Source organism: Capra hircus, chromosome 5 (genome assembly GCF_001704415.2).
Source record: "Capra hircus breed San Clemente chromosome 5, ASM170441v1, whole genome shotgun sequence".
Classification (NCBI taxonomy): Eukaryota; Metazoa; Chordata; class Mammalia; order Artiodactyla; family Bovidae; genus Capra; species Capra hircus.
In genome coordinates, this window is record NC_030812.1 from 22,632,732 (window position 1) to 22,704,820 (window position 72,089).

Sequence of the window (72,089 nt, forward strand, 5' to 3'; positions counted from 1 at the left end):
CACTTCAAAGAAACATTTCCTTTGATCATTCTGACTTCTCATTAATAATAAATGTGAAGATATTACTCACAGAAATTGCTCAGAGACTTTGGGCTGATGGAGGCTTCAATTTGACCAGTCATCAGCACAATGAGGAGGATACAGCGGGGAGTCGACCGCTGGCTCCTAAAGCTTCCACCCGGAAGTGACATCTCACCCCCTACTCACATTTCATTGGCCAGAGAAGGTCACATGGCCGACCTAACTTCCAGGGAGCTACAGTCTGGCCAAATGCCCGTAAGGGAAGATGGCGTGTGGACAACACCTGATAAACAGCACTGATGGCTAACACAAGGGCCAAGGGAAAAGTGGGAATTTTTAGGAATCATGAAGGAGTATGTTCCAGAGAATAAGGCACTTCAGAACTTTGCTGTATTTCCACAGTAATTTCTCAGATGGAATATCCCAATAAAGACTTTCAACATGAACATCACAATTGTTTGAACAAATAGGTGTCCTGATCTGACACCATCATCAGGAAAATTATAGATAAGTCCCCTATGTATGAACCTTCAAGTTTCAAACTTTTAAAGACGCGAATGTGTGTGTCAGCCCCTGTACATCAGCTGTTACTGTACTGTACTGTACTTTTCAAGATTAAAAATGTTTTCTGTTTTTTGTATTTGCTTTTTATGTTCATATTATTTGTGTGAAAAGTATTATAAACCTATTATAGTTCAGTACTATATAGTTGACTGCGTTAGTTGGGTACCTAGGCTAACTTTGTTGGATTTATGAACAAACTGAAATTACGAAGAAAATGGACTTACAAATGCACTCTTGGAACCAAACTCATTCGTATGCAGTGGATTTATTGTAATACCAAAATATTGTGGAATTTATATAACTGGGACAAGAGCAATTTTCTCAGTGTAGGAGGAGGAAAAAACTATTCATCTACTCGCTGTCTGGATTATTGGTGAGAATGCTAGGAAAACTCATTGTAGGACTCTGCAAAAGTAAACCACCAAAACTCAGATGGCACCATCAACCTTTTCTCCCTTGAGCTTGCCTATTGTCTTGCTATTTATCCAAGCAATTTCCAAAGCATTTTACTGTATAATCTTATCTAGATCTTTAAATAACTTGACAATGACAATTTATGTTTATTCATTTATTACTTCATTCAACAAACATTTATTGTGAAGGTGTATGACATGCAGTATACCTCCCTAGACACAAGGGATACAAAGACATGGTTCTTACACTTAAGATAGTCACTATATAAAATAAGAGAGAAAGACCAAGGAGAGAACATTGTAGAGTATTGTGAATCCAGTTACAGATTTATGTACAGTGTACAACTGGAGAACTGTTGGACTAATATTTATTAAGACTGTCATCTGCCTTGGAAGGGAGCAGTCAGCTGAGCCTGCATGAGTCACGTGATACACAGGGCCATGTCTTAGAGTTGTGCAAGGTGTATATTGCACAGATCCAGTGTTCACCATCCCCTTGTAGGCTTCTTACATTTGTGTGGATGCCAGTTAGATGTCTTGAACAGAGATGCTTCTGTTTCCTCCAAAATCATCACGGGGACTAATGGCAGGACTGCCAGCTTCTAACCAACATTTAGTACTCTGAAATATTTTCATTATATTCTAATGTATTTCATTCTAATTTTTATTAACATTGATGTAATGGTGATTACAGCCATGAAATTAAAAGATGCTTACTCCTTGGAAGGAAAGTTATGACCAACCTAGATAGCATATTAAAAAGCAGAGATATAACTTTGCACACAAAGGTCCATCTAGTCAAGGCTATGGTTTTTCCAGTGGTCATGTATGGATGTGAGAGTTGGACTATAAAGAAAGCTGAGCACTGAAGAATTGATGCTTTTGAACTGTGGTGTTGGAGAAGACTCTTGAGAGTCCTTTGGACTGCAAGGAGGTCCAACCAGTCCATCCTAAAAGAAATCAGTCCTGGGTGTTCATTGAAAGGACTGATGCTAAAGCTGAAACTCCAATAGTTTGGCCACCTCATGCAAAGAGTTGACTCATTGGAAAAGACCCTGATGCTGGGAGGGATTGGGGGCAGGAGGAGAAGGGGACGACAGAGGATGAGATGGCTGGATGGCATCACCAACTCGATGGACATGAGTTTGGGTGAACTCCGGGAGTTGGTGATGGACAGGGAGGCCTGGTGTGCTGTGATTCATGGGGTGGCAAAGAGTTGGACACGACTGAGCGACTGAACTGAACTGAATGGTAATATCTAATTAAACCATTTTTTGTCAATAATCATTGATTATACAGCTAGTCTGAGACTGTTTTAACCACAGTCTTGGAAGCCCAAGATAAATATAAGCCACTATCCTCAATCTCAAAAAGTTTTAAACTAACAGGACAAGAAAGATAAAAATACATAAGTCAATCAGAGATTAATCATCTCTAACTTGTGTAAGAGTGAGTCTAAAAGTAATCCGAATTGTGAAAACCATGGGATTAACCTTAGGTGGAATACCGTCTTGAGATTGAAGGATGTAGACTATTTGGATATACTAGAGGAAGGAGGCTAATGAAGACCTATGATTTTGTCAGTCTTTGCTAATTCTTTTCAGGGAAAAAGCACCTTAAAACTCATATCTTGTTAACAGACATTAGCAGCTGCCTCTGTGTTACAGCAAAGAGACAGGCACAGCCAAGAAATTGTGGTGGTTTAGTTGCAAGATTTGGACACGACTTAGCAACTAAACCACCGCCTGTGTTCCAGCAAACGGAGAGACACAGACAAGAAAGGGTAGTGAACTCTGCCCCTTATCCCGCCTACTGTCCTTCCAGCACAGCACTCACCCACGAATCCTCTTGGACAGAACCAGTCCTTCTGCTATTGCCTTGCAGTGGTTTAGAGGATAAACTACCACACTGACTCTCAAAGTGTGGTTCCCAACCAACCACATGAGTTATCTGGGAAGTTATTAGAAATGCAAATATCCATGGACTCACCTTAGAACCAAAGAAACTCTGAAGACTGAGCCCAGCAATCTATGGCTTAACCAGCCCTCCAGGTGATTCTAATGTACACTAATGTTTGAGAACCACTGGGCTCACAGGACATCCTGAGTTCGAATCTCACTCTATTGGCATTCACGGGTTCCATGGCTTAATCAGGTGGTTGCTGCTGCTGCTAAGTCACTTCAGTCGTGTCCGACTCTGTGCGACCCCATAGATGGCAGCCCACCAGGCTCCTCCGTCCATGGGATTTTCCAGGCAAGAGTACTGGAGTGGGGTGAATTAGGTGGTTAATTTTGCTGAGTCTCAAAAGAGTATAATGGTAGTTTCCACTCTCATGAGGTCATTGTGAAGAATACATAGGTTAATGCATGTAAAATCCTTAGTGTAAATCCTTGAGTGAACACTCAATAAAGTATTACTATTAGCACCTGGTGAGATTCTCTTTTGAATCGTTTTCATGCCATAATATAATGAGAATAATCTTATAACTGTGTTTCTTTGCTCTTTTTCATTACCTTTACCACCATCACCTTTGATAGCACCACCTTCACCACTCATGGCCCCCCAAAGTATATATGTATTAATTATATATCACATTTATATCTTTTATATATATTAATAGCAAAAGGTGTACCAATTTAACCATTTTAAGTGTACAGTTCAGTGACATTAAATATAGCCACACTTTTGTGTCCCATTACCACCATTCACCTCCAGAATTTATTTCAATCTCTTCAATTAAAACTCCAAACTTGGTAAGCAATGACTCCATTTCTCTCCCCTCCCCTCCGCTCCTGGCAACCACTATTCCACTTTCTGTCTCTGTGTATTTGACTACCGTACTTCACACGAGTGGGGTCATATAGTATTTGTCCTTTTGCAATGAGATTATTTAACTCACTGTCCTCAAGATTCACCCACTTTGTGACATGGGTCAGAATTTCCTCCCTTTTTAAGGCTGTGTAATATTCCATCGTGTGCCGGTACAGCATTGTGCTTATCCATTCTTCAGTAAATGGACCTTTTAGGTTGTCTCCACATTTCGGCTGTAGTGAACAGTGTTGCTCTGAACACGAGTGTTCCAATGCCTCTTACAGCTCCTGTGTAGAATCCTTGTGGCTGTGTACCAAGAAGTGGAATTGCAGGTGGTCCACTAATCGTGACGGTTTCTCAGCATTCAAGTAGACTTCCTCTCCTGTCTCCTCTGGCAGGCTGCCAGAGAGCAGCCACCATCCTCCTCTGTCTCTAACAATGCTGTAGGGTCGCCTTACAGTCTTTAAAAACGTGAAACTGGGTAAGAGCAAGGCTTCTACTAAAACATATCTCCTCCTACCCCAGACTCCATTTCATCACAGTGAAGGGCTTTTCTGCCCTACCTACAAATACAAAGGACTCAGACAGAAAACTATTTTCTTCTGTCCCCCCAGTGATAAGAGCGAGAGAATAAAGAGGGATGAAAGGGTGGATCGCCTGCTATGATCACTTATTTTTCCTCCGGTTGTTTCCAACCAAACATGCAGTATCATTAACTTTGACTGTGGTCATCACTTTGGCTTCAGGCTTAATCTATTTTGACTAGGAATATTGTCCTCGGAAACACTACAATTTCCTGAAGAGACTGCAAATCAGCAGTCTTGCCTGGAATCATACATGGCCATTATCTTTCCTCCGTTTAAAACATGTACAAAGACAGTATGTCATTCTGAGACGGATGGTTTTCTTTATTTAGTGTCTGCCTTCTGGCTGAGCTATAAGGTAAGGCAATTAGATACCCAACATTTATAACAGACATGTTGAACTTCCTTGATATGTCCTGCAGAGGGTTAGGCAAACACAAAGATAATAGACTTTAACTAGCAGTTAGGTGGTTTAGACTTCAAACCTTTTAGACTGTATAAACTATCGTGGCGAGACAATGGATAATGTGCTCATTTACTGCTCCAAACCATTTTGAGATGAAATATTTAATGTTAGAATCATTCCTACCTGTGAGGTCCACAAGAAATGGGTGCTAAACATCTTTTTATGCAAGGCTTTTAGTTTGAGTTTTGTCAAGCTAAACCAGCGTGAGCCCTCTAGGAGGCGGTGTTGCGTAGTAGAGACGCGGTCTGAATTCGGCTCAGCTAGGCTTCTAGTAGATTCTACCTTTACCACCTATGTGACCTTGAGAAGATTACGAAAATTCTTCATATCTCGGTTTTGTCACCTGAAAAATAGAGCCACAGATAGCACAGAGTATTTCCTATCATTCAAGGGTAAACTGTTATTTGGAAAACACACTGACAATAAGAGCACCAAAATGTCGTTGAAAAAATAGGTGTTTATTAGAGCATCTCCTCGAAAAATGAACTAAGAAATAATACAAATTAAAATGATCTTACATTTAACCAAATTTAAAGGTTCAGCTATATAGTTATTTTCAGAAAATGACAAATTACTTAGGATATTTTTGATAAAATTTTCAAAGAAAATTGCATGATAGCACTTATACATCTTTCACTATGTATTTGACCGTTAAAGAAACATTAGCAGGAGGTACATTCTGCAAAACCATTCAGGGGCTTCGTTGGTTTCCAGCAACCTTTCCTGCTCCTTTGGTGTCGAATCCTCCCCTCTGCACCATAAGTCTTGCCAAATCCACATTTGCCAATGGCTTTGCAGGTAACTCGAATAGTTTTCCTGTATCGCTTTCATCAACTTCATGAAATTCCAAATGTCTAGCAGACTGTGAATTTTTTTTTTCCATTTGCAATTTTTCTGCTCTGTAGTTTCATTGTATAGTCTTGTGTTATCAGTATCTGATAAAGACCAAAAAAAGTGACTGACCCACTAGTCAGGACAGATGCTAAAGTAAAACAGAGATATTTGAATGAAGACCAGTTTTAAAAAAGGCCAGCTCATGATAACAATTCTTGCTTTCCTGACACCTCTTAACTAGAGAAATTTAGAGGATGAATACAAAGACAGCAAAGACTCTTGATTTCTCGTTAAACTGCTAAACGCGTGTCATGTACTCAACACAGTGCCTAGTGAATAGCATGTGCTTTACTTGTTAATAAATATTTTCATTATTTACTTAAGAGCACCTATATGTTCACAAAAGGCTGAAGGCATTGAAACATATATTAATAATATAGGCTAAGAAGAATGTTTCCTTTAAATCAATTCCCCCTCTCCATCTACAAGCATCATGATAGAACATTTTTAAAGAATCTGCCAGAGACAGTGGGCCCCTGTCTATGGGGTCGCACAGAGTTGGACGCGACTGAAGCGACTTAGCAGCAGCAGCAGCAGCCATTCTTCAACCCAGCTTTGTTCTTTATAGCCCTTTTCCCTTATTTTGGTTCATATTCTTTCAATAACACTCATCCCCATCTAAGGTGTCATATATTTGTATATTTGTTTTGTCTGTCTCCCATCACTACAATCTAAACTCCAGAGGCCAATGGCCTGGTTTGTTCATCGGCATGTCACCAGTACCAAGAACAGGGCCTGGAACATCGTAGGTGTTGAGTGAGTATTTGTTGAATCAATGCTGAATGGAAGACTCTTCCCACCCTCCTCCATCCAGGGCCCCATGATCTTGAGGTAAGGGATCCTAGCCTACTGTGGTCCAAAGAACTTTGGATATGAATCAGAATGGATACTGTTCAAGTCCTAAGAAAAGACTGTATAGAGAAAGGCAGCGGATGGTCACTGTAAACTCAGGCCCTCCCTTTCCTTAGACTAAGATCCACTCTAATTCACTCCACAAGGGACAGAAGACAGTTCTTCAGAGCAAAGAAAGGAAGTTAGAATTCTCCCTCCTACAAAGGAAACGATTTTTCTGAGTCATGAGGAAGGTAAAAGAGCTACCCCAGAAGGGTCAGGAAGCCTGGGTACTGATCTCACCTCTGACACTAACTGGGTCTGTAACTCAGGAAAGTTATGACAGACTTTCAGGGCTCTTCATCTCTGCAGTGGGTGGGTGTGGCCAGATCAGCATTTCCTAAACTATGTGCCTTGGGACATTTGACCTCATCTGCTCTGATAGGGTAGCCACTAGCCGTGTGTGGCTGTTGGGCACTGGATAGTAGCTAGGGCCACGTTTTAAAATGTAAAGGGACTTCCCTGGCGGTCCAGAGGCTAACACTCCGCACTCCCAACGCGGTGGCCATGGGTTCCATCCCTGGCAGGGAGCTAGATCCCACACGCCGCAGCCGAGTGTTCACATGCTGCAGCTGGAGATCCTGCGTGCCACAGCTAAAAAAGATGCCACGTGCCACAGGGAAGATGCAAGATCCCGGCTGTTGCAACTAAGACCCAGCACAGCCAAATAAAGAAAGAGAGAGGGACTTCCCTGATGGAAGAGTGGACAAGGATCCGCTTGCCAATGCAGGGGACATGGGTTTGATCCCGGGTCCAGGAAGATTCCATGCATCGCCCTTGTGCTGTAACTACTGAGGCCACGCTCTAGAGCTCTCCGGCTGCAACTGTTGCGTCCCTGTGCTGCACCTGCTGAAGCCTGTGCCTCTAGAGCCTGTGCTCCACCACGAGAGAAGCCCCAGCGATGAGAACCTGTGCACCGCAGCGAAGAGTAACCCCCGCTCACCAGAACGAGAGAAAGCACAAGCACAGCCACGGAGGCCCAGGGCAATCAAACAAAATAAACAAACAAACTCAAAATGGAAAACAGAGAATGAACAAAGGGACCACACAGAAACCGAAAAAGAAAAAAAGAAAGAAAAATAATAAAATAAAGTGCAAAAACTAAGGCAGCGTACAGAAAAAATGTGAAGTATCTCATTAATACTTTTTATGTTGATTAATGTTGAAATAACAGTTTTATATATTGGGTTAAATAAAATATGCTATCAAAATTAAGGTAGTATGGGAGGCTGTGATTGCTGTGGGGGCAGGGGGTAGATGGAACCTTCAGTACTTTCTGCCCAACTCTGCTGTGAATCTAAAACAGCATTAAAAATGATAAATAACTACTTTATATAAAAAACTAAGCCAACCCCCTGTTTCTTTTTACTATTAAGAACGTGGTTAGTAAATAAAGTCACTCAGTCATGTCCACCTCATTGCGACCCCATGGACTGTAGCCTTCCTGGCTCCTCCGTCCATGGGATTTTCCAGGCAAGAATACTAGAATGGATTGCTATTTCCTTCTCCAGGGGATCTTCCTGACTCAGGGATCGAACCCAGTTCTCCTGCCTTGCAGGAAGACTCTTTACCATCTGAGCTGCAAGGGAAGCCACACAGAGAAGAACTGTGGCTACCAGGACATTTAAAATTATGTATGTAACCACAGCTATGGCAACCCACTCCAGTACTCTTGCCTGGAGAATCCCAGGGATGGGGGAGCCTGGTGGGCTGCAGTCCATGTGGTCGCTAAGAGTCAGACACGACTGAGCGACTTCACTTTCACTTTTCCCTTTCATGCATTGGAGAAGGAAATGGCAACCCACTCCAGTGTTCTTGCCTGGAGAATCTCAGGGACGGGGGAGCCTGGTGGGCTGCCGTCTATAGGGTCTCACAGAGTCGGACACGACTGAAGCGACTCAGCAGCAGCAGCAGCACAGCTATGGTTCTCAGGATATTTCTATTTGACAGTGCAGTTCGGTAATCTGAGAGAAGTCTCTGATCACATCACTCTATATCACATCCCCCAATGCCTCCCACCCTCTGCCCCTCATCTCCCTTCCCCCTCAACTCCCGCTCCCTCCTACTTCATGATGCTCATTATCAAAGAAAACACATTGAAACTTCTTGTGGTATTCAGTGTATGGAACCCTGTTTAATTGACATTGACTAAATGTATTGGTCATAAAATCTATATTCCACTGAGCATCTCTATTAGCACCTCTCAGTTCTGAGGAAGATATTTTAGAGGATAGTGGTCCAGCTTTCCTATAAACTCTTTTTAGATCTAGTAATTTGTGATATTGGGGCTTACGTAGTGGTAAAGAATCCACCTGTCAATGCCGGAGACACAGGTTGGGTCCCTGGGTCGAGAAGATCCCCTGGAGAAGAAAATGGGAGCCCACTCCAGTATTCTTGCCTGGGAAGTCCCATGGACAGAGGAACCTGATGCGGTACAGTTCGTGGGGTCGCAAAGAGTCAGACATGATTCAGCAATTTGTGATATTATGGATCTATGTACGTGGAAAGAAGAAATGAGTGAGTTTCTCAGATACTTGTTCAGACGAGGAGGGTTTCAGGGAGAAACCATGTTCTTCAACACCTCCTGGGAGAGATCACCGTCGGTTGAACACTAGAAGGGAAGAAAGTTGGGAGAGGAGCAGAGAATTGGGTTAGGTGATGGAGAAGGGGGAAACAAGCCTAGTTTGGAAGATCTCCTCAGAGAAGCCTCATGCTAATGACACTCAGTGAAACCTTGATTCTGAACGGCTTGGGATGTTGATGATCTCAAGAAATTAGCACCATAGGAAACACCTAAGTCTCAGAATATGCAGTGATGGAAATGTGGCATTCTAAAAGGAAACAGCGTGAGTGGCTGGAGGCTGCAGAAAGTCCACAGTGAACAGGGCACAGGGTGTCTCAATGACCCTAATCCAGACCAGTAAGACAGGGCAGGTCCACTCTTTCTGCCCTCACCTCCAGGCCTCCAGGGAGCAGACGGGGAGAAACCCTTGAGGGCTTATCTAGTCAGATAAAGCAGTGAAGCCACAGCCTGTGGCCTCTGACAGATTTCTGTATGGGTGATAAGAAACCTATTTCTGGTGCCTGACATTTCTGCCTGTGCTTCCAGACAGTACCCCAGGCCAGATGCTATACTGCCTAGGATTTCTGAGGTTCCATTATGAATGGACGCTACCCCTGAATGAACCTCACAAATTCTCCTATTGATAACTAACTTCCCCCTTGACCTCTGTAACTGCCAAGTATTGCTGTGTAGAATGTGCTGTTTCTTATAACTTCCAAGCATTTATTCTGAATGAACAGTTTCTAAAGTCTTATTGAGATATAACTTCTGTACCATGTACAATGAATAGAAGAAAGAATCAGACCCAAAAGAAGTTCAGTGACTTGTCTCTGATACCAAAGTCAATGGGCTTCCCAGGTGGTGCTAATGGTAAAGAACCTGCCTGCCAGTGCAGGAGACGCGGGTTCACTTCCTGGGTCGAGAAGATCCCCTGGAGGAGGGCATAGCAAACCCACTTCAGTATTCTTGCCTGGAGAATTCCATGGCCAGAGGAGCCTGGTGGGCTTCAGTCCATAGGGTTGCAAAGAGTTGGACATGACTGAAGTGACTTAGCATGCATGCACCAAAGTCAATAGCCGAACTGCATCCAGAACTTGTTTCCAAACTCTTCATTTAATACTTTTGTAATATATCATGTAAGTGGAGGAGACAGAGAAGAAAATGAAAGGAGAACAAAGCAAATGGAATAGGAGGTATATAAGAATATCGTTAAGAGGATTTTTTAAAAAACGCTTTTACTTCGATACATTGCAGCTTATAGCCTGTAGCTTCCTGTTACTAAATATTTACAAGTTCTTTCTTTGTTTGAAATACTTTTTAACACACAGAGGGTTACCCAGATGATTCACAGATCCCAAACCACAGGCTAAGCAGGCAAGGACAATATTTCCTTCCTGAGCATGGTGCTAAGAAAATATTGAATGGACTCACAATGCCAAAATAGATCACTGGGGTCCACGGCAGACAGATCCCAGCTGGTCAATTCTGGATGGACCATCTTTTCAATTTGGAAAGATCCTTAGGAAAAACATTTGGCATTTTCCCCCCTACAATTTAATTCAGAAAAGACTTGCATTTTTTTAAAAAGTTCTTTAGCTTTAGTTCTTTTTTCTAAAGCTGGAAAATGAGGTGTTAGAAAGAAATAAAAACAGCCTGGAGTTAATATGAGAAAGAAATGGGCAATAGGATAAGGAATGAGCAACTACTAAAATGTGGAGATGGCTCAGACGCCACAACCTCTAATTCATGTGGCATGCAATCTTCTTAAGCAATGATTAGAGAAATGAAATGTGCATTTGAAGGGCTGAGAATTGTCATTAATTACTCTGCAATATCCCATTGACCAAATTCCCCCTTCAAGTAAACACATGTGGCCTCCATTGAAATTAGTGGCTGTCACTTTCAGATAACTGAAAGGAGAATTTGGTTCTGTGACCTCACAGGCACTGCGAAGACTTTGATTTACAAACAGTTACTAAAGAAGATTTCTACCAGAAGCAGTCAGCAGTAAGGAAGAAACTAAATACCTTTATTACCACTGAGTGAAGAAACACTTGTTGCTGAAGACTTTGTTCAGGGCAAGATGCTGAGTACCGCTGGAGGAATTCCAGAAGGCACAGACACAGCCTTGTCTCTACCTGTTCCCAAATCTTCAAGTGAGAGGCCTGACCAACATCTTTTATATCTGATTCATTCTCTCAGTTCTCAGCTTAAATATCACTTTCTCCAAATGAGATTAAGTCTTCTTGGTAGTGTACATTATATTTGTAATTACTTGCTTAAGTCAAGTGTTTGTACACAAATGCATATAAATTTCTCCATGTCCTCATCAACACTTTTCTTTCTTTTTTTTTAAATGACAGTCATCCTAATAGGTGTGAAGTGTATCTAATTATGGTTTTGATTTGCATTTCTTTAATGATTATTGATGTTGAGCATCTTTTTATGAGCTTATTGACCATTTGAATATCTTCTTTGCAGAAATGTCTATGTAAGTTCTTTGCGCATTTTTCTAATTGGGTTGACTTTTTTTATTGTTGAGTTGAAGAACTTCTTTACACATTCTTGATGTTAATTTCTTATTGTATATATGATTTGCAAACATTGTTTTACATTCCATAGGTTACCTTTCCACTCTGTTGATAGTGTCCTTTGATACATAAAATTTCTAATTTTAATGAAGTCCAATTTATGTATATTCTTTGGGAAATATCTTTTAACACTGGTTTTGTAAGAGTAAAAATTTTTGGACATCAGGACTCAGATTAGACATGGAGGAATTTTGTCCTATTATAGTTGAAGCAAAGCAAAATGAACAATGTAATAAATAGATGGGAAACAGTGGAACCAGTGGCTGACTTTATTTTTCTGGGCTCACCACACATAGTGACTGCAGCCATGAAATTTAAAAAGATGCTTGCTTCTTGGAAGGAAAGTTATGACTAACCCAGACAGCATATTAAAAAGCAGAGACATTACTTTGTCAACAAAGTTCTGCCTAGTCAAGGCTACGGTTTTTCCAGTGGTCATGTATGGGTGTGAGAGTTGGACTATAAAGAAAGCTGAGTGCTGAAGAATTGATGATTTTGAAGAGTGGTGTTGGAGAAGACTCTTGAGAGTCCCTTGGACTGCAAGGAGATCCAACCAGTCCATCCTAAAGAAGATCAGTCCTGGGTGTTCATTGGAAGGAATGATGCTGAAGCTGAAACTCCAATGCTTTGGCCACCTGATGCGAAGGGTTGACTCATTGGAAAAGACTCTTATGCTGTGAAGGATTGAGGGCAGGAGGAGAAGGGGATGACAGAGGATGAGATGGTTGGATGGCATCACCGACTCAATGGACACGGGTTTTGTAACGGACAGGACTCCAGGAGTTGGTAATGGACAGGGAGCCTGGTGGGCTACAGCCCACGGGATCGCAAAGAGTCAGACACGACTGAGCAACTTAACTTTAACTTTATCCTTACCTGACATTTTATACATTAAATTATTTTTCTCTATCCTCCCCTCTAGATGTGAGTACTCAGAAGTCTTAGACATTTCATTGGTCATTGTTATATCTCCAGCCAAAAGAATACTGCCTGGTACATAGTAAACACTCAAGTAAATAATCAACATGGAATGAGAAAATCTCAATCTTTTCTCACTGTGATACACGTGATAGTGTTTTCTCAAGTAGGGCACATCCCCACAGCAGATATACAGATCAGGCAAATCCTAAAATGAATTTTCTGGCAAATAAAAAAAAAGGAGCCATTTTCAAGACTCCAGCCTCCATGACCTTTCCTGAGTTCAAAGGACATATTTGAACACTTGTTAATCAAGGGAGAAGCAGCCAAGGAACTACCTGAGGCCAGATTAAAGGAATTGGAGAATCAAGTTTAGGAGACTTGACCATCTGAGACGCTTCACACCCTCTAATCCTCTCAGCAACTCCATCCATGGCAAGTATTTTTTATAAAACTCCCTATCAAATCCTCCTCGGTTGCAACACACAGTTTTTTGAGGCAGGAACCACTGGGTCCCTCTTGCCCGACTTAGTAATAAAGCTATCCTTTTCTACTTCAGCAAATAAATAAACAAAATAGTGCCATTTTGATACAGAGGGGAATGGGGTGTAGAATTCAGAAGCATTTTGCAAACATGTGAATAATGAAATCAGCCACTTAAAGTTTTCTTATAAAGCCCTCATATAGGAATGTGTATAAGAAAATAGCAAATTAAATTAAAAAATTTAAACTATTGTTTTTTCTAATGTTATTTTTCTTTCATCCTGAACCCCCTCCCACCTCCTTCCCCATCCCATCCCTCAGGGTCATCCCAGTGCACCAGCCCTGAGCACCCTGTCTCATGCATCGAACCTGGACTGGTGATCTGTTTCACATACGATAATATACCTGTTTCAGTGCTATATTTCAGAAAAAGAACTTTGATTTTTTTTCCTAAACTTCTACTCTGAGAGGTAATATCAAGTCAATTTGTTTTATCTACTAACAACATATGAAGTACAAAATTTTAAATATATTTGTGTAGGATATAAGATTTTGACTAGTTTCTGTGACTATGGTTTCAGTGTGTCTGCCCTCTGATGCCCTCTTGCAACACTTACCATCTTAATTGGGTTTCTCTTACCTTGGGCGTGGGGTATCTCTTCACGGCTGCTCCAGCAAAGCACAGCCACTGCTGTGAAAAGAAGAGAGGTGAAAAGCAAAGGAGAAAAGGAAAGATATATGCATCTGAATACAGAGTTTCAAAGAATAGCAAGAAAAGATAAGAAAGCCTTCTTCAGCAATCAATGCAAAGAAATAGAGGAAAACAACAGAATGGGAAAGACTAGAGATCTCTTCAAGAAAATTAGAGATACCAAGGGAACATTTCATGCAAAGATGGGCTCGATAAAGGACAGAAATGGTATGGACCTCACAGAAGCAGAAGATATTAAGAAGAGGTGGCAAGAATACACAGAAGAACTGTGCAAAAAAGATCTTCATTACCCAGATAATCATGATGATGTGATCACTAATCCAGAGCCAGACATCTTGGAATGTGAAGTCAAGTGGGCCTTAGAAAGCATCACTACGAACAAAGCTAGTGGAGGTGATGGAATTCCAGTTGAGCTATTTCAAATCCTGAAAGATGATGCTGTGAAAGTGCTGCACTCAATATGCCAGCAAATGTGGAAAATTCAGCAGTGACCACAGGACTGGAAAAGGTCAGTTTTCATTCCAATCCCAAAGAAAGGCAATGCCAAAGAATGCTCAAACTACCACACAATTGCACTCATCTCACATACTAGTAAAGTAATGCTCATAATTCCCCAAGCCAGGCTTCAGCAATACGTGAACCGTGAACTCCCTGATGTTCAAGCTGGTTTTAGAAAAGGCAGAGGAACCAGAGATCAAATTGCCAACATCCGCTGGATCATGGAAAAAGCAAGAGAGTTCCAGAAAAACATCGACTTCTGCTTTATTGACTATGCCAAAGCCTTTGACTGTGTGGATCACAATAAACTGTGGAAAATTCTTCAAGAGATGGGAATACCAGACCACCTGACCTGCCTCTTGAGAAATCTGTATGCAGGTCAGGAAGCAACAGTTAGAACTGGACATGGAAGACTGGTTCCAAATCGGTAAAGGAGTACGTCAAGGCTATATATTGTCACCCTGCTTATTTAACTTCTATGCAGAGTACATCATGAGAAACGCTGGACTGGAAGAAACACAAGCTGGAATCAAGATTGCCGGGAGAAATATCAAGAACCTCAGATATGCAGATGACACCACCCTTATGGCAGAAAGTGAAGAGGAACTAAAAAGCCTCTTGATGAAAGTGAAAGAGGAGAGTGAAAAAGTTGGCTTAAAGCTCAACATTCAGAAAATGAAGATCATGGCATCCAGTCCCATCACTTCATGGGAAATAGATGGGGAAACAGTGGAAACAGTGTCAGACTTTATTTTTTGGGCTCCAAAATCACTGCAGGTGGTGATTGCAGCCATGAAATTAAAAGACGCTTACTCCTTGGAAGAAAAATTATGACCAACCTAGATAGTATATTCAAAAGCAGAGACATTACTTTGCCGACTAAGGTCTGTCTAGTCAAGGCTATGGTTTTTCCTGTGGTCATGTATGGATGTGAGAGTTGGACTGTGAAGAAGGCTGAACACCGAAGAATTGATGCTTTTGAACTGTGGTGTTGGAGAAGACTCTTAAGAGTCCCTTGGACTGCAAGGAGATGCAACCAGTCCATTCTGAAGGAGATCAGCCCTGGGATTTCTTTGGAAGAAATGATGCTAAAGCTGAAGCTCCAGTACTTTGGCCACCTCATGCGAAGAGCTGACTCATTGGAAAAGAGTCTGATGCTGGGAGAGATTGGGGGCAGGAGGAGAAGGGGACGACAGAGGATGAGATGGCTGGATGGCATCACTGAGTCAATGGACATGAGTCTGAGTGAACTCCGGGAGATGGTGATGGACAGGGAGGCCTGGCGTGCTGCAATTCATGAGGTCGCAAAGAGTCAGACACGACTGAGTGACTGAACAGAACTGAACTGAGGATATAAGATTAATATAAATTAATATAAATAGAAATCGATTATATTTAAATTATTAATGACATCATTCAAGGTGCTCCTATGCTTATTTTTCCTGCACTTGATAAAATAGTCCCAGAGGAATGTTAATATATCTTATCATGATTATATATATTTTTCTTTTCCCTTATGTTTCTTATGATTTTTATTGTGTATGTTTGTGTTTTATTTTTGCATCTCAACTTATATATAACTTTCTTCTCAGAGCTTCCCTGTGACTCCCTCTCTTGGGGCTATATGCCCTCCCCTGTGTGCCCCCATGGGGTCCTGAGTTTACCCTACCAAGGCTCTTATACTGCAATTGCCTGTTCCCTCATCTCTGTCCCTGGCCCCATTGCTCGCTCCCACCCTACTTTGTTGTCCCCACCCCTGTCCCAACACTCCAGCATAGTACAAGTTTCAGAAGAGACAAGTTCCTGACTGCCTCATTGACGATTTTATGTCTGGCACATTACGTGTGAACCAAAATTTGTTAAATTAATGAATAAGTTATATTTTAAAATAAGCATATTAAAAGTATTGTTGAAAAGGGAAAGTGTCTTATGCACAGATTTTTTTTTAAATTTTTATTTTTACTTTATTTTACTTTACAATACTGTATTGGTTTTGCCATACATTGACATGAATCCACCACGGGTGTACATGCGTTCCCAAACATGAACCCCCATCCCACCTCCCTCCCCATAACATCTCTCTGGGTCATCCCCATGCACCAGCCCCAAGCATGCTGTATCCTGCATCGGACATAGACTGGCGATTCGATTCTTACATGATAGTATACATGTTAGAATGCCATTCCCCCAAATCTTCCCACCCTCTCCCTCTCCCTCTGAGTCCAAAAGTCCACTATACACATCTGTGTCTTTTTTGCTGTCTTGCATACAGGGTCATCATTGCCATCTTTCTAAATTCCATATATATGTGTTAATATACTGTATTGGTGTTTTTCTTTCTGGCTTACTTCACTCTGTATAATTGGCTCCAGTTTCATCCATCTCATCAGAACTGATTCAAATGAATTCTTTTTAATGGCTGAGTAATACTCCATTGTGTATATGTACCACAGCTTTCTTATCCATTCATCTGCTGATGGACATCTAGGTTGTTTCCATGTCCTGGCTATTATAAACAGTGCTGCAATGAACATTGGGGTACATGTGTCTCTTTCAATTCTGGTTTCCTTGGTGTGTATGCCCAGCAGCGGGATTGCTGGATCATAAGGTGGTTCTATTTGCAATTTTTTAAGGAATCTCCACACTGTTCTCCATAGTGGCTGTACTAGTTTGCATTCCCACCAACAGTGTAGGAGGGTTCCCTTTTCTCCACACCCTCTCCAGCATTTATTGCTTGCAGATTTTTGGATCGCAGCCGTTCTGACTGGTGTGAAGTGGTACCTCATTGTGGTTTTGATTTGCATTTCTCTAATAATGAGTGATGCTGGGCATCTTTTCCTGTGTTTGTTAACCATCCGTATGTCTTCTTTGGAGAAATGTCTATTTAGCTCTTTGGCCCATTTTTTGATTGGGTCGTTTATTTTTCTGGAATTGAGCTGCATAAGTTGCTTGTATATCTTTGAGATTAGTTGTTTGTCAGTTGCTTCATTTGCTATTATTTTCTCCCATTCAGAAGGCTGTCTTTTCACCTTGCTTATATTTTCCTTTGTTGCTATGCACAGATTTTTGATAAATAATAAAAACGATGGTGTGAAGTTTCAGGCACAATCTCACTCTGGGTGCCTGCAGTTTGGTGATTATGACTGTTCAGTTCTAGGAAATCATTGTAGTTCTCTTGCCCTCTTCTTTATTACAGACTTGTTCATGGATAGAATTAAAACAAAAACGGAGCTTGTGTGTTCGTGAATACACATGCCAAAATGAAATTTACAGTTCAGCTAAGAACATGGAAACATTCTTGAAGCCCTCAACAACTTATATCTTATATTCAGAAAGAGGTTTTTCTAGAAAACTTTAAAAAGGCATAAAGTCACAGCTCATAAGCACTTCAGTAAATGATAATTGTCACTATTATGAATATCAGCAAGGCACTCACTGCAGCACGTGGCTTTGAGAAGGTAGTTTCAGGTTAGATACAATTTCCAGTTTCATAGTTCTCTCCCCTATCTCTCCCACTTAAGAAAACATATCTTGGGGACCTTCAGGATGGTGGAAGAGTAAGACGTGGAGATCACCTTCCTTCCCATAAATACATCAAAAATACATCTTCATATGGAACAACTCCTACAGAACACCAGGAAAGTACATCCAAGGCAATAAGGCAAGAAATGGATTATTTAATGGTGAACCCTAAGTCTTCCTTAACTTATACATAAAATATAAATCATTCACACACTTGATATTTTAATTTTAGCAGTAATGATTTTTTTGTACTGTATGGGCATGCCAGGCCACTTTAGTCATGTCCAACTCTTTGTGACCCTATAGACTATAGCCTGCCAGGCTCCTCTGTCCATGGGATTCTCCAGGCAGGAACACTGGAGTGGGTGCCATTTCCTTCTCCAGGGGGTCTTTCCAACCCAGGGATCGAACCCACATCTCTTACATCTCCTGCACTGGCAGGCGGGTTCTTTACCACCAGCGCCATGTTGTACTGTAACTAAGAGTTATTCCCATCAATTATGACTTGAGAAACTAAGGTCCAGAACTGTAGCTCTTCACATTTTTGACTGGGGACAGCTTAGACAGGGCCAACGTTTCTATAGTCTGTCTTTTCCACTCAATTCTACTTCCCGGAGGAAAACACTCAATTAATACAAAGACTACAAAAACGAAAATTTGAAAATATTAGTTAAATCAAGGATAATAACAATTGAAAAGCATAATCAACTTGAGGCAGAATCTGTGATGCACTGATAACAAAAACCCTTTCCAAATAAATCGGAGAGTCCAACCACCCACCTGCATCTGTGTGCGCACAAGGGGAGTTTGCAATGTTGAGAAGTATTCCACACGACCAGGCTGTCTCAGTGGAATATGCAATCTATTCTAGAATTCTCTAGTGGGATATCTGACAAACTCAATCAAAATATGAACACCTAATTTTAGACACCTTTAATAAACTCACTTATTTACTATTAGGTAGGCCATAGTATGCAATAGTGAAAAGCAAGGAACTCTAGAATAGAAAGGTCTTACATTGTTAGATTAATTCATTCAATGCCCATCAGATGAATCTTTTCAGACCTTCAGTGGACAACAAAGAACACCTGAGAAACACTGGAGTAAGACAATAATCTAATCAAGTATTCATTTCATCAATAGCTTCCAGTATGTGCCTAATACAATTAACTGCTGTGAGAGGGGTATAAAAATATGAACAAGCCCTTATAATCTTAAGTGCTCAATAAATATTTAGAAAGGTCATGTATTATATATTAAAAGTCAAAACAACATATATGAGTAGTGTTGTTAGACAAAATGAAACTGCTCTTGTGCAGGGCTGAGAATAAATCCAATGCTGTCAACGCTCTGGTCTCAAGATTTGTTTTACTGCATCAAAAACCTGACAACCAGTATCAGCAAGTCACCCACAAACACATGCAAGATAAACTACAATGGAAATAGCATCCTGGAAACCAAGTATGAGTCTGTGATAATAAAATAGGCCCAAAGCCTAGGTTTCCAGTTTATTTGGCAATAAATGTGGATATACATGAGACATAATTCTATAATATGCTCAAGGCTTGGGAATATGTGCATCAGTTAATGAGTTCCTATAAAATACTACACTATGAGATTTGATTCAGTCTTTTAAATCTTCTACACCTGCTGCAAAAATAGCTGCTATAAAAGAAAATCAGACACAGTGAATAATTCACAACATGAATGCTCTTGTGCAGGTGGGAGTTAAGTGGTGTTTGCCTTTGTCTCATCTTATATGGTGAAAGCTGCAGTAATAACCTAGACTGCTTTCTAAAATGGAAAACTGAGGATTCTAAACCAGCAACAGGGCTGATGTGAACTTGCTGGCTGCCTGGGAGCATTACCAAAAGATTCAGGGGGCCGCCACAGGTTTTCTCTGAATTGTTGCCTTTTGTTTTCTTTTCTCTGTGCAGGCTATAAACGGATTATAAATTGCGTGACACCACTGAACCTGAGAAAATACGAGGCTACTTTTAGCATTATCTACCACAGCATACAAGAGTTTTCTTTTTTTTAACTGAAAACTGCTTAACCTGACCTTGATGCCTATGAAGTCTACTTAATAGACTTCATCTATTAACTATTTTTTCAGAGAACACTGAATTTTGAAGGACCAGGGAACAAAAGTAGGGAACACATTAATGGTTGTATGAATTGTTTTGCATGTGTGTATATAAAGATTTGAGATTTGGGGAACCATACAGACCTGGAGAGAAAGAGTGCCCCTTTTAATTCAGTTCAGTTCAGTCGCTCAGTCATGTCCGACTGTTTGCGACCCCATGAATTGAATGCAGCCCACCAGGCCTCCCTGTCCATCGCCAACTCCCGGAGTTCACTCAAACTCACTTCCATCAAGTCAGTGATGCCATCTAGCCATCTCATCCTCTGTCGTCCCCTTCTCCTCCTGCCCCTAATCCCTCCCAGCATCAGAGTCTTTTCCAATGAGTCAGCTCTTCACATGAGGTGGCCCCTTTCAGGACTAGTTAATTTCTACATATAACATCTTACCCATAAATACAACTTTCATGTGCAAACTAACCAATCCTGAGTCCATATCCTCCAATCAGTTCCTATATCTAATTCTCATACACCCAGCCAAGATTTCCTTTCCCTAAATCATCCCAGGGCCAACTGCAGGGGCTACAACCACCCTGTAGCCAAATGCCCCCCGGAATTAGTCAAACTAGCCCATTATAACTGTTTATTCTGCCTTGTCATGTCTTTTCTGCTGAAACCCCAATAAAGGCTCTGGCCTAGGCTTTTCTCTGGCTCCTTTCTTCCTCCTTTCAAACCTGGTGCCCCCTATATGGCCCTGTGTGGCACGGCATGGCCACTCCTTCCAGGAAATGCAAGTAATAAATTCTTCTTCAGTGGTGTTGGCATCTCCATGTCATCACCCAGTCACCTTGGTGAATCTGTGCTTGTTTTATTTACTTATTTTTTTGTCAGATTAAGTTTTTTATTTATTTATTTTTTTAAAATATAAATTTATTTATTTTAATTGCAGGCTAATTACTTTACAATCTTGTAAGTGGTTTTTGCTATACACTGACATGAATCAGCCATGGATGTACCTGTGTTCCCCATCCTGAAACCCCCTCCTACCTCCCTCCCCATCCCATCCTTCTGGGTCATCCCAGTGCACCAACCCTGAGCACCCTGTCTCATGCATCGAACCTGGACTGGCGATCTGTTTCACGTATGATAAAATACGTGTTTCAATGCCATTCTCCCAAATCATCCCACCCTTGTGCTTGTTTTAGAGCACAAATGAGATAATGAAATTTTGTCATTTTAGAAACATGGAAGTTTGACTTTAAGTCTAGCTCAGAGACGATCTACTTCTACAGAATTATCATGAGTGAGCATAACACACAGCCCACGATGGCAGCCAGGCACTCTCTTCCTCTCTGCCTTACTTCCGACGTGGCACAGGGGTGCCTCAGGAAGCACACACTGCTGTTGACTCTCTATCATGACACTATAGCCCTGAAAATGTGTGTGACCTGCTGAAGAAAGCAGGAGTGTAGATCTGTAGAGGAAGTGAGAAAGTGGAGCCCTGCTCCCCTGGTTCCCCTAGTGCAGAGTAACAACACCGGTGATGGTGGTGACTGTGAACATTCATTGCTACTGCCTGCCTGACTCTGCCCCAGTGTTCTTCATGCATTGTCTCATTGAAACCACACAATAAGACTCTGAGGAAAGGGCTACTATTACCCTGTTTCAGATGTGAGAATTCACAGGTAAAAGTCACTGGTCCAGGGTCTCATTCCTGGTAACTGGTGACCTGCCACTAAACAGATCAAGTCTAAATCCATAGCCCATGCTCTAAACTCCCACCCTATGTTGCATCTGCCAATGCCAGATGAGGCTCCTTCTTCCCCATAATTCAGAGTCAATAGCACAATTCCTTTGCTAGTGAAATGTCAGTCTGAAAACCTCAGTCCCTACTTGGCATGTCCAACTGGCTGGTGGATGGTGCCAGGTTGCCTTCCAAACCAAACATATTTTTGATAGATATTCAGAATCAGGGCCAATGTCAGGCAATGTTGTGAAATAGGCGAACCTCTTGATTTCTGGTGATTGCTCTTCCTGGAATTCAGTGTCCTCTTTGCCGCTGCAGATGACCCCAATGATTCACTCCCAATACTGTCTCCTGTGGTCTGTGCCTTGGACCCCAAATCAGTTCTTTGTCAGAATCCCCTTTCCTTCTGTTTTTCAAATCCATCAAGAATTCTGGATTCAAGTGGACCAGGCTTCTTATTCTACCTGTATGATTTTAAGCTATGTGACCTTGATCCCTGCTTCTCTCATTTGTAAAACAGCCATAGGAGTATAAACTTCTTTAGGCTTTTTTATAAGGATAAAAATGACATATCATGATGTGTGCTGTGTCAAGACCAATTCTTAACACATAGTTGGTGCTCCATGATAGTTTAGTCATAAGGAATAATTCCCTAATTTTCATCCATACTATTTGAGTATAACACTAAACAAAGAACACTAAATTCTAGAGCCACAAAAGGGTTATCTCTTTACATTATGGACACATTTCACAAATATGGCTTGATAAAGCAGTCATGAAAGTAAGTACTTGCCTAGCACAACTGCTAGGAATTCAGAAGAAATCCAGGAAGTTTTGATAAAACTAGACAGTAAAATATATTAAAATTAAGCAACGGCTCTAATAAGAGAACGCAGTCTGCTTTACAATGTTGCCACATATTTGCAGTTCTCATGTCAGGAAACTCTAGAAAGAGTGTTTTGAAATAAGTTTTGCAGAAATGATACAGGGAAAAAGCAGAAAGCCAAGCATCACAAGACTGAAGTCCTCATCTCTGCTTTGCCACTTGTTGGCCATGTAATCTTGGAAACATCACTTGACCTTTATGGATGTCAGTTTCTTCCTCTGTAAAATGAGTGTTGGATCAGACAGTTCCTGAGGTTTTTGGCTGTTGTACTATTCTATGAGTCAATGAGACTGACTCCACCGTTTTCCGTCCCCTCGTTCTCTGGAGATACTGTTGCCACAATAATTGCTGCTGCCCCCAAGTAACATCACGTACAGGAATCCCAGGCACTGTGACCATGAATTCTAATTCCTTTTTGATCACACCATTGTTGAATGACCTTGGGCAGGGCACCTAACTTCAACTAACTGCCCCAGATGCCTCATGAGATTCATGGGACAAATTTTCAACTCCTTACATTCCGCAAGCTGCCCTCCAAATGCCTATATAGTGCTTAACTTGGGCACTCACGACAAATCATGAAACTAGGCTTGTTTCCTGAATAACTCTCAGTCATAGTGTGTTCCTACCATCAATATGGAAGCCTATCTCTCCTATTCAAATCCTACGATCTTTCCGCAGAGGCCAAATTTGAGCGAAAATTTTAAATGCTGAAAAATCCCTCAAATTTGTGACAAACTCTAGGCTGGGAAGGAGAGCAGATATAGTCATACGTTAAATAATGGAACCACCATGATTCCAATAGGTTGAAACAAAGAATGGAAACCAAGGAGAATAATGCAAACTTTCAGTAATTATTTTTGAGTATGTATGTCTTGTAATAGGATTATCACTATAATCTCCGCCCTAAATTTAACAGATAAGAAGTCCAGCATTTCTGTTGATGATGATGGTGATGATAGCTGCCTTTTATTGTGCAAATATTACATATGAGGCATTATGCTCAGGGCATTACCTGCCATGTCCATCAGAATGCTTTCCGCTATGAGTACCTAACCAAAACGTGCTTAAGCAGTAGGGGTTTCCTATCTCATAGCCATTCGTGAGGAGTGGCTGCTTCCAGGGTTGGTTGAGCAGCAAAACAACATCCTGGAGGATCCATCCTCCAACACTGACATTCTAGGCACGCAGGCAACATCTCCTCTTGTGGTTGCATGACTGAAATGATACCAGATGCCACATACAAATCTCAAAATCTAGAAAAGGACACCTCCTACTTGTCTCTTTATTGGTTGGGAAACTGTACCCCAGAAGGTCTGTACAGAATACCCCCACATCTCATTGTCCAGGATCAGATGACTTACAGAAACTTAAACCAACCAGTGTCAAGAGGAATGAGACTGCCAATATCGTCTTAGGTCAATCACAATGGTTCAGTTTCCTTGAACACACGGAACACACCCTACTCAAACAAAACTGGGCTCTACAGGTGGAGAAGAAAAGGAGAGCTGGAAAATGGCAATCAGGTAGGTAAGCAGCAGTATCTACTACACACACATTATTGTTTTAATAAACCATCCTCTAAGAAGTCATTACCTCATTTGATAGATGAGGAAACTGAAGCTCAGAGAAGTCAAGTGTAGGGCCCACAGTCACACAACTAGGTGTTGGAAAATCCTGTATTTCTTTTTTTTTTAATTTTTTCATTTAATTTTTTTTTAGTTTTTTATTTTTTTAATTTTAAAATCTTTAATTCTTACATGTGTTCCCAAACATGAACCCCCCTCCCACCTCCCTCCCCACAACATCTCTCTGGGTCATCCCCATGCACCAGCCCCAAGCATGCTGTATCCTGAGTCAGACATAGACTGGCGATTCAATTCTTACATGATAGTATACATGTTAGAATGCCATTCTCCCAAATCATCCCACCCTCTCCCTCTCCCTCTGAGTTCAAAAGTCCGTTATACACATCTGTGTCTTTTTTCCTGTCTGGCATACAGGGTCGTTGTTGCCATCTTTCTAAATTCCATATATATGTGTTAGTATACTGTATTGGTGTTTTTCTTTCTGGCTTACTTCACTCTGTATAATCGGCTCCAGTTTCATCCATCTCATCAGAACTGATTCAAATGAATTCTTTTTAATGGCTGAGTAATACTCCATTGTGTATATGTACCACAGCTTTCTTATCCATTCATCTGCTGATGGACATCTAGGTTGTTTCCATGTCCTGGCTATTATAAACAGTGCTGCGATGAACATTGGGGTACATGTGTCTCTTTCACTTCTGGTTTCCTCGGTGTGTATGCCCAGCAGTGGGATTGCTGGGTCATAAGGTAGTTCTATTTGCAATTTTTTAAGGAATCTCCACACTGTTCTCCATAGTGGCTGTACTAGTTTGCATTCCCACCAACAATATAGGAGGGTTCCCTTTTCTCCACACCCTCTCCAGCATTTATTGCTTGCAGATCTCTCTCCTCCTTTGGACTCTCCTTTTTCTCCACTAGGTGGCCTCTGTCTCTTTTCTCCCCCATCTCTTCTCTATCCAACTCTGGAAAATCCTGTATTTCTAACACCATATAGATGGTTCTGAAATTTTGTGCATGTAAGAAATATCAGCACAGATTATTAGTAAAAAAGTAGATTACCAGGCACCACATTTAGAGATTCTGATTCCATAGTCTAGGGTAGGAGCCCTCATTCTTCATTTTTAACAAATAATCCTAGGTTACTGGGTGGTGATTGTCTATGAACTACATTTCATGGAAGATCACAGGATTAACTATCATTTCGGCAGAAGTCTGATTTCTTTTTTTAAAACTTGATTTTCTGGAAGCCTCAGAGCCATTATCTCCAAAGCCACCCTTCTTTCTTGCCCAACACCATAGAAATACCTCACTGAATTTTCTCTATAATCTACCTACATTAAACTCTATGTATATCTAGGTCTGGCCCCCCTAGTTTAAAAAGGATACAGAAAAAATATCACATGAGGGGAACAAATTTCAAGAAGAATCAAAATAGATCTTCTAAGTAGCCATTGAAGAATTTAGGAAGATTTGGAGTCAAATATAGTTAACTCCTTGGGGTAGGAAAATTGAGAAAGTCATCATAAACCTTCAAATATTGACTAGGCTGGCACATATAAAATTTGTGCTGAGGTAGAATCAATGGCGAGAAATTATGAGGACGCTTATTCTGTTTTATTTTAAGAAAGAACAATCTAATAATTAACATTGTGCAACCATGCAGAGAGCTGTTTGTCTCACCAAGTATTCTGAATGCATGCGAGCAGAGGCTGGTGGACCCAGTGTCACCACCAATATTGTAGAAGAGTTTCCTCAACTGAAAGGAAAATTGTGCAGATGGCTTCTAAGATATGCTGTAATCCTCCAATCACATCCTCTGCAAACTGACCTGTATTAGTTTTATACTGTTGTCATTTCTTCTGAATGCCTTGGGATGCAATTTAATTTGTTTTTATTTTATTTTTCTTTTATTTTAAAAAAATTTTTCATTTTTACTTTATTTTGCTTTACAATACTGTATTGGTTTTGCCATACATTGTTTTCATTTTATTAATATTAATTTGACTAACACACTTAATAGATTATTTTGTTAACACTACATATCAATAGTAATATAACACATTAATCTATATTAATATAATTTTAATTTTCTCTAATTTAATTTCTCAATATACAATTTATCTTAAATATTAAATTATTAATTTCTTAAAGTTTAAATTTTTATTTTCATTTTTAAGTGTCCTGATTTCCTAAGTTGATGTGACATGTCTGACTCGTCTTTGTGTCTTTGTGGCATCTAACTCATTACCATGCTCATCATAAGTACTTAATACATAGTTGGCAAATGAAAAAGGATAGTCTAGAATGATGGGTAAGCACATTCAGATTATAATATTTCATAAGATGAGTAGATAACTTTTAGTACTTCTGTCTTGCTTACTACCATTCTTCCCTCTCTGGACACTGGGAATGGTGGTCATATATGCAATATGTAGCCTTCTTTCTGGCCATTAATGACTGAGCCAGAAGTTAACACATGATTCAAGCTGAGACTATAAAACTGGGTAGTTGTATGGGTAGCAAAGGAACTCAGAAGAATGGTTTACTGAAAAACAGTGAAGTAGATGAGAATATATTCTATGAAGGTATAATAAAAATGCACTTGAATTAATATCGCTTTCTATGTAGTTATATCTGAGGTACAATTTTTAAAAATGTTTTTATTTTTTATTTATTTTGGCCAGACCATGTGGCCTGTGGGATCTCACTTCCCCCATCAGGGACTGGTCCTGGGGCATGGCCATGAAAGCACTGAGTCTTCCCACTGGACCACTAGGGAACTCCCTTGATGTACCATCTGAAATGCAATTAGGTCCATTCGTTTCTGTTTATACTCAAGTTTATTTATTAATTTTTTTTTATACTCAAGTTTAATGTTTGCCTTTCTTTTCCCTCTTTGGAATTAATTATACTTTTCAAATACGTATAATTTTTACATGATTCAAAAGTCAGAACTATAGAAAGATAAACTCAGAAATCTTACTTCCATTCCTATCCTTCCTACTCGTTGCCTGTAACCCTCCTGTTGTTGTTTTAGTTGCTAAGCTGTGTCTGACCTTTTGCGACCCCATGAACTGTATAACCTACCAGGCTCCTCTGTCCATGGGATTTCCCAGGCAAGAATACTGGAGTTGGTTGCCATTTCCTTCTCCAAGGGATCTTCCTGATCCAGAGATAGAACCCATGTCTCTGGCTTTGCCGGAGGATTCTTTACCCGCTGAGCCACAAGGGAAGCCCTGCAGTCCTCCTGGGTGGCTATTTGTGAGCTTGTAGATGATCCTTAATATTTTTTTTGCAAATATAAAAAATGCTTTCCCTTTCTTATTATTGTTATGTATTTTGAAATTTCAGAAAGTTTATATTTTGACTGCAGTGCTTACCTTTATATTAATATTTTGTTTTTTTAAAGCAAAAGGTCATGATTCCCTTTTTCTTTGCATGGATTTCTAAATTGCTTTAGACTTTTAACTGACATCTTTTGACTCCCACTTATATTGGGCATTACCTGCATGCCTACCAATGGTCTTATTTTACTTTCCCTTTCTCTTCTCCAATGTTTTTAGCTATACTATTTCCAATTTGTCAGAATGTTTAATATTTACACGCTACTCTTCCAGTTTTCCCCTATTTGTACTTAAGTCTTAGAGCTATGTTTAAGTATAATCAGTGCTTTTGTTTCTGTTTCCCTAGTCTTCTCTTGACAGGATACAGGTGATTGTCCAGGAGATTTCTTAGGGTGGGACCATGATCATATATATTCTGATTTCTTGCATCTTTAAAACTATCTGCCTACAGTCGTGATATTTAAAGGACTTCAGGGCTAGATAACACAGCCTTGTTTTTAAAAGTGGAAGTGGAAACAATTTGAGTAACCAACAACCAGGGATTGTATAAATAGATCATGCTCAGTCAAATAATGGAATCCTGGCCTATATAGCCATTGTGCATGCTACAACCGCTGTGGAAAAATATAAAATGACATATAAAACCTAGCATGATCCTTGGTGGTCCAGTGGCTAAGACTCTGCACTCTCAACGCAGGGGACCCAGGTTCAATCCCTGGTCAAGGAAAGAGATCCCACATGCCTCAACTAAGACCCGGTGCAGTCAAATAAATACGTATATAAATAGCACACAATAAAGTGTCAGGATACTACAAATGTGTGGGCATGTATGTTTAGCAAAAAGCAGGTTGTGACACACACAAAAGTTAGGAGTAATTTCCCCTGATGAATATGGTATTAAGAATGATTTTTAAAAACTAGGCAAGGAGTGAAAATTTCAAGGTTTATTTTTAATGTGTTGGTTTTAATCAATATCACAGGATGCAGCATACCAAGGAGAGAGCAGAATGATCTAATTAGCAAGCTCGGGACAGCCTAGGCCAGTTTCGGCGCCCTCCTGTGCCAGGTAATCAATCAATGTTGGCTGGTGATGAAGAAACTAGAATTAGTCACTCCCAGGCAGAGTCATTTTAAGCAATAGCATTAACTTTTTAGAATCCATCTCCTGTCTTCCAGGGTTGTGCTGAAGATGAAATGAAGTAGTATGTATGTAAAACTGCAAGTCTTGGGGCTGGCATATAGTAAGTACACCTATCACTTCTTCTAAGAGGGGAAGATAAGATTAGTACCACCTCAGTTCAGTTCAGTTCAGTTGCTCAGTCGTGTCCAACTCTTTGCGACCCCATGAATCACAGCACGCCAGGCCTCCCTGTCCGTCACTATCTCCCGGAGTTCACTCAGACTCATGTCCATCGAGTCCGTGAAGCCATCCAGCCATCTCATCCTCTGTCGTCCCCTTCTCCTCCTGCCCCCAATCCCTCCCAGCATCAGAGTCTTTTCTAATGAGTCAGCTCTTCGCATGAGGTGGCCAAAGTACTGGAGCTTCAGCTTTAGCGTCATTCCTTCCAAAGAAATCCCAGGGCTGATCTCCTTCAGAATGGACTGGTTGGATCTCCTTGCAGTGCAAGGGACTCTCAAGAGTCTTCTCCAACACCGCAGTTCAAAAGCATCAATTCTTCAGCGCTCAGCCTTCTTCACAGTCCAACTCTCACACCCATACATGACCACCGGAAAAACCATGGCCTTGACTAGACAGATCTTAGTCAGCAAAGTAATGTCTCTGCTTTTCAATATGCTATCTAGGTTGGTCATAACTTTTCTTCCAAGGAGTAAACATCTTTTAATTTCATGGCTGCAGTCACCATCTGCAGTGATTTTGGAGCCCCCCAAAATAAAGTCTGACACTGTTTCTACTGTTTCCCCATCTATTTCCCATGAAGTGATGGGACTGGATGCCATGATCTTAGTTTTCTGAATGTTGAGCTTTAAACCAACTTTTTCACTCTCCTCTTTCACTTTCATCAAGAGGCTTTTTAACTCCTCTTCGCTTTCTGCCATAAGGGTGGTGTCAACTGCATATCTGAGCTTATTGATATTTCTCCCGCCAATCTTGATTCCAGCTTGTGTTTCTTCCAGTCCAGCGTTTCTCATGATGTACTCTGCATAGAAGTTAAATAAGCAGGGTGACAATATACAGCCTTGACATACTCCTTTTCCTATTTGGAACCAGTCTGTTGTTCCATGTCCAGTTCTAACTGTTGCTTCCTGACCTGCATACAGATTTCTCAAGAGGCAGGTCAGGTGGTCTGGTATTCCCATCTCTTGAAGAATTTTCCACAGTTTATTGTGATCCACACAGTCAAAGGCTTTGGCATAGTCAAGCAGAAATAGATGTTTTTCTGGAACTCTCTTGCTTTTTCCATGATCCAGCGAATGTTGGCAATTTGACCTCTGGTTCCACTGCCTTTTCTAAAACCAGCTTGAACATCAGGGAGTTCACGGTTCACGTATTGCTGAAGTCTGGCTTGGAGAATTTTGAGCATTACTTTACTAGCATGTGAGATGAGTGCAATTGTGCGGTAGTTTGAGCATTCTTTGGCATTGCCTTTCTTTGGGATTGGAATGAAAACTGACCTTTTCCAGTCCTGTCGCCACTGCTGAGTTTTCCACATTTGCTGGCATATTGAGTGCAGCACTTTCACAGCATCATCTTTCAGGATTTGAAATAGCTCAACTGAAATTCCATCACCTCCACTAGCTTTGTTCGTAGTGATGCTTTCTAAGGCCCACTTGACTACTCATTCCAAGATGTCTGGCTCTGGATTAGTGATCACATCATCATGATTATCTGGGTAATGAAGATCTTTTTTGTACAGTTCTTCCGTGTATTCTTGCCACCTCTTCTTAATATCTTCTGCTTCTGTGAGGTCCATACCATTTCTGTCCTTTATCGAGCCCATCTTTGCATGAAATGTTCCCTTGGTATCTCTAATTTTCTTGAAGAGATCTCTAGTCTTTCCCATTCTGTTGTTTTCCTCTATTTCTTTGCATTGATCACTGAAGAAGGCTTTCTTATCTCTTCTTGCTATTCTTTGGAACTCTGCATTCAGATGCTTATATCTTTCCTTTTCTCATTTGCTTTTCGCCTCTCTTCTTTTCACAGCTATTTGTAAGGCCTCCTCAGACAGCCATTTTGCTTTTTTGCATTTCTTTTCCATGGGGTGGTCTTGATCCCTGTCTCCTGTACAATGTCACGAACCTCATTCCATAGTTCATCAGGCACTCTATCTATCAGATCTAGGCCCTTAAATCTATTTCTCACTTTCACTGTGTAATCATAAGGGATTTGATTTAGGTCATACCTGAATGGTCTAGCGGTTTTCCCTACTTTCTTCAATTTGAGTCTGAATTTGGCAATAAGGAGTTCATGATCTGAGCCACAGTCAGCTCCTGGTCTTGTTTTTGTTGACTGTATAGAGCTTCTTCATCTTTCGCTGCAAAGAATATAATCAATCTGATGTCGGTGTTGACCATCTGGTGATGTCCATGTGTAGAGTCTTCTCTTGTGATTTTGGAAGAGGGTGTTTGCTATGACCAGTGAATTTTCTTGACAAAACTCTATTAGTCTTTGCCCTGCTTCATTCTGCATTTCAAGGCCCAATTTGCCTGTTACTCCAGGTGTTTCTTGACTTCCTACTTTTGCATTCCAGTCCCCTATAATGAAAAGGACATCTCTTTTGGGTGTTAGTTCTAAAAAGTCTTGTAGGTCTTCATAAAACCATTCATCTTCAGTTTCTTCAGTGTTACTGGTTGGGGCATAGACATGGATAACTGTGATATTGAATGGTTTGCCTTGGAGACGAACAGAGATCATTCTGTCGTTTTTGAGATTGCATCCAAGTACTGCATTTCGGACTCTTTTGTTGACCATGATGGCTACTCCATTTCTTCTGAGGGATTCCTGCCCACAGTAGTAGATATAATGGTCATCTGAGTTAAATTCACCCATTCCATCCATTTTAGTTAGCTGATTCTTAGAATGTTGACATTCACCCTTGCCATCTCTTGTTTGAGTACCACCTACTTCCAGATAACTAATAGGGATATATTCCTATGCTTCCCTGGTGGCTCAGAGGTTAAAGCATCTGCCTGGAGTGTGGGAGACCCAGGTTCAATCCCTGGGTTGGGAAGATCCCCTGGAGAAGGAAATGGCAACCCACTTCAGTACTCTTGCCTGGAGAATCCCATGGAGGGAGGAGCCTGGTAGGCTATAGTCCATGGGGTCACAAAGAGTCCAGTTTACTTTTTTTGAAGAAAAGATAAACATTTTGTCTATAAAAATAGATAAAATGAGCAGAAAGCCAGTAAAAAGAGCCTCAGGCGGCCCATAAGGGTGTTATAGAAAAACACAAGAGGGAGAAGGAAACAGACATACAGAGAGAAAAGGCAAGACAGAAGAGAGATCATCAGAATCTATAATTCTTAGGGCTTATACTTTCCTATGAGTAAGAGTGGAGGAAGTCTATGCCCCTAAATTGTAACTGTGCTGTGATAATAAAAAGAAATAGAGTATACCTCTGCTTCTTTCATTGTTGTTATCTACTCACTAAGTCGTGTCTGACTCTTTTGTGACCCCATGGACTATACCCTGAGAGGTTCCTCTGGCCATAGGATGTCCCAGGCAAGAATACTGGAGTGGGTTGCCATTTCCTTCTCTGGGGATTTTCCTTACCCAGGGATTGAACCCGAGTCTCCTGCCTTGGCAGGCAGATTCTTTACCACTGAGCCACCAGAGAAGCTGCACCTGCTTCTTTAAGTAACTGGTAAGGATACTAAACTCATCACTGGTCTTATAATAGCTGTCCCCCCAATAGGGCTGACCACAGATGCACCCCAGAGTAGTCAAATAAGAATCTGAATGTGAAAAGTCAGGCCTAGAATGTCTTAAGAGCATCTCTTTAAGTAATTCTGACAACTGACCAAGTTTTGCTGGCCTGTACAAGGGACTACCACCTCTCCCATCTACAAAGACAGTCCCAGAGCAATTTTACTCCCTGAGCCCCCTTCTTTCGTAAGAGTCTCTCTGTGGAGATGAACAGTATGTGCGCTCCTACGGGTACCTCACCCTCCCTGAAGGTGCCCTCAGTGAAAGCAGTGGTCACTCAATTGTCCCCAACAGCAATGACCTTGTGCTTCTTCCATTCCATGGCCAAAGACAAGACTTCCCTTGTGGTCCAGTGGCTAAGACTCCACACTCCCAATGCAGGGAGTCTGGGTCAACCCCTCGTCAGGGAGCTAGATCCCACATGCTGCAACTCAGAGTTCTCACACCACAACTAAAGGTTCAGCATGCCTCAACTAAGACCTGGTGCGGCCAAAGAAATAAATAATGATTTTTTAAAAGCTTTTTTTTAAAAAAGGACTTACAGAAAAACTACCCCTTGATCTTAAATTCACATTAAAATATCAACCAATAATCTGATTCTCCCTGAGGATGGAGTCTGATGACTAGAGAAGACAAAAAGCATAACTTCACGTGGAGAAAGAGAATGGAAGCCCGAAGCATCGCAAAGACATTTGTTTCTGTTCCGTCACCGCTTTCTGTTTGGTCCAAGTCAGCTGGGAAAGCCAGAAATGAGTACAAATTCTACTTCATCTACTGATTATTTGAAAAGTTTTGCTCATTTCTTCTTTACCTCTTTTTGGTCCCCAATTTCTAGAAGAGTCAAAATAAGATAATCATTGGACAGTGAAGTAATATTGTACTTGAACTGCTGAGAAACCAATCGGTACTCCTTGCTGAGTTAATGTGTCATCCAATTTTGAGTGTTACCTTGTATTGATTTAATCTTAATCTGCTAAATATCATATTAAGTAAGGGCATGCAAAGATAAAGATTAGAATGGGAGCATTCTTAAAAATATTCACATTATAAAGTATAAGAGAAAATATTTTAGGCCACAAGTCTTAGTACACTTCAGTATTTCCCATTATATCTGCCATTACATCCCTGGGGTATCCACTCTCTTGTAGTGCCAAACAGCTCTGCTTGTCCATATACTCCAGACATTTTCACCCTTCCTGTCTTGGCTTATCCTATTCCTAAGGACCTTTTCTTAGGAATAATTTTCTGGGGACCTTTTCCACAGAAAGGATTTACAGTCATTTGACTCTAAAATAATAGTCAAGTCCCCAAATTGCACTGTAAAAACCTGGTATTCATTATTTTCAGCCCAAACTACAACTCTATTTATAAACTAATAAAATAAGAAAATCACTTTCAAATTTTCTCTGACAAGTTTCCAGAAACTTTTGTTGACAGACTAAACTGCTTAGACAATCAGTTCCATTTATAAACGTTGTCAATTAAACAGTCAATTTCAAACTGCATTTATAAATGTAATATACTCAAACTAATTTTTATGTGCCTCCAATATCTTAAAGGACTGATTTATGACAAACCAAAGCTTCTCTAGCATTTAAAGCTCTCTTGTTGCAACTCTAATCAAATAAACCTAAAAATAAAATAAATTGAGTTCTCAAATATTCCAATCCAGTTCTGTTTACAAACTCAATCAACATCTTATATACCTTTCAACTTAGAATCTCAAGGTTAAAATGTTACCCGTTTTATATTGAAATCACAAAGACAGGCTTTCAGGATCCAAGAATGCTACATTCTCTTGAAATAGCAAACATACTGGCCCTTTTTAGCAAAGTTTAATTTGGGTAGATGGAATTCAGCAACCCCTAGTCTGGTCTGGATTCAACTAATCTCTTTACTGCCTGATTGAATTCTGCATTCTTTTCATATTCTTTTTGTTGAGCTCTGTCCACAAAAGCCCCCATCTGTCTAAAACCACCAGCCTTCCTTTATTTAGTCCAAAATTTAACTGAATTATAGCTTTTCCTTAAGGTTGATGTGCTAAATCCTAAAAATCGCTTAGAAATACGCATAAACTAAGTTGGATGCAAATCACATTACCACGTTCATCCTTGTAATACCACCATCACCACACACACGTTGGTTTAGATTATTCAAGAAGCACGGTGAGGCAATAGGTGATTAGGCAATGAGTTTCAATGTCTTTAAAAAAATTTTTTTTGTTGATATTTGTCTAGAATGCTCTGTGGAAAGAACAGAGATCTTTTTTGTAAGAAGTGTTTGAAAGGCTTGTCTCCAAGGCAGTTACAAACTGGACATTGCTAGGAGAAATTCTGTTGTGTGAAGACGGTTAGAGCTGGAAGGCATTTGATGACATATTTGGTCCAGCCCCATGCTACACAAAGAAAACTGAGCTCCAGAGAAAGGGGACAAGAAAGAGGGGGAGGGCTCCTTTACTGAACAACTTCTGTTTCAGGCACTGTCCAAATGGACCTTCAATTAAGATGCACACAGTGGCGCTTGAGAGTCCTTTCCCGCTCTCTTTCACCGTCAGACATGCTGTAGCTGTTCCCGTGTTCCTCCGTACACCCATCTCCTTATCTTGCATCCATGTGGCCTCCCCCTCCATTAAGTCAACAGCAGTAGTTAGCATTTCACTACTTCAAATTTCTAACCTAGCCTTGCATGTACCCCAATACCTTGTAAACAGAAGTCAAATTTTGAAGGAAAGGGAGATGAATAAGAAGAGACTCTCTTGCCAGAAATTTAGAGAAGAGCAAGGAGTGGAACTGGACAGAAGCTGGGGTCGGGATGCGGGGTCAAGGGAAGGACAGGGAACTGAGCGAGCAGAGCGAGTTCACAGGGAAAAGGAAGAGGGTGCAGATCCACGGCAGAGAGGGGACAATTGACTGAGCAGGACCTAGAGAAGCAGGGGGCGGTGCGGGACACAGGTAGAAGTCACTAAAGGAAAGAGAGATGCTTCATTCTCCAAGACAGGAGGAAAGAAGGCAGAGCTGGGACCCAACACTGCTGAGGCTGTTGATGAGAAAACAGTTCAGGGACTTCTCTGTGTCCAGTGGCCAAGACTCCATGCTCCCAATACAGGGGGCCTGGGTTCGATCCCTGGTCAGGGAACTAGATCCCACATGAGACAACGAAAGATCCCACATGCCACAACTAAGACAGGTACAGCCAAAAAAAAAAAAAAAAAGTTAAAAATAAATAAACAGAGTAGATAATCACCCTAGGATCAGGCTTAAGTGAGGAGGAGCATATAGACAGGGAGATCATGATGGTCTGTGTGCCGAACCCCTTCATGAACTGTCTAATGGGGTGAGGGAATGAATGAGCTGGAAGGACGTCGGCAATTGCGATTTTGAGGCAGGGCCCTTCTGAATGATAACACAGCAGGTTAGGGCTGCTGAAGGACCGACATGGTGAAGTAGAAGCCACGTAAAAAGCACAGAAACCATGACTCTGACCCCCAGCTGCAGGGGTCCTTCCTCACCTCATGCTCCGCTATGTGACGTGCTGGGTTAGCTTCAAACCCAGTGCTCCTGGGTGAGGTGCTGAGATAGTGGAAGGGACAACACACTGGATTTATCAGTAGTGACAGTGATAGTCACTGAACCTGAAAGGGATAAAGATTCTACTCAGTGCGTATAGATGCTCGTGTTCCTCTGCCCTTTCTTCAGATCTCGTCAGGATGATTCCAAGCAGCAGGCCTGGGAGGCCACTCTGGAAATCCTCAAGGGACTCGCAGATCCTCTCTCTATCTGCAACAGACCGCAACGCAGATGAGAGCAACCTTTCAGTTCCTAGGCTGTTCCCCCTGTAATTTAGAAGTCCAGACAGTTACTCAGGAAAACAGGAAGAAAAACTCAGGGGCCCACTTAAAATCAAGTTCAGTGTGGGGTCTCCCACTTCCTGGAGGAAGCTGAGCCAAAGCTGCTAGTTAAAACTTGCTGCTTTGAAACCAGTTCTCGGCTTCACTCCACTGGCTCTTGTCTGGACTCAGAGAGGAAGTCTTTTTCCCATTTAGGAGCTTTCCTTTAGCTCCTTATTCCAAAGTCCATAAAGGAAGACAGCAGAAAAGACTGGCCTGAGCTCAAGAAGCAGAGATGAAAACCAGACCTTTATTCTTTTTTGAGAGTGATGGCCAGAGATGGCTTTCTATTTTATATCAGAAATGTCTGTTGTTTCCATGGCAATAACAATGATGAGTGTGGCTAAGGATCCCACCGGACCTGGCTTGGTGATTCTGGAAATCTCCACAGGTTTAAAAGTGTCAGAGCTGAAGCCAAGACCTCCCTCCCCTCTGTCTCCTTGACACACAAACAGCTCATGCACACAATACCTTTCTGAGCTCTGAAGGTGTTAGGAAAACCCTCTTTGTATCATTTTGTCCTGGGATGAAGAATTAAATAACATATTTTGCCAAGGATGTTTCTAAATATCTCTCCACTCCAGAAATATTTTTTGTTCTCAGCAACCCTACCGAGGCTGAACCAGGATGCCTATAAAAAGCCTTCTGTGTTCCCCTTAATGAATCCTCAGGAAGGATGGAATAAGATGGGGGTCAGAGCCTCGGAGCCCGTGCCAGATGCTGAGGCTGCCAGCCTGGCTGGGTGCGCTGGTGGCAGCGCTGGGCGCCCGTCACCCCGCCCCTCCCGCTGGCGTGGTCTCTGCCCGCACTCCTTAAGGGAATTGGCTGGGCTCCTGGCTTGTCTCGCCTGTGTGTCTGGTAGTCATCTCACCAAGTGTGGGATGACTTCCATGCCAGTTTCCCAGATGCTCACAAGCACGGAGCCAAGGATCAGCTGAAACAGAAGGGAGGATCGAACTAAGACGCCCTCTTGACAAGACCCGGCCACACTCGGGCTGTGATTCCTGCCACCGGACACACCTGTCAGGTAAAACCCAGTGAACCATTCAGGAAACACCCTATGCCTCCTGTTTGGAGCTGATCCTGGAAACAAGGACTTTCCAGAGATGTTACCAAGCGTGAAAGTGAAAAGAAAAACCCTGGGGCCCTTGGTCCCCTGCAACACCTACCCTATTTGCACAGACAGGAGAAGTCAGGAGGGAAGAGGGTTTTGCTGCCTCCCCTCATCACCTCTCCTCCATGAGTGTATTTCCCCCAAACTTCAAGGATCCCATCTTCGCAGCTTAGAACTCCGGAGGAGCTGGCCTCCTGGTAAAACTTTCCACCCCAAAGTCAATGCTGGTGAAACACTTTCTCATTGAGCTCAATGGTATCCACCTCTTGGTTGATGGCCAGCGTTTGCAAATCAAAAGGACCTGCAGGGTGGGAGCACTTATAGTCCCTGGGCACAGAAATACAGTCTCTTAGGACAGCCTTCACGACTCAAATGCTCAAAGGCCAATGCATTATCAGAGGCTCCTCCAACAGCTCTCCCCTCAGGAGTTAATTCCAGAAGAATTTAAAAAACAATTCTTTACCACCTTGTCCAGGGCTTCCCAGGTGGCTCAGCTAGTATAGAATTTGCCCGCAATGCGGGAGACCTGGGTTTGATCCCTGGGTCGGGAAGATCCCCTGGAGAACGGTATGGCAACCCTCTCGAGTATTCTTGCCTGGAGAATCCCATGGACAGAGGAGCCTGGCTGCAGTCCATGGGGTCCTAAAGAGTCGGACCTGACTGAGTAACACTTTCTTTCCTTTCTTGTCCAAGGAAATCAGGATCAGGATCCAAAGAAGACTATGGAAATGGGAAATGAAATCCTACGCTTAGGGAAAGTGGGGGGTATTAGAGAAAGGAGGGGCCAAGAGGAAGATTATTTCAAGGCAGGAGAGGAGAAACCAAGACCATTGATTGAGGCAAGGAGGAAAACAGAAAATGAAGGATAGCTGTTTTGAGGAGTCCAGGGAGGAAAACTGTCTCCCCAGCACAGGTATGAGTGCAAGAGCTAGAGAGAGAGATGCAGAGAACACTGAATGAGGGTGTTGGCATTTTTTACTGACTACTCCTTTGGAAGACATGCATATTGCACCCATAATTGTGCCAGTCTCTTTATAAAGATGAGGTTGACGAGACAAACTGGCTCCTTGGATCAAGACATTTCTTCATTGCAGAGCATCTCCAGGCTCGCATAGGTAAGAGAAGCCACAGAGTGTGACAATCAGCACTGGCTGGGGCGTCTTCTTGTCTATGCAGCACTTATGAACCAAATCTGGACTTTGGGGATGAGGGCACTGCCACTTACTGAACGTCGGGTCACTGGACTGGGAATTTTGTATTTGAGACCTTTGAGCTCCAGACCCATATAAGCAGCTGCCCACACAACACCCTCACTTGGATGTCTAAAAAGCATCTCAAACTCATTCCATACTAAATCAACTTCTGCTCTTTCCCCCAAACTCCTGTTGCACCCACAGTCTTCCCAGTGCCAGCTGATGGCAGTTCCATCCTTTCAGGTTCTCAAGTCAAAAGCCTTGGAGCCATATTTGACTCCTCTGCTGCTCTCATCCTATACCCAATCTGTGAGGAAATCCTGTTGGCTCTACCTTCAAAATGTAACCCAGAATATCTCTACATCTCTCTACCTGTACTGCCACCAGCCTGGTCCAGGTTACCCTCATGTCTCACTTGGATTTTTGCCACGGTCTCCTCACTTTATTCTCACTGCAGCAGCCAGAAGGATCTTTGTAACAGGTGAATCAAAACATGTCACTCTACTGCTCAAAATAGTCCAAGTTTCCCATTCTCCTGGGTGTGAAAGCACTGTGCTTCCTACAGTGCTACAAGCCCCACATCAGGACCACGTTCTCTCCCACTGATACCATCAGATGATACCCCTTTGCTCTCTCTGCTTCAGCCTCGCAGACCTCTTTGCTTTCTCTCGAGCATTCCAGACACGCCCCCACTTCAGGGCTTTTGCACTGGCTGTTCCTGCTGTCTGGAATGCTTGTTCCCTAGATCTCACCCCTTCAGGTCTTTTCTCAAACGTTACCCGAGTGAGGCTCCCCAAACTATCCCACTTAAAATGGCAAAGTTCTCTTCATGCACACTCCTAGCCCCTTCTCTACTTTGTTTTCCAAAGCACTAATGCAGGATCTGTTACTTATTTTTCTTTCTTTATTATCTTCTCTCCCCTAGAATGTGAGTTCCTTACACAGACGGCTGTATTCCTCCTGTCTACAATGGTAATTGACACACAGTAAATGTGTGATGAGGGGTCTTACACAACCTTTACAATCTTCTTGCCTTTCATGGGCATAAGATAGCTAGAGATCAGGTGGTCATTTTTTATCTCTTTATGCCTAATCTTCCCTCTGGAAAAAAGTCTGTGAGTTGATAATTCGACTTCAGTCTCCTCTCAACCCAGAGGCCCCATCCCAGCTTTTGAACTCTGTCTTTGCCCTCATGAGCTGCCTAACCTGTAGGGCTACAACATTAGGTCATGTAGCCCAAAGGAAATTCCTGTTTTTCAGGCATGGTGGGAGGATGAAAGAAAAGGTACAAAGAAACCAGCAGGAGATAGTGTCAGGAGACAAGAAATTTCATTTTGCTCTGCAAAGCTTGGATTCCTCCACATAACTTTGTAGAAAGTATGTGTGTGTGTGTGTGTGTGTGTGTGTGTGTGTGTGCGCGCGGGCGCACATGCGTAAGCATGCATTCACTCTATCAAATTCCAGACAGCAGAAAAATAATCAATCTAAGGTGGGAGAGATGTCCTGAGGAAAACGATATTTAGGATAATCATGGGGAAAAGAAGCATATGTTCTGAGTTTGAATGGCAGAGGAATGTTTCCAAAATTGCCATATTAAAAGCTGTTCAACTTCTCATATATTTTACATTAAAAATAAATACGTGGTTTGGGGACAGAGGTGAGGGCGGCTATAATACCTCCTTCTGTTACTGTTTCATCTTTCTTCCTGAGAACATGGAGTACTTTCTAGAACAATGGCTCTGTCTTGTTCTTGGTTTACAAAAATGATTGTTACTGACTTTAGCAGTAAAGCATGGGCTTTTCCAGTCCCAACCACTCATGATATTTAGGCTTATCTTCTTTATAATCAATGATATATTTTGCCATGGGAGATGGTGAAAAGGAAGACAGTGATCATTTACAGAGCACCTGTTACGTGCTTTATACTTCATGTTTGATACTTCCCAAACTTGAAGTCCATATCATTACTCCTGTTCTACAAATTAGGAGACTGAGGCTTAACGGCAGTAAGTGGCTTGCACAAGTCACACCAACCAGTCAAGACTTGAATCAGCGAACTCCAAATATCCGCCCCTACGACTGTGCAGTGTTACCTTTTCCCTTTACCTCTCCTGCAGAGGGCAGAGAGCTTGTATGAACATTAATTATGAGTTAACTTCACCTGTAAGACCTAGATCAACAAAATATATGATATACAACTTCTAGACCCTTAAACCTGTTTCCTTCCTTTAAGGAAATTGGACTTTTAAAAAGGGTGGCAATGATAACACCAGACAGAATTTGGTGATGAACCAAAATAATTGGTTCAGGCCAAAAGAAGTCAGACTTGGTCCAACCCTCTTCTAACCAAGGCTGATAAGGACCTCTGTCTGTAAGGCAGAGATAATTATTTAGTTTTTCACTTACTACTTTTTACAACCTTAAACATCTTTAGCACTTAAAGTCACAATGGTGATTCTTGAGTAATCCATTGGGATGCTACCAATGACAAGGAATAGAAAATCCAAGCAAAGTGGTTTCAAAAATGGAAATGTTTATCATTTTACATAGCAAGAAGCATGGAGACAGGGCTGTTTCGGGGTTGGTGAATTCTGTAGCTTGGTGACTTCATCATGCAGACATTTCCCCCATCTTGCCGCTCTACTATCCACAACACAACCGCTTATCTCTTTAAGGCAGTTTCCTGTAATGGTCTCAGGATGGCTGCCCTGCATTCAGTCAACATGCAGGTGGTAACCAGAGAGGCAGACAGGTGCTTCTCTTCGTGATACGGAAGCCTGAGTAAAGTCCGACCACACAAGCACATTTCAAGCACAAGCACATCGCATCTGGTACCATTCCATTGCCCAAAGCAAACTCCAAGGCAAAACCCTAAGTCAGTGAATGGGGAAGAATACTGCTCCTATTATTGGACTGTGACTGAATATTATGCAAATTCATGTCCATTGAGTCAGTAATGGTATCTAAACACCTCATTCTCTGCCACCCCTTCTCCTTTCACCTTCAATCTTTCCTAGCATCAGGGTCTTTTCTACTGAGTCGGCTCTTCAGATCAGGTGGTCAAACTACTACATTATATATCAGTATATATACTAATGTGTACATGAATATATACTATGACTACAAGGAGTAAAGAATCGAGACTGAGAATTTCAATCTTCCGCCCATGATTTTACCAGGCAGAACCTTGTGACACTGTCATCCCATCTCATATGGTTCAATGTAACACAATCAGTGGAACCAGAACTTAAACTAGGCCTGTGTCCACTGGCTATTAGAGCTCCCTGGAAAGCAGCACAAACAGATCATACCCCATAAACAGCACTAAGTACATAGGAAATTTAAGTACATAATTGTCTGTCTCCAAAATAGCAATTTGATTCCCTAGAGTAGAGTTATGCTCCACTGGAATCAAGCACTCATTAGAGTTTAAGGATTATATGAAAACAAACCTTCAAAGCTGAGTCCCAATAGCATTTTTCCCTGGAGAGTCAGAGGTATTGTGGTCCCACAGGGCAACTATTACTCTTAAGTAGTACTTTAATTACATTTGAGAATTCATTATAATTGTCTCTGCTGAGTAAACTCCTTTAGAATAAAACTAATAGTATATCCTAGTCAAAACTTCTTGGCTTTTAATCCTCTTACCCTTTTCCCTCACCATACATATATACCCGCAAACTTGGCTTTCCCTGTTTCCATCTTTGTTCATGCCTGTCTCTTTGGAATACCTGTTGCCTTACTGACCTCTAACTATCCTTTCCATACCCACTCTCCTCCCCATGGAAGCTGTCTTAGATATCTTACTCTATGCTCCCATAATACTCTGTTAATATCCATAATGTAGGACTTAATACAAGGTAACAAAAATATCAATGTATACATGGATTTCTCTCCCTATATTGTGAGATTTTGAGTGCAGGGACTGTTTTATTTATCTTTGCACCCTTAACACCCGGTATAGTACTTGGCAAATAGTAGGAACCAAAAAATATGTAACAAAGGAAAGGGAGTGTATTAGAGTAGGCTAAATGCAGGTACAGTGACAAACATGCCCAGCTTAACGAAAGACTCTGCAGAGTCTGAGCAGATATGTCTAGCTGGGCAACTATCCTATGAGTGGTAACCCAGGGATCCAGTCTTGTTCTGACCTGTGACCCCGTGGTCCTTAGCACGTGGTGTGTCTGTAAGAGCGCTGCAAACGTCACGGGAAGGTATGGTCTACCTTGGCTGGAAGTGACACAGATGACTTCTGCCCCCATTCCACTGGCCCAAACTAGTTTCGTGACACTGCTTAGTCACAAGAACTCACACAATGGAAAGACACTGTGAGTCTTCGGTAGTCAGCAAGCCATCTCTGCCCCAGGGAGAAGGGAGGAGGAATGGGAGGGAGAAATGGAGGGAAGAACTTACTTAATACTGATCTTTTAAGCCCTGTGCAAAACGCTCGGATTCCCTTCCATTTGGACCCTTGTAGAAAGTAGCTGAATAAGGTCAGACAGAACACAGTAAAAATAAAAAAGAAAAATAAGGGGAAACCCATGATAGTTTGGTACGTAAGCATAGTTAAGAGGAAGGCGAGTTACAAGAGTTGGTGACAAGGATGTGTGTGTGTGTGTGTCTGTATGAGTTTGTGTCTTGAGAGAGGGACGGAGAAGAAGAGATGGTTGGGGAGCAGCCAGATTGGAAAGACTCTCTGAAGAGGAGGCTTATGGGGCTTATGGAAGAAGCATTATGAAGGGATTCTACCTACTTTGAAGAAGACTTAAAGTCTTCAGTGTGAAAAGTAAACCAAGGGAATCTGGAGGACATGAATAGGTAACGAGAGAACCGTGTTCATCAGGATTTGGAGCAGGTGATAAGCAGGAGGCCCATGGGAGAGGCAGCCGCTTTCTAGGAAACTGTAAGTAATAAGAAGAAGGTCTGGTGTCAGAAGCCAGCGAGTGACTGATAGCTGTTCACCAAGACCCATTTCCTCTTCTTCTTGGCATCCAGGTTCCCCTGCCATTAGCATTGCCGTGTCGGTGGAATACGAACAGAAACGTGTGTCACTTTTAGACCCAGCCTATATAATTCTCAACACAACAACTGTGGAAAGTTCTGAGAGAGATGGGAATACCAGACCACCTGGCCTGCCTCTTGAGAAATCTGTATGCAGGTCAGGAAGCAACAGTTAGAACTGGACATGGAACAACAGACTGGTTCCAAATAGGAAAAGGAGTATGCGTCAAGGTTGTATATTGTCACCCTGCTTATTTAACTTCTATGCAGAGTACATCATGAGGAACCTGGGTTGGAAGAAGCACAGGCTAGAAGAAGCACAATCTGGAATCAAGTTTGCTGGGAGAAATGTCAATAACCTCAGATATGCAGATGACATCACCCTATGGCAGAAAGTGAAGAACTAAAGAGCCTTTTGATGAAAGAGAAAGAGGAGAGTGTAAAGGTTGGTTTAAAGCTCAACATTCAGAAAACTAAGATCACGGCATGGTCCCATCACTTCATGGCAAATAGATGGGGAAAGAGTGGAAACAATGGCAGACTTTATTTTCTTGGGTTCCAAAATCACTGCAGGTGGTGACTGCAGCCATGAAATTAAAAGATGCTTACTCCTTGGAAGAAAAATTATGACCAACCTAGATAGCATATTGAAAAGCAGAGACGTTGCTTTGTCAACAAAGGTCTGTCTAGTCAAGGCTATGGTTTTTCCAGTGGTCGTGTATGGATGTGAGAGTTGGACTGTGAAGAAAGCTGAGCACTGAAGAATTGATGTTTTTGAACTGTGGTGTTGGAGAAAACTCTTGAGAGTCCCTTGGACTGCAAGGAGATCCAACCAGTCCATCCTAAAGGAAATCTGTCCTGAGTGTTCATTGGAGGGACTGATGCTGAAGCTGAAACTCCAATACTTTGGCCACCCGATGTGAGAAGCTGACTCATTTAAAAAGACCCTGATGCTGGGAAAGATTGAGGGCAGGAGGAGAAGGGGATGACAGAGGACGAGATGGCTGGATGGAATCACCGACTCAACGGACATGAGTTTGAGTGAACTCCAGGAGTTGGTAATGAACAGGGAGGCCTGGCATGCTGCAGTCCATGGGGTCGCAGAGTCGAACACGACTGAGCGACTAAGCTGAGCTGAGCTGAACTGATATAATCCTCTCACACGTGTTACTATCTTCTCCCAGCTAAATACAGATGACAACAAGGTTCTATGTTTTAATGATGCCACAGATGGAAGGAGCCTGGCTTCTTGAATAACTGCATGGAAACAAGCCTACCTGCCTGGCTGAACCCCAGGACTATGATATGAACAAGAGATCAATGACTATTGTATGATGTACACTGTGACCCATCACCCAGATTCCATACCACTGAGGGACTAATTATCCCGGCTGAGGGAGTGCAGTCAACCCCTAATTTAGGCACTGTTGCACCTTTGGAGAGTTGCTTCACCCATGGTCATACACTTCAGGGGAAGCCTGCATCCAGTGATCAAATGACATAAGAGTGCCTGTCCAGACGCTGCAGTCTAACTGGGGGCATCACTTACAAGCCATCTTTGCTCCAAGGCTTCTGTGGGGCTCAACTCTCTTACCCAATCCTGCCTCATTTCCTTCTTTTCTACAGGTTTTAAATCTAAGCATATCCCCTGATAAATATTCTGCACACTAAATTTCCAAGTCTGCTTCTTGGAGAACCCATCCTGAGGCATACTGTGAACATATTCACTTGGTTGGTATGTTTGTTACAGCATCTTCAGTTCAGTTCAGTTCAGTCGCTCAGTCGTGTCGAGTTCTCTGCAACCCCATGAACCGCAGCACACCAGGCCTCCCTGTCCATCACCAACTCCCAGAGTCCACCCAAACCCATGTCTATTGAGTTGGTGATGCCATCCAACCGTCTCATCCTCTGTCGTCCCTTTCTCCTGCCCTCAGTCTTTCCCAGGATCAGGGTTTTTTCAAATGAGTCAGCTCTCACATCAGGTGGCCAAAGTGTTGGAGTTTCAGCTTCGACATCAGTCCTTCCAATGAACACCCAGGACTGATCTTCTTTAGGATGGACTGGTTGGATCTCCTTGCAGTCCAAGGGACTCTCAAGAGTCTTCTCCAACATCACAGTTCAAAAGCATCAATTCTTTGGCACTCAGCTTTCTTTATAGTCCAACTCTCACATCCATACATGACCACTGCATCTTGGCCTCTCTCAATACAGCGTAGAGGTGAAACATTTTTCTGTGGATGTGGTGATGCTAGGTTAGTCAACAGACATGTTCCTTATGATGTAGAAAAGCCTATGTCATCTGCAATAGGAGAAAACACAAGGAGCAGAGGTAGAGAAGAGAGAAAGAAAATCCCAGTGTTTGAACCTGATTTAAAGCTTTTCATTGCGTTGTTCTAATATGCTTGCTAGAGTAAAAGCATCAGTTAAGTTCCTTTTCCTTTCTTTCTCTTTTTTCCTGAAGATGATTTGAACTGAATTTCTCTCACTTGCAACCAAAAGAGTCCCAATACAAGAGATTTGATTATGGATTGTGCAACATGAGTAAATGTGTCCCCCACGCATCCATTGCCACCCCCTCGAAATAATTAAGGACCGATCTCTGTAAATTTTTTTGATGAAGCCATATTTTGTTGTTGTTGTTGTTGTTGTCGTTCACTTGCCAAGTTGTGTCTGACTCTTTGTGACCCCATGGTCTGTAGCCTTCCAGGCTCCTCTGTCCATGGGATTTCCTAGGCAAGAATACTGGAGTGGGTTGCCATTTTCTTCTCTAGGGGATCTTTCTGACCCAAGGATTGAACCTGCCTCTCATGCATTGGCAGGCAGATTCTTTACTGCTGAGCCACCTGGGAAGACTGAAGCCATATTTATGGAGGACTTATTATGTGCCAGTTCTATTCTAAGTCCTTTCAATATTAACTCAATCCTCACAGCAGTCCCATTAGAGGGGTACTATTCCTGGGATTTCTGTTTTCAGAGAGGAAGGCCAAGACACTGAGAGATGATGTGACCAAGGTTACCCAATTGATGAGTGACAGGTTACTCTTAGGCAGTGATGCTCTCCCTCCTCTGCTCACACAGCCTTGAGATGGGGAAATGAGATGTTTCAGTTCCACATGGGTTATATTTATGAGTGATGAGGGTCCTTCCCCAACTCTGCATGCAATCTACTAAGGCTTCCAAGAGACCTGACCCAAGTCAACAGCAAAGATGGACCAGAAGGCAGAGGAGTCATTTCTAAACTAACAAGTAAATGAAATGGCTAGAGGTGAAATCATGAAAGGAAATCATGGATGAAACCATGCGGTGCTGGAGAAGACTCTTGAGAGCTCCCTGGACCGCAAGGACATCAAACCAGTCAATCAGAAAGGAAATCAACGCTGAATATTCATTGGAAGGACTGATGCTGAAGCTGCAACGCCAATACTTTGGCCACCTGATATGAAGAGCTGACTCACTGGAAAAGACCCTGATGCTGGGAAAGATTGAGGGCAGGAGGAGAAGGGGACGACAGAGGGTGAGATGGTTGGATGGCATCACAGACTCAATGGACATGAGTTTGAGCAAACTCCAGGAGTTAGTGAAGGATGGGGAATTCTGGCATGCTGAAGTTCATGGGGTCTCAAGGAGTCAGGCCATAACTTAGCAACTGAACAAAAACAAGAGATGGAATCATGAAAGGAAAAGTCTGTGAGGTGGTGTTTAGACCTGGAGTGATTCAGTGAACAAAGGCATGGGTGGGTTACTGTAGAAGACTCTTTGGAGGGTTAAGCTGGACACATTAAGACCAGACTAGTCAGGATGAACTGGTTCGGGGATCCAAGTGGAAAAGCATTAGTTCTGCATGGTACACAGGAAGCTGATCAATGAACAGCTTTATCTAATCTATGGTATGAGCCTAGAAACTACCAGGAAGAGTGTGGTTTTCTCAAGGACCTGGAGAATGAGAGCAACAGCTCAAGTTGATAGAAAAATAGAAAGGCTTGGAAACAGAGAAACCACTGGAAGGCAAAGCCATAATTCTCTAAATTCAGAGTCCTTGTTATTACATGCTGTGAACTGATCACTCCCTGAGACTTCTCACGCTGCAGTTTAGGATCAGGTTCTTCCACTTCAAGGGCTGGGTGATTGACGTTTCTTTGCCAAAAAGGGGAATTAAAGAAGAGGAGGGGGCCAGGGCTACATTCACAGAAAAAGTCCAGAGAGGCCCACTGCAGGCCTTCAGGCACCCATGTGGACAACGATGAAGGTCTCTGCTGTTGACTAGGGGACGGGGACACCCCAGCGTCTGGTGGCTACTCTCACAGTGAGTTTACTTCCCAGGGCTGTTGTTCTGCTTTAGAGTAAAATAGGGAGAGCATGCTCTCAGGGGGAAATTTCCCTCCACTCCCCCAGGGTTAGGCTATGGCAGGACGGATGTTGTAAGGCTGCCAGGTACACAGTTCATCCATGAATGCTTTCTACTGGGATGCTATTTACTATGTCCTCTGTGTGCATGGTGTCCCTGCTGAGACATGTCTCAAAGCTAAAAGATTCTCCTTGTTTGCCACCCACCAATTTAACTGAATACCAACTATGGTCATTGATGCCATACATCTCAAAACTATTCTGTACTGCTGCTTTTTACTGCAGTAAACTATATGTAACATAAAATTTATTATTTTAACCTTTTTTGAGCGTACAATTGAGTGACATTAATATCTTCACATTGCTGTGCAACAATTTCCTCCATTCATTTCCAGAACTTTTCCAGTATCGCAAGACAAAACTCATTAAATCTATTAAACATCAATTCCCTATTTTCCCCAAAGTCCCTGGCAACCAGCATCTACTTTCTGTCTCTATGAATTTGCATATTCCAGGACCCCTAAATAGTGAACTCACATAGTATCTGTCCTTTTGTGTCTGACTTATTTTATTCAGTGTGATGTTTGCAAGGTTCATCGCATTGTAGCGCATATCAGAATTTCCTTCCTTCTAAAGGTTTCATAATTTTCCACTGTATATACATACCACATTTAGTGGATTTTTGAGGTGCTTCTATTTTGTCATTAGTCTCAATAATGCTGCTGCAAACACTGGTGTACAAGTATCTGCTTGAGTCCTTGCTTTCAATTATTTTGTGTACATATGAAGAAGTGGAATTGCTGGATCATATGGTAAGTCAGAGGGTTTCCCAGGTGGCTCAGTGGTGAAGAATCTGTCAGCCTATGCAGGAGATGCCAGAGATACTTCAGTCCTTGGGTTGGGAAGATCCCCTGGAGAAGGAAATGGTAACCCACTCCAGTATTCTTGCCGGGAAAATTCCATGGACAGAGGAGCCAAGTGGGCTATAGTCCACAGGGTTGCAAAAAGTCAGACACAAGTGAGCGATTGAGCACACAAACACACATGGTAATTCCACCTCCTAACAAATTTTCTTTCATAATGCAGCTGCAGACTTCCCTAGTCCAGTGGTTGAGAATCTGCCTGCCAAAGCAGGGGACATGGGTTTGATCTCAGGTCCAGGAAGATCCCACCTGCCTGAGGGGAATGAAGCCTGTGCGCCACAACTCCTGAGCCTGTGCTTGAGGGCCCTCAAGCCACAGCCACTGAGCTCACATTCTTCAGTGTGTCCCCAGGGCTCATGCTCCACAAGAGAAGCCCCTGCAATGAGAAGCCCACGCATCGCAGTTGGAGAGTGGCCCCTGCTCACCGCAACTAGAGAAAGCCCCAGTGTGGCAACAAAGACCAAGCCCAACAACCCTCCCCACCCCTCCACCAAAAAAAAAAAAAAAAAAGAGGCAGCTGCTGTTTTCTTCTATTTCCCAAGCCCAGGACTCCAGCCTGCCATCAATTCTGTGAGTCCCAAAGCCTTCCAACATGTTCCTTCTGCCAGTTCTTATTGTAACCAAAGGGTGTACGGAGTAGGGTCGGGGCAGGCTGCTCACAACCAGGAGACACATTTTGAACATATCAAGTTTCAGATGCCTGTGAAATATGTCAAGGGGGCTGTTGGGTATTTTCACCTGGAGTTCATGGTTAAGGCCTAGGATGAAGAGAAATAAATTTGGAAGTTATCAACACATAGATGAAATAATCATGTCTAGCATAGTGTCTCATGTCTTTTGCTAAAAGCATCCTGATTTTCTTTGGGGGAAATATTTCTCTGTTTGGTTAATAATCTTGATGGTGCTGTTATTCAAAGTGCCAAGCCCTCCTCTGGCCAAATCGCACGACTGGACAGTTAGCATATGTCATCTACCTGGTCACAGTGATTCTTAAGGGATGCTTAAATGAATTAGGTCAATTTGATAAGAACTAGCCAAAGGACTTTTGATAGAACAATTAGAAACAAAAATCCCGCTCTCTTTCTGGCAGGAATGCTAAACTGGTACAGTGTAAGCTTAGAAAAAACAGGACTTTTTTTTTAACCACCTTGGGGTCATAGCCTGATGAGAATGAGGTCAACACAGCAGAAAACAGGTTCAAGTGACTGAGGGAGATGAGCAATGTGCTGATGTAGCTTTGAGTCCCTTCATGCTGTTATTCTAGAAATTAACTTCATGATCATGTAAATCAATGAATTCCCATTTTTGTTTCAGATTAAGTGAGCTGAGTTTCTCTTACTCACAGCCAAGTGATTTCTGACAAGTCCAAGCATCATTTAAAGCCCCATACTTGGAGGATTGAGCCACAAAACATTGTAATAAAGATCCAGTATAAGAAGAAGAGATAGCATTTTGGTTAGATCGCCATTTGTCTGGTAACAAATGGGACCAGAAAATGATGTAATTCATTGCATTGCAGAAAGAAAACCTGTTGGCAGAATACTGATAATTTTTTAAACTGGGTGAGAGGTATATAGGGGGCCTTATGTTTGGAAATGCTCAAATTAAAAAATACACTTCTGACATAATGTTGCTGCATTTTTTCCAGCATTGGAAGGACAGTGCCTCTTTCCTAGAGAGCTCCCTTGCAGGCTGGGTCATGCCATGCAAGGCAGCTATGACTACCTGCCTTTTCTTGGGATCCAGCTTTCTGAGATGTGAGAATTCAGGGGATTTGGCAAGAAAAAGTCAGACATGTGAGGGCTGTTTGTAAATTCACATGTGCTCTCTGTGGTTTGACTGCACGAAGACAGGGAGGAGCTTGGCCTTGGGTTCTGTTGGCCCCTGAATTCACTTTGGATGAGACAGATTGGTATCTGCCAACTGGGCTCCCCCGTTCCTAACAGTAGCCAGACTGACATCTTTGGCTTCAAAGGGGATTGATCTGGTTCCCATGTCAACAGCAGGTTCTGCACCACACTAGTATGAGCAAATTGTACGTAGTTATGAGTGGTGAGAAGATGAATTTTACCCAATAGGGAGTTGAGACAACCAAATGTTGGCTCTGGAGTGAGAAGCCAGACTCAGGGATGAACGTGGAGTAATTCTAGAAGTTGACAAACTGCAGGGACTGCAGAAACAGTTAACTAAAAGTCTTCGGTTAGAAAGAAAAATTTGCCCTTTAACCAGACACAGGAAACAGTAGGAAACTCTTCCTTTAGTAACACAGGAGAGAAAATGTGGATTGCAAGTCATCTTACTTTGTTTGGGTAGACTCTGAGAAGTCGTCAGAGCCATCCAGCTAGCCCATGATTTAAACAGTTATCACTGACTTTGTAAAAATAAGATCCATTGGTGCACAGCCATGAAGCACCAAGTACTCAGGCTCTGGAGCTAGAATGCCTGGGTTCACCATTTGCTTCCTTAATGATTCTGAACCTCAGTTTCCTTATGTGTAAAATGAAGGGCATAATTTGAAACTGGAAAGCATTATGCTAAGTGGAAACACCTTGACATAAGAAGGCCAATACTGTATTATTTCACTCATACAAAGTACTTAGAACAAGCATATTTATAGAACCTAGAATAGGCAAATTCATAGAGACAGAAAATAGAATAGAGCTTTCTCCAGGGGCTGGAGGGAGGAGAGAATGGGGGCAAGGTATTGTTTAATGGGTAGAGAGTTTCAGTTCAAGATGATGAAAAAGTTATGGAGATGGATAGAGGATATTGTTGCATAACATTGTAAACATACTTAATGCCACTGATTTGTATACTTAAAAAGAGTTAAAATGGAAAAAAAGAAAATAATAACTTTGGATTGACCAAAAAGTTCATTCAATTTTTTCCGTAAGATATTATAGAAAATCCAGACAAACTTTTTTGCAAACCCAATATATGAGATAATGGAACTTGTTCATTGGCCTGATTGTGGTGATTATTTCAAAATATATACATTTATCAAAACATCAAGTTGTACAAGTAAAATATATACAATTTTTTGTGAATTATATACCTCAATAAAGCTGGGGAAATAATTAAAATAGTAAAGTTTATGTATATTTTACTCCACTAAAAATTGTGGCTGTTGCTGCAAAGACCAAAGATATAACACAAAAGAATTAGTGTTGTACCACTGTGGAGAACAGTGTGGAGATCCATTAAAAAACTGGAAATAGAACTGCCATATGACCCAGCAATCCCACTTCTGGGCATACACACCGAGAAAACCAGAATTGAAAGAGACACGTGTACCCTAATGTTCATTGCAGCATTGTTTATAATAGCCAGGACATGGAAGCAACCTTGGCAGACAAATGGATAAAGAAAGCTGTGGTACATATACACAATGGAGTATTACTCAGCCATTAAAAAGAATGCATTTGAATCAGTTCTAGTGAGGTGGATGAAACTGGAGCCTATTATACAGAGTGAAGTAATTCAGAAAGAAAAACACCAATACAGTATACTAACACACATATATGGAATTTAGAAAGATGGTAATGATGACTCTATATGTGAGACAGCAAAAGAGACACAGATGTAAAGAACAGACTTTTGGACTCTGTGGAAGAAGGTGAGGGTGGGATGAGCTGAGAGAATAACATTGGAACATGTATATTACCGTATGTGAAATAGATCTCCAGTCCAGGTGTGATGTATGAGACAGGTTGCTCAGGGCAAATCTACTGGGATGACCCTGAGGGATGGGATGGGGAGGGAGGTGGGAGAGGGGTTCAGGATGGGGGACACATGTACACCCAGGGCTGATTCATGCCAATGTATAGCAAAAACCACTACAATATTGTATAGTAATTAGACTCCAATTAAAAAAAAAAAGAATTAGTGCTGTATGATGTCAATGCATAAAGTTCAAAAACAGGCAAAAATCATTCTTGTTGTTGGAAACCAGGAGAGAGTTTACCATTGAGGGTGGTGGAGACTGGAAGAAGTCTTAGACTGGTGTCTGGCACTAGGGGGTCCCTAAACCTTTAGCAGCAGTATATAAAACTAAAGATACCAGCACCTCTAGAAACTTTCCTGACCTCCCCTGCAGCTGAGATGCCAATCATTCCCTCCTTGTCTATACTTCCATGCTTGAAGATGATGCCGATCAATCCCTCCTTGTCCACACCTCCTGTGCTTGAAGACACTTCGCTCTTGCTCTTCTAGATCCCTGCCCCTGCCTGCTCTCTGTTTCTGGATCCTGAACCACAGCGGTGTGCTCCTTCTTGCTCTCTGACTTCGGGTCCTGTTGGCCTTATAACAGGGGGAGAACCCGCAGGAAACTGGCACAGGGTAAAACAGGGAGGTTGAGTGCCCTCCCTGCAGGATCCCTCAACAACTGATGGGGAGCTGACCTCTCCAGCCAGCTTTCTCCCCAGACTTGCAGTGGCTCCCTCCCACTGCCCCTCTGGGCCAAGCCATGGTAATGGTGCGCCGTGATTACTAATTACTAACCTAAGGACACTCTACCTGTCTCCCTCGTGGTTTCTCACACCCTGCCCAGACCTTTTTAAATCACATTTTTATTAAAATCTTCCCCACTTTTCCCAATTTTGGTGCCTCATGTACTTCTGCTGGGACCCTGACTGCTCCCTACCCTCTTAGAGACTTGTGGAAATGCCACCACAGGTCCTCCATGAGCCCCTTAATCAGGCCGCTGCTGACTGGACCAGATGTGAGCCGCTGACCATGCTGAACCACCGAGAGACCTGCTGAGAATCTGGAGCAGAGTCACAGAAGTCAGTCACTCAGCAGACTGAACCAGTGGAGAGCTGGAGAACTGAAAGATCACACAGACGTAGCAAGAATCAGTGCCATGGCAACCCAAAGCTGCGAGCAAGCTGAAGTTATTATAAAGCGGTTGCAAACATTGGTCTATGGAGGAAAGGGACCAGATGTAGAATATCATTTATTAATGTTGTAAAGGCTTTAGTGTATTCCAGGGGAAAAAATATGTTCTAACAGTGTGAAAGCTAATGTACAATCATTTAACGTGTTTTTTTCCCCAACTATTTAACCGTGTCTTTACAGCCCTTAGAAATATTGCTCCCAGTAAAGTACACATGAATGAGGCTATATCTGATTATTTGGCTCAGATGGTAAAGAATCTGCCTGCAATGCAGGAGACCCAGGTTTGATCAGTATTCTTGTCTGGAGAAGTCCATGGACAGATGAGCCTGGTGGGCTATAGTCTAGGGGGTTGCAAAGAGTCAGATAGGACTGAGCAACTAACATTTTGTGCACAAAATGCGAGAATGCCACTCACTATGAAATCTTGTTATTGTGTGTGTATTGGGTCAATATGGAGAGGAGTGGGTAATGCTATTTAATGAACTGTGGTTACCCATTAGTGAGTTTTGAATTTAGATCACTAGTGAAATACAATGGAATAGAAAATGTTAGACGGTATTGTGGTTCTAAGAGTAAACATTGTATTGTGAAACTGTGATTTCAGGGACGCATATACTTGATCACAATGCAAAGTGTATTACCACAGGGTCAAAACAGTTTGAGAAATTCTCATTGACTAAATGCTGTGGTTCAGAAATTACCCTGCTATACTGTCAATGTGGAGGTAAAAAAGGAAGAAAACACTGTAAGTTTTTACAAATAATTTTGCTAACATATACAGGAATCATATTTTGAGCCTCACTATGTTCTTCCACTGATGGTTTAAGGTTGGGACCAAGTTACCACCTCATCATCTTCCTTTTCACTTTTCCCTTTTTTCAAACTGGAGAAGGCAAAACCACACTGTTATTACTGATGTACCTCCCCTAGTGCCTAGAACATTAAAGGCTCTAGATAAACATTTATTATATTTCTGAAAAATGATCACAAAAGTTACTGTATATACATCACAATCAATAATATGAAGAAGATATTTAAACATTACATATATGCATTTTGATATTCAAACATCATGATCACTGGAATACCCCATAGAAAATGCTTTAATATCAATTTTTTCAGAGTGCATATATTTAAAGGAGATATTGTTACGTTATTCTTTTTTATTATACTTCCCTTGTGTACCACAGAATTGTAAGAATCTATTTTTGTGGACATCTAGCTATGTAATTTATTAACAAGCCTTTTGCAAACTGTGAAGTTAAATATGAATGGGAATCATTATTATTGCTACAATTATGTGCATAAGACACATGATGGAATCCAGAAAATGAACTGTCGTTAAGTTCAGTTCAGTTCAGTCACTCAGTCGTGTCTGACTCTTTGCGACCCCATGAACCGCAGCATGCCAGGCCTCCCCGTCCATCACCAACTCCTGGAGTCCACCCAAAACCATGTCCATTGACTCGGTGATGCCATCCAACCATCTCATCCTCTGTCTTCCCCTTCTCCTCCGCCCTCAATCTTTCCCAGCATCAGGGTCTTTTCCATTGAGTCAGCTCTTCATATTAGGAGGCCAAAGTATTGTCATTAACTACTTGTTACATTATTCTTTGTATTATTTTTGGTTGGCATTTTTATTTTAGACATACTGCTGATAATAGCACAGGGTCAGTAATAGAGGTTACTGGCTGTAGTGGGTTCAATTGTGGCCCCCAAATGATGTGGTTCTTGGATCCTTAGAAAGTGAACTTATTCGGAATACAGGTCTTTGCAGATGTAATTAAGACAAAGGTCTCAAGATGAGATCATCCTCAATCAAAGCAAGCTTTAAATCCATTGACAAGTGTCCTTATAAGAGATGGAAAAGGAGAAGATGCAGAGAGGAGGTCATGTGAGGATAGAAACAGAGATTAGAAATATCGCCTCAGGTCAAGGAAAGGCAAAGTTTCCAGGAGCCACCAGAAGGTGAGAGGCATGGATCACATTGTCCCTGGGGACCCCCACAGGGAGCATGGCCCTGCTGACATCTTGATTTTGGACTTGCGGGCTTCAGACTGTGAGAGAATAAATTTCTGTTGTTTTACATCACCAATTTTGCAGTAATTTGTTACGGCAGCCCTAGGAAATGAATACACCAGCTGAATAATTCACTAATATTTTAAAAATTAACCAATTATAATTTTGGCTCTCCTGGCTCTTGGTTGAATTACAGTCTTCATTTAAAGAATGTGGGTGAATCGTCATTGTTGAAATTTATTTTGAAATTGAGTGTTAAATTTCTGCAGCTACTTAAATGCATAGGGCACAGGGCAACGGCCTTTCTTGGGACCACTATTTGGATTTTTTTTTTTTTGGCTTAATATTTCCTTTTAGTTAGCAGTTACCAAGATAATGACTTAGTTTTCCATTACCTTTGGGAAATGACCATTTTAAAACATTGAGATACAATTGGCATATATTATTATGTTGGTACAAAAGTAATTGCAGTTTCAGATCATTAATTTTAAATCATTATAACTAGGCTCAAACACATCTTTATTAATCGAAATAGGAACCATTACAATCAAAACATTTTTGCCAAGGCAAAGTAAGTTTGTTTATTCTTACAGCATAAAAATCTGTGCTTTAGGATACTATGAACTCTTTTTTTTTTTTTTTAGTTTATTTTAATTTACAATACTGTATTGGTTTTGCCATACATTGACATGAATCCACCACGGGTATACATGCATTCCCAAACATGAACCCCCCACCCACCTCCCTCCCCATAACATCTCTCTGGGTCATCACCGTGCACCAGCCCCAAGCATGCTGTATCCTGCGTCAGACATAGCCTGGCGATTCGATTCTTACATGATAGTATACATGTTACAATGCCATTCTCCCAAATCATCCCACCCTCTCCCTCTCCCTCTGAGTCCAAAAGTCCGTTATACACATCTGTGTCTTTTTTCCTGTCTTGCATACAGGGTCATCATTGCCATCTTTCTAAATTCCATATATATGTGTTAATATACTGTATTGGTGTTTTTCTTTCTGGCTTACTTCACTCTGTATAATCGGCTCCAATTTCATCCATCTCATCAGAACTGATTCAAATGTATTCTTTTTAACAGCTGAGTAATACTCCATTGTGTATATGTACCACAGCTTTCTTATCCATTCATCTGCTGATGGACATCTAGGTTGTTTCCATGTCCTGGCTATTATAAACAGTGCTGCAATGAACATTGGGGTACATGTGTCTCTTTCAATTCTGGTTTCCTCAGTGTGTATGCCCAGCAGTGGGGTTGCTGGGTCATAAGGTAGTTCTATTTGCAATTTTTAAAGGAATCTCCACACTGTTCTCCCAAGTGGCTGTACTAGTTTGCATTCCCACCAACAGTGTAGGAGGGCTCCCTTTTCTCCACACCCTCTCCAGCATTTATTGCTTGCAGATTTTTGGATCGCAGCCATTCTGACTGGTGTGAAGTGGTACCTCATTGTGGTTTGATTTGCATTTCTCTAATAATGAGTGATGTTGAGCATCTTTTCATGTGTTTGTTAGCCATCCATATGTCTTCTTTGGAGAAATGTCTATTTAGTTCTTTGGCCACTATGAACTCTTGGAAAGCATTTTCTGCCTTCTGCTGGTTGTGGAAGCATTTTCCCTGCAAAACATTGTCAAGGTGCTTGAAGAAGAGGTAGTCGGTTGCTGCTGTTGCTGCTGCTAAGTCACTTCAGTCGTGTCTAACTCTGTGCGACCCCATAGATGGCAGTCCACGAGGCTCCCCCATCCCTGGGATTCTCCAGGCAAGAACACTGGAGTGGGTTGCCATTTCCTTCTCCAATGCATGAAAGGGAAAAGTGAAAGTGAAGTCGCTCAGTCGTGTCAGACTCTTAGCGACCCCGTGGACTGCAGCCCACCAGGCTCCTCTGTCCGTGGGATTTTCCAGGCAAGAGTACTGGAGTGGGGTGCCATTGCCTTCTCCGGTAGTTGGTTGGGGAGAGGTCAAGTGAATATGGTGGATGAGGCAAAGCTTTATAGCCTAATTCATTCAACTTTTGAAGTGTTGGTTGTACAACACGCAGTCAGGCATTGTCATGAAGAATGGGGCCCATTCTGTTGACTAAAGCCAGCTGCAGGCATTGCAGTTTTCAGTGCATCTCATCGATCTGCTGAGCACAGTTTTCAGATATAATGGTTTCACCAGGACTTGAAATCTGTAGTGGATCAGAAGGGCAGCAGACCAATAATAGTGACCATGACCTTTTCTGGGTGCAGATTTGGCTTTGGGACCTAGCTTCTTGGTCCAACCACTGAACTGATCATCACCAGTTGTATAAAATGCACTTTTCATCTCAAGTTACAATCACACCATTGAGAAATGGTTCGTTGTTGTCATGTAGAATAAGAGAAGACAACACTTCAAAACAATGATTTTGTTTGATTTGTGGTTAGCTCATGAGGCACCCACTTATCAAGCTTTTTCAACTGGCTTCAAATGCCAAATGACTATAGAATGGTTGGCTCTGAGTCTTTGGCAACTTCTCACGTAGTTATTAAGCGGATTAGCTTCATTGATGACTGTCAATTGTTGTTGTCAACTTCCGATGGCCAGCCACTAGCTCCTCATCTTCAAGGTGCTAATCTCCTTTGGGAAACTTCTTGAACCACCACTGCACTGTGCATTCATTAGCAGCTCTTGGGCCAAATGTGTTGTTGATGTTGAGAATTGCCTCTGCTGCTTTACAATCCATCTTGAACTCAAATAAAAAAAATTGCTCAAGTTTGCTTTTTGTCTAACATTGTTCTATAGTCTAAAATAAACATAAAATAAACAGCAAGTAATGTCAATAGCAAAAAAACATAAAGTGAGAAATGCATATTAAAATGATGTATAAGACAACCACATTTATTTAAGAATGTATTCTAATATCAAAGGGCTAAGTCCAACAATGCAAAACAGCAATTACATTTGCACCAACTTCATATATATATATATATATATATATATATACACATATATAATTTTAGAAAGTCAAATAAATTCAGGCTTAAAACAGAAAAAAACTGGCAAAATTCCAACTAAATTTAGCCAGCTAAATTCCAACTAATTCCAACTAAAAGTAGAGTAGCAGAGTAATGGGGAATATGGGCTGGGGTCAGACAGTCCTGAATAGGAACCTGTTAACTAAGTGGGTAGACTTGGACAAATTACTGAAACGCTCTGGGTTTTTCTTTGCTCAATTGCAAAATAGGGATCATTGAGGTCTCCAAAATACTACCAGACAATTGAGTAAGGGAAACATTTCTATGACAAAGTCTTAATAGCATCTCAGAAAAGGAAAATCAGGGAAGGATCTTTGTAGGGTTTGGGCTCTGGGTTTAAGGGACTTCCTGCAGGTCTTTCAAGAAGGGAACTGCCATAAAATTGAGCTAGTTCCTGAAGTAATAGTTTAGGATAGATGGATACAAGGAGGTGAGGGTCTTAGAGCAAGTCTTGATGGGTAACTGTGTTTTGATGAGAAGTTTGCCCATGATGAGATCTGCAGAAATTTCCTGAAGCAAACAGAGAAGTTATTTATCGGTTTATTGTCTTGTCTTTCCCAGGCAAAATTTTCATGGAATAGTAAAAAATCGTATTGATACAGTTCTAAGACTCAATTCTAAGTCCAAATAGCAGCTTCTTGTGGTTATGGTAAGGAATAAATGAAATCATGGTTCTATAGCGTCTGCCACATCACAAAGACTAAACAAGCAATTAACTTATTATTGTTATCCATTTTAATTAATTTGTAAAGACAAGACAAATGTAGCCACAAAATTTTGACACTCCTCAAATTGTTATTGCTCTTTATAAGCAGAATTAATGGCTTTTGGTTTTCCTGCCATTCAGGAACTGCTTAACTTACTAAAGTTGTTGGTGGAATTTGTACTTATGGAAATAAGGGGAAAAAGGAGGAGGGGGGAATGAAGGCTCTGTTTCCTTGTCATGATTCTAGTTGGCTTTGTATTTTCATCCCCACCCCCCACCCCGCTGAAGAATTGATGCTTTTGAATTGCGATGTTGGAGAAGACTCTGTCCCTTGGACAGAAAGAAGATCCAACCAGTCCATCCTAAAGGATGTCAACTCTGAATATTCATTGGAAGGACTAATGCTGATGCTGAAACTCCAATACTTTAGCCACCTGATGTGAAGAGCCAGCTCATTGGAAAAGGCCCTGATACTGGGAAAGATTGAGGGCAGGAGGAGAAGGGGGTAACAAAGAATGAGAGGGGTGGATGGCATCACTGACTCAATGGACATGAATTTGAGCAAACTGAGGAGTTTGGGATGCTGAAGGACAGAGGAGCCTGGGATGCTGCAGTGCATGGGGTCGCTAAGAGTCAGACATGACTGAGTGAACAGCAACAACAAGGGACTCTGGAGTAATCAGCTATCCACAAGTGGCACACCTTCAGCAAGGCAGGTTTCCTAGGTGATGCTTCACACAGAATGCAAGGCTTCATGGAGACTTGGAGTTGGTTGTTTACTCATTATGTGTGATCTCTGTTGAGTTTAGTAAAAATTTCTAGCAATGAGACTACATCTTTCCAGTCTCAGAACACACAGAAACCAGAGGAATTCCTTGAGTGTTCTGGCTACAGGATCTGTACCTAGTGGCTGAGTTCACTGTAAGGAACAGAAGATAACAGGACCAGCTGCCTGTGTGACTCCAGAAACGATGCTCCCTCTGCTCTCTCCACTGAACCCTGGAGCAGCATCTTAGAGACAGGAGCAGTTACCCTGCTCGTCTCCACTGGCCGTGTCACTCCGGGCATCTGCACCACCCTCATTCTATTTCTGACACACACAGAGAAAAAGTCCATGCAATCCTAACTGTTCTGATGTGCCATGATCTAAATTTCCTTAGAAAATTCTTCATAAGCCCAAGGTATCATCACTATCTGATAATAAAGTCAAGCGTAGAATGGATAGGAAATTTCAGTAGGTCAGACTAATGATAGACATGTTAATTTGAATGAGCACAAATGCAATGCATAGGTTTTTTTTTTAATGCAATAACAGTGGAAAACAATATGGAGATTCCTCAAAAAATTTAAAATGGAATTACCATACAATCCTGCAATTCCACTCTTGGGTATTTATCAAAAGAAAACAAAAAGATTAATTCAAAAAGGTATATGTACCCTCTATGTCCATTGCAGCATTATTTACAATAGCCAAGATATGGAAACAACCAAAGTGTCTTTCAATAGATGGATGAATAAAGAAGATGTGGTATGCAATGAAATATTACTCGGCTATATGTAAAAAAAGAACGAGATCTTGCCATTTGCAACAACATGGATGGACGTAAAGGGTATTAGGCTGAGTGAAATAAGTAAGACAGAGAAAGACAAATACCATATGATTTCACTTATGTGTGGAATCTAACCCACAAGACCAATAAACAAACATAACTAAACAGACACACGAAATAGTCACAGATATGGAGCATGAACAGGTGGTTACCAGAGAGGAGAGGAAAGAGGGATGAAAGAAATAGGAAGGGGGAAGGAAGAGGTACAGTCTTCAGCTGTAAAATAAGTGAGTCAGGTATGAAATGCACAGTGCGGGATGTAGAGGCGATAGCCATGTAATACCTTTGTGTGGTGGTAGATGGCAAGTGGATTTACAGCGGTGCACATACTTGAAACATACAGAAATGTTGAAGCACTATGTTGTGTAACATGAACTGACAGAGCAACTACAGGTCAACTATACATCAAAAACAAACCAACTCAGAAAAAGAGGTCTGATTTGTGGTTACCAGAAGTGGGGGACTGGAGTTGGGGGAAGTGGAAAAAAGGAATCAAAAGGAACAAACTTTCAGATATGAAATAATAATTACTAGGGTATAATGCACCACATGGTCAATACAGTTAGCATGGCTGTACGTTACATATGAAAACCAAGAGTTATCACTTAGATATCACCAAGACTTGTCACAGGAAAAAGAGGTTTTCCTATTTCTTTAATGAGAAATATGAGATGGATGTTCACTAAACTTACTGTGGTAATCATTCCATGGGTATGAAAGTCAAATCATTACTCTGTATCCCTCACATTTATACAGTGATGTATGCCGATTATGGGCTTCCCTGGTTATGACCAACCTAGACAGCATATTCAAAAGCAGAGATATTACTCTGCCGACTAAGGTTCGTCTAGTCAAGGCTATCTTTTTTCCAGTGGTCATGTATGGATGTGAGAGTTGGACTGAGAAGGCTGAGCTCTGAAGAATTGATGCTTTTGAACTGTGGTGTTGGAGAAGACTCTTGAGAGTCCCTTGGACTACAAGGAGATCCAACCAGTCCATTCTGAAGGAGATCAGTCCTGGGTGTTCTTTGGAAGGACTGATGCTAAAGCTGAAACTCCAGTACTTTGGCCACCTCATGCGAAGAGTTGACTCATTGGAAAAGGCTCTGATGCTGGGAGGGATTGGGGGCAGGAGGAGAAGGGGACGACAGAGGATGAGATGGCTGGATGGCATCACTGACTCGATGGACGTGAGTCTGAGTGAATTCCAGGAGTTGGTGATAGACAATTCATGGGGCCGCAAAGAGTCGGACATGACTGAGTGACTGAACTGAACTGAACTGGTGGCTCAGTGGTGAAGAATCCGACTGCCAATGCAGGAGATGCAGGTTCAATCCCTGGGACAGTAAGATCCCCTGGGAACCTGGAGAAGGAAATGGCAAGCCACTCGAATATTCTTGCTTGGGAAATCCCATGGACAGGGGAGCCTGGTGGGCTACAGTCCATGTAGTCACAAAACTACATACCTTAGTGACTAAACAACAACAGCACCAATTATATCTCAATCTTAAAATAAATATGGAAGTGCAATAACATATAGCTTCTGAATGTGCTGTGATCTTAAAAACCAAGGAGTATAAGTACTTAGTGACTAGATATGATGGATAATTGTCATTACTTACATGCTTAATTATTCTAAACATTACCCTATACTGCTTTTTCATGATTAATTTGCTCAATTTGTTTAAAGAGTTTCCTAAGAAAATGTGACTTCATTTCAAAACCTGTTTTGAATTCCAACTATTGGTGCATTTTGACTTAATAGCTAAGTGCCTAACGATCAGGTTCCAGGGCCTTACTGCCTAAATCTGCCTTCCTGCCTACCATTTTCTGGCTGGTCAGATTATTTTTCTGTGTCTCAGTTTCCCTAATGATAAAATAATGATAACAGCCACAGTTACCTCAGAGGGTATTTGGGAGGATTAAATGAGTTAAAGTAATTCAAGAGCCCAAAGTGTGGTGTGTCATATATTCCAGCTTGTATTCATTTTCCTTGAAATTTCCTATGGAATTTTACCACCTGACATTTACAGTGATATTGTCCTATGGGATCCATACCGTGTGGAAGGATTCTGCAGTGCTTTAGTGTGAACATGTGTCCTCTATAGCTTGCATTATGAAAAGAGCTCTGGGCAAGATGCTAGGAAATTTGGGTTTAAGGCCTAAAGAAGCCATCAACTATGTAATCTTGAGTGCACCACTTCAACCCTCTGGACTTGCTTACTCAAAAAAAAAAAAAAAAAGTGAGCTGACTGCATCTTCCCTAAGACAACATAATGTGCTGGAAAGAATCCTGGAGCAAGAGTCCAAAGTTTAAGGTTTTAGTTCTAGCACTTGTTGGGTGCAAAATTCACAAAGAGTCACATAACTTCATGGAACCAGTTTCCACATCTGGAAAGCAGGCAGAGTAATATCAGAAACGCTCCTCTTCCAGGTTTGCGGTGAGTATAAACTTTGACAATGAAGAAAGCACTTTGTAAACTAAAAAGCACCAACAAAGGTAAGGTAATGTTGTTTATAAAATTCTATCTATTCTAATTTTTATGCTAAATCTTATTGTGTTCCTGCAATCTTATAAATGCTTGTGAGCCTACTGGCAGAATTCTGTGAGTTAGAACCAGACCATAAAAATACATTTGTTGGCCCTCGGACTATCTGCTATACATGATGTCTTCCCTTTGTTAAGGTAACAGCAATAAATTTCAATTTGCTCCTGAGTCATCATCTAAGCATGACTCTGTAAGAGTCAAGAAATCTAAATATTATCTATTTATTCATTTTTTTTCTTTTTGTGCAAATGTCTCTGCAGATATAATTTACAAAATAACTTGCCTCTGTCTTGGGATTTCTTAATATTTTAGAGGTGCTGCTGTAAGGGAAGATGGTAGAAGAAGATTACCCTAACAAAGAAAGGAGACACACACACATGCCACACACACACACGTGCACACACACACACACACACACACACAGCAGAGACCTACATACACACAAATATCAACACCAACTCTATGCTAAACCGAAAAGCACCTTCCTACCAGTGGGCCCTTATTCATGTTGTCCTCCTCACCTGGAATTGCTTTTCCTCCTGTTTCTACCTGGCCAATCCCACCTAGAATTCAGAGTTTTGTTAAAATAAAATTTTCAGTGAGAGGTATTCATTGCCCTACCAATCATCTTTAAGATAAGTACTTTTTTTTTTTTTTTTTGTAGCCATGAAATTCAAAGACGCTTGCTCCTTGGAAGAAAAGCTATGACAAACCTAGACAGTATATTAAAAAATGGAAACATCAATTTGCTGACAAAGTCCATATAGCCAAAGCTATGTTTTTTCCAGTAGTCATGTATGGATGTGAGAGTTGGACCATAAAGAGGACTGTGAGTGAGTGAGTGAAGTCACTCAGTCGTGTCTGACTCTTTGCGACCCCATGGACACCAGGCTCCTCCATCCATGGAGGACATCCAAAGAGGGCTGAGCACCGAAGAACTGATGCTTTTGAAATGTGGTGGTTGAGAAGACTCTTGAGAGTCCCTTAGGCTGCAAGATCAAACCAGTCAATCCTAAAAAAAAATCAACCCTGAATACTCATTGGAAGGACTAATGCTGAAGCTGAAGCTCCAATACTTTGACCATCCAATGCTAAGAGCCAACTCATTGGAAAAGACCCTGATGCTGGGAAAGATTGAGGGCATGAGGAGAAGGGGATGACAGAGGATGAGATGGTTAGATAGCATCATGGACTCACTCGATATGAATCTGAGCAAATTCTGGGAGATAGTGAAGGACAGGAAAGTCTGGTGTGCTACAGTCCATGGGGTCACAAAGAGTCAAACACAATTTAGCCACTAAACAACACAACTTCTCTTTTAAAGATGATAAAATTGACAAGTAAGAGATTAAATGATTTGCTCAAGGTCAACTTTGTGAAATTTGCAGAGATGCTTAACTCAAGTATTTTTTCCCCTGTAATCCAGGTATACCTTCTCAAATCATTGTAGTCTGAACCAATTCCCCCCTACTCCAGTAGTCCAGTTCTCTTGTAACACATACATGACATCACATGTTGCTCTACATTGGAGTTCTTTGTAAGTACATCCCTCCATTCCTGGAGAGTAGGTCCCAAAGAACCATAACCATTCTAATCTTCAAAGCCATCACAGCTTTTAGCACTGTGTATGCATTCTGGTATTGCAAAAATTATATTTGTTGAATTTGGAGTGGAACATCCCAAGGATATTTCCTGTTACCTTTCTATGAATGAATTCAGGTTTGTGTGAGTCCACTTTGATTCTCACCTAAGGGAGATCGTCTGGAAATATCAAAAGCACCACAATGTAGATTCAAGAAATGGCAGACTCAAGACTGCCCCTTTAATTCTCAGACGCAAAGCTCTCTAGGAAAGAACAAGGAATGATGTGTAATCCCTTCCAGACAGCTTTTGAGAGTGACCTGCCCTTGACCAACGTCCTGTGGTCTGAAGGCCCATTGCCGTTAGCAGCATGATGTTAATGACTGCCGTTACTTCTGCCGTTACTACCACCCAACAAACCATCCTGGGCTCGATGTGATTATCCCTCTGCTGTGCAGTGCCACCGGACCCTAAAGCGAGACAGAGCATATGGTCTCTGCCAACAGCGTTATTCATCAAAGGAGGATGAAAACCACAGTCATGCTTTGCTTCTCACAGTTGGAAATGGCTTTGGGCAAGTCACAGCTTCAACTCTGCTTGGGTCTTTCAAAGATGCAGCCCCCATTTTTCCACGAAGAACTTCGTAAAAGTGAAAATGGAACACATGCTGAATGGGATTTTCAGAATAATGAAAACCCTATGATTAGGAAGCAATAGTTAAAATTATATTACCCTGTAAGAGCAAGGCACAGTAACAAGTTCATGCAATTACCAATTCAGCTTTTCTAGAGATAGAAGCAAAAAACGGTGCAATTAAATCCTTTGTCTTTATTTCTGCAGGGGCCTAATGAGAGGAAAAACAAATGAGCTGGATCCTCTTCCTCCTCCTTGTGCTGCTCCATCAGGGGAGAGGCGCCCTACCTTCCCCATTCCAATCTCTTCTGAAAATAAAACAGGCCACCAACTGTGAAAAGGATTATGCCCTACAACCTCACACCTGGAATAGAAGCCCTCGCTTTTGACAAAGATTGTCAAGAATTTTGCATTACTGCCTTGCAGCTTTCTATTCCTTCATTAGCCTGTTCTTTCAGTTTAACAAAAGATTCACTGTGTGCTGATTTCCAGGTGAATGTCAGTGCATATCTTATACATGCATTCTGATCCGACCCCATACATAGCACCTAACTCACCATCTTTACTTGTAACCCTTCTCCCATGCAAACCCAGACCACTCCAGACCATAGTTCGACCTACCATCTCCCAAACATGTCTTTCACCTTTTGATCATTACATCTTTCACTCTGCTTGCAGAATCATTTTGGAGTGGATACCAAATAAAGATGATTTCTGTCAGCCACCCACACTGGAGGACACTGGTCTGATGTAGTGAGTGGCAGCTCACTGCCACAAAGAGGAAAGATGAGACGTTGGTTCAACTGTTTGATACTAAGCAAAAACCCCAGAAACTCACTCATTTCCATGTAATTGTAACCTTTAGCATCCAGCAGTATGAAGCCAAATAGTCCCTGTCTGGACAGGCATTGTTATAAGCGAACAACCAAATTCAGTAAATGGTTGACCAATTCTGTACACAGAATAGTGACTTCTGGGTGATTATTTTGTTCAACCTAACTCACACATTTCTGGTTCCACAGAGATACTCAACGAGAAGACCTAAGACTGTAGGTAATTGGAATATGACTTCATGGCTTCCCCGGTGGCTCGGAGGTTAAAGCGTCTGCCTGGGATGCGGGAGACCTGGGTTTGATTCCTGGGTCGGGAAGATCTCCTGGAGAAGGAAATGGCAACCCACTCCTGTACTCTTGCCTGGAGAATCCCATGGAGGGAGGAGCCTTGTAGGCTATTAGTCCATGGGGTCGCAAAGAGTCAGACACAACTGAGCGACTTCACTCACTCACTAAACAGTTAATTTAGATACTTAAACAGCAAATTAACCTTCATTTCACTGAATCTAAGATGCCACTAATTATAAGGCACATTATTATTTAATCTGTCATAGAAGGAAAAAAATGCCCGTTAGACCATGACACCATGCTTTCTTACTAGAAATTTTCACTTTCTGTTATACTAAATTTATTTGATATGAATACATATTTCTTAAACAATACATGTCCACAATATGAACAGCTATACCAAGTTTCCACATGCACAGCAATGACCACATTGTCAGATCTGCCATCTGACCAACAGTGATGTTGACACCGTCAATTATAAGGTGCATCCTGAATTCATCATTGTTAAATTGTACGAAAAAGGGCACTTCAGCAGTGGTGAAATATGGTACCTGTCCTCTTGAGATGAAGACCACATGCAGTCAGTATCCTCTCCTCACCTGACATCAGTTCTAGCCCCAGGTGATGAATGGTTCCTGTCCGTGTCCTTGGAATCTTCTTCCTGTCTCCCTTGCTCCACCATGGTCCTGCCAGGGCTGGCTGCATAGTTCGCTGCTCCATGACCATTTGTTAAGATTGAAGTTTTCCTTTTTTTTTTTTTTCCTTTTCCAAAACTCCTTAGGGCTCACCATTGCCATCTTATTTCGACTACCATTACTTTTTATGATTTCTCCCTTAAGCTTCTTTTCCTTTACATCAAGAAAATCTTCCATTGATTGAAAATTAGTAATTGCCCTTGTTCTCTCCCAGGAGGCTTTAAGAGGTTGGCAAAGATGTGGGGGTAGAAAAGAACGTGATCTGGGGTGTTAGTTCAACGACTGTCCCTCTCCCACTTGCAGGACTCCACCTAATCCTATTAGCTGACTTACTCTTTTTCCATTCAAATTTATCGTTTTCTTTTGTAGTTACACACCAAGATCAAAGGGAATACCTTGTCTCTGGGGCAGCAGCTCCTGGAAGGAAGAGAAGTATACCTTTACTTCTTTACTGGCCCTTACTGTGGTTATCTCATCATCTCAGGACTCCTCAGCCAGAATGTGTGAGATTGAGTTACATGCCTTACACTCACACATGCACACACACACACACACACCCCTCAGGCTGACTGCAGCTTTTTTATTTACTTTGTTTTGTATTCAAAAGGGCTTTTAAAGTTCATGTTAACCTGTTTTCACCTGTGTGGAAATGTTCAGGGACATGCGGGCATTCTGTGATTTGTCCTTGAGGATGGTCTTGACCAAGCCGGCTTCAAAAACTTTCCTCCCTGATCCCCAAACCGGAGGTGACCTCATCCTTCTTTGCCCAGTGACAGTTCTTAGTCTTTTCTCCTACTTGGTGTTTATATACAGTGGTATGCTGCTAAATATTCAACAACTGGCTGGGGGTGGGAGGTGGAGGGAGGAAGTCTCGGTTTGCAAGGCTTGTCAATTTCTGTGGGGTAAGAACTCCCACCATGACTGAGTTCAAGCCACCATCAATGGGATGCTACTGAACACAGCTGGAAGAAATGCACTACAGCACACTGCACAGATACAGTAGGCATACTTGCGCTCAAGATCAGAGATGAGAGTAAAATGACTAAGAAGTGATGAGTTTCAGGCCTTATTACCATTGTTTTAATATAGTCTATTTAATCATAAATTTATATCAGTTCAGTTCAGTCACTCAGTCATGTCTGACTCTTTGTGGACCCTACGGACTGCAGCATGCCAGGCTTCCCTGTCCATCACCAACTCCCGGAGCTTATTTAAACTTATGTCCATCAAGTCAGTGATGCCATCCAACCATCTCATCCATCCCTTTCTCCTCCTGCCTTCAATCTTTCCCAGCATCAGGGTCTTTTCTAGTGAGTCAGTTCTCCACATCAGGTGGCCAAAGGATTGGAGCTTCAGTTTCAGCATTAGTCCTTTCAATAAATATTCAGGATTGGTCTCCTTTAGGATGGACTGGTTGGATCTCCTTGCAGTCCAAGGGACTCTCAAGAATCTTCTCCAACACCACAGTTCAAAAGCATCAGCTCTCTGGCTCTCAGCTCTCTTTATGGTCCATCTCTCACAACCATACATGACCACTGGAAAAACCACAGCTTTGACTAAGTGGACTTTTGTTGGCAAAGTGATGTCTCTGCTTTTTAATATGCTGTCTAGGTTGGTTATAATTTTTCTTCCAAGGAGCAAGAGTCTTTTAATTTCATAGCTGCAGTCACCATCTGCAGTGATTTTGGAGCCCGAGAAAATCAAGTCTGTCACTGTTTCCATTGTTTCCCAATCTATCTGCCATGAAGTGATGGCACTGGATGCCATGATCTTCATATTTTGAATACTGAAGTTTAAGCTAGTTGTTTCATTCTCCTCTTTCTCTTTCATCTAGAGGCTCTTTAGTTCCTCTTCTCTTTCTGACATAAGGGTGGTGACATCAGCTTATCTGAGATTACTGATATTGCTCCTGGAAATCTTGATTCCAGCTTGTGATTCATCCAGCCCAGCATTTTGCATGATGTATTCTGCATAAAAGTTAAATAAGCAAGGTGATAATATACAGCCTTGATATACTCCTTTCCCAATTTGGAACCAGTCCATTGTTCCACTTCCGCTTCTAACTGTTGCTTGACCTACATACAGATTTCTCATGAGGCAGGTAGGTGGTCTGGTATTCCCATCTCTTTAAGAATTTTTCACAGTTTGTTGTGATCCACAAAGTCAAAGGCTTTAGTGTAGTCAATGAATCAGAAGCAGATGTTTTTCTGGAATTCTCTTGTTTTTTTGATGATCCAATGGGTATTGGCAATTTGATCTCTGGTTCCTCTGTCTTTCCTAAATCCAGCTTGAACATCTGGGGGTTCTCGGTTCACGTACTATTGAATAAAATTTAATTGTTAATAATGGCTACATTTTAGCAACCAGCTTGCAATACTTCGGAAAATTTAGCAATTGGTTCTGTGAAAGCTAGTATGAGCAACTCTAGCACACATATTTATTTATATATGCAACACAGTATATACTACCTTCTTTGATTATTATTATCTTTTATGTCCCTGACTAGATCATACCCTCTAGAATATAAAGCCACTTTTCTTATACTTCTTTATATTTATTCTGCTGCTGAATATTTCTGTGTGATTAATTTCTAATGTTAATAATGATGTTTCAGTTCAATTCAGTCGCTCAGTCGTGTCCAACTCTTTGCAACCCCATGAGTCGCAGCACGCCAGGCCTCCCTGTCCATCACCAACTCCAGGAGTTCACTCAGACTCACGTCCATCGACTCAGTGATGCCATCTAGCCATCTCACCCTCTGTCATCCCCTTCTCCTCCTGCCCCCAATCCCTCCCAGCATCAGAGTCTTTTCCACTGAGTCAACTCTTCCCATGAGGTGGCCAAAGTACTGAAGTTTCAGCTTTAGCATCATTCCTTCCAAAGAAATCCCAGGGTTGATCTCCTTCAGAGTGGACTGGTTGGATCTCCTTGCAGTCCAAGGGACTCTCAAGAGTCTTCTCCAACACCACAGTTCAAAAGCATCAATTCTTCGGCGCTCAGCCTTCTTCACAGTCTAACTCTCACATTCATACATGACTACTGGAAAAACCATAGCCTTGACTAGACGGACCTTAGTCGGCAAAGTAATGTCTCTGCTTTTGAATACACTATCTAGGTTGGTTATAACTTTTCTTCCAAGGAGTAGGCATCTTTTAATTTCATGGCTGCAGTCACCATCTGCAGTGATTTTGGAGACCCCAAAAATAAAGTCTGACACTGTTTCCACTGTTTCCCCATCTATTTCCCATGAAGTGATAGGACTGGATGCCATGATCTTCGTTTTCTGAATGTTGAGCTTTAAACCAACTTTTTCACTCTCCTCTTTCACTTTCATCAAGAGGCTTTTTAGCTCCTCTTCACTTTCTGCCATAACGGTGGTGTCATCTGCATATCTGAGGTTCTTGATATTTCTCCCGGCAATCTTGATTCCAGCTTGTGTTTCTTCCAGTCCAGTGTTTCTCATGATGTACTCTGCATAGAAGTTAAATAAGCAGGGTGATAATATAAGGCCTTGATGTACTCCTTTTCCTATTTGGAACCAGTTGGTTGTTCCATGTCCAGTTCTAACTGTTGCTTCCTGACCTGCATACAGATTTCTCAAGAGGCAGGTCAGGTGGTCTGGTATTCCCATCTCTTGAAGAATTTTCCACAGTTTATTGTGATCCAGACAGTCAAAGGCTTTGGCATAGTCAATAAAGCAGAAATAGATGTTTTTCTGGAACTCTCTTGCTTTTTTGATGATCCAGCGGATGTTGGCAATTTGATCTCTGGTTCCTCTGCCTTTTCTAAAACCAGCTTGAACGTCAGGAAGTTCATGGTTCACATATTATTGAAGCCTGGCTTGGAGAATTTTGAGCATTGCTTTACTAGCATGTGAGATGAGTGCAATTGTGCAGTAGTTTGAGCATTCTTTTGCATTGCCTTTCTTTGGGATTGGAATGAAAACAGACCTTTTCCAGTCCTGTGGCCACTGCTGAGTTTTCCACATTTGCTGGCATATTGAGTGTGGCACTTTCACAGCATCATCTTTCAGGATTTGAAACAGCTCAACTGGAATTCCATCACCTCCACTAGCTTTGTTCGTAGTGATGCTTTCTAAGGCCCACTTGACTTCACATTCCAGGATGTCTGGCTCTAGATTAGTGATCACACCAAGACTCTTAGTATCTATCAATACTAAAGCATAACTGTCATAGTTACAAAGTACTGTTAAAGTCAGTGAAAATTACCAATGTCAGGGAAAATCAAAAAAGCAACTATTAGTTCAAGTTATAGCTGAATGAATTTTAGCTTTGTATGCTACAGCAAAGCTCACTGAATATATGCCCTAGTCTAG

At 41.7% G+C, this 72,089-nt stretch overlaps 1 non-coding gene across 1 annotated transcript; it reads left to right on the forward strand.

Moving 5' to 3' along the window:
• Window positions 28,237-28,309, forward strand: TRNAE-CUC. The gene has a single exon. It is a non-coding gene; the product is annotated as a tRNA-Glu (tRNA).